The sequence below is a fragment of the Eptesicus fuscus genome, chromosome 13 (genome assembly GCF_027574615.1).
Source record: "Eptesicus fuscus isolate TK198812 chromosome 13, DD_ASM_mEF_20220401, whole genome shotgun sequence".
Taxonomy (NCBI): Eukaryota; Metazoa; Chordata; class Mammalia; order Chiroptera; family Vespertilionidae; genus Eptesicus; species Eptesicus fuscus.
The window spans coordinates 54975509-55046854 of record NC_072485.1 but is presented as its reverse complement, the minus strand read 5'-3'; the positions used below and the strand labels follow the sequence as shown (position 1 = coordinate 55046854).

The 71346-nt window shown below is 45.4% G+C and overlaps 4 protein-coding genes and 2 pseudogenes across 4 annotated transcripts in view; all 6 read left to right on the top strand.

Annotated features, from left to right (window-relative positions):
- The window catches only part of LOC103292791 (mas-related G-protein coupled receptor member X1-like), an 11373-nt gene extending 10281 nt beyond the window's left edge, over positions 1–1092 (top strand). The window contains exon 3 of the mRNA XM_054725185.1: positions 1–1092. This exon is cut by the window's left edge and continues 140 nt beyond it. Within this exon, the coding sequence (XP_054581160.1) occupies positions 1–869 (869 nt within the window). The 3' untranslated portion in view covers positions 870–1092.
- Positions 1093–3897: 2805 nt separating this feature from the next.
- LOC103292792 (mas-related G-protein coupled receptor member X1-like) lies at positions 3898–8448 on the top strand. Its single transcript, XM_054725196.1, has 2 exons — positions 3898–4001; positions 7212–8448. The coding sequence occupies exons 1-2, from the start codon at positions 3991–3993 to the stop codon at positions 8218–8220; spliced, it is 1020 nt and encodes a 339-aa protein (XP_054581171.1). The 5' UTR covers positions 3898–3990; the 3' UTR covers positions 8221–8448.
- Positions 8449–33847: 25399 nt separating this feature from the next.
- On the top strand, positions 33848–35070 carry LOC129151195 (mas-related G-protein coupled receptor member X1-like). Its single transcript, XM_054725218.1, has one exon. The coding sequence runs from the start codon at positions 33857–33859 to the stop codon at positions 34838–34840; it is 984 nt and encodes a 327-aa protein (XP_054581193.1). The 5' UTR covers positions 33848–33856; the 3' UTR covers positions 34841–35070.
- A 2861-nt stretch (positions 35071–37931) lies between these two features.
- On the top strand, positions 37932–42739 carry LOC103292794 (mas-related G-protein coupled receptor member X1-like). Its single transcript, XM_008149048.3, has 2 exons — positions 37932–38032; positions 41515–42739. Exons 1-2 carry the CDS (start codon positions 38022–38024, stop codon positions 42512–42514), a joined length of 1011 nt encoding a protein of 336 aa, XP_008147270.2. The 5' UTR covers positions 37932–38021; the 3' UTR covers positions 42515–42739.
- A 14792-nt stretch (positions 42740–57531) lies between these two features.
- Positions 57532–60753, top strand: LOC103292795 (mas-related G-protein coupled receptor member X2-like; annotated as a pseudogene).
- Positions 60754–66718: 5965 nt separating this feature from the next.
- Positions 66719–67743, top strand: LOC103292796 (mas-related G-protein coupled receptor member X2-like; annotated as a pseudogene).
- The last annotated feature ends 3603 nt before the right edge of the window (positions 67744–71346 follow it).

The window sequence follows — 71346 nt, the reverse complement described above, 5'->3', positions numbered from 1 at the left end:
TGGCCCTGGTGGGGCTGGCAGGGAACGCGGTGGTGCTGTGGCTCTTGGAGTTCCGCATGCGCAGGAACGCCTTCTCTGTCTACATCCTCAACCTGGCGGGGGCCGACTTCCTCTTCCTCTGCTGCCGATTTATACGTAGTCTAGTTTTACTTTTCGACGTCAACTTTGTTAGAGTAATTAGCAGATTTCTCTTGCCTGTGTCAGTCTTTGCCTATATCTCAGGCCTGAGCTTTCTCAGCGCCATCAGCACGGAGCGCTGCATGTCTGTCTTGTGGCCCATCTGGTACCGCTGCCACCGCCCCAGACACATGTCCTCTGTCCTCTGTGTCCTGCTCTGGGCCCTGTCCCTGCTGCTGAGCATCCTGGAAGGGAACTATTGTGGCTTCCAGAGTTGGAATGTGTATCATGTTTGGTGCCCAGTGTTGGATTTCATCACTGTGGCGTGGCTGATTTTGTTATTTGTGCTTCTCTCTGGGTCCAGCCTGGCCCTGATGACCAGACTGTTGTGTGGCTCCCACCGGGTGCCGCCCACCAGGCTCTACATGACCATCGTGATCACGGTACTGGTCTTCCTCCTCTGTGGCCTGCCCTTTGGCATCCACTGGTTCCTCATAGTCTGGTTTCCAAATGAATCTCATGCCCTCTTTCATCTTTCCATGATTGTAGCACTTCTGTCCACTATCAATAGCTGTGCCAACCCCATCATTTATTTCTTCGTTGGCTCCTTCAGGCAGCGATGGTGGAAGCAGAGACACACTCTAAGGCTGGTTCTCCAAAGGGCTCTGCAGGACACTCCTGAGGTGGATGAACCTGGAGAAAGCCTTCCTGGGGAAACCCTGGAAATGTCGGGAACCAGTCTGGGGCAGTGATGAACAGCCTCTGTCCTGATCAGTCTAAAGTAACTTTGAGACTCACTGCTGCCCTGGCCAAGCTTGGAAAGTATCTAGTCTTCTCTCAGCCTCAGCCTCAGAATGCTTCAGTGATTCCCCAATCTCTTCAAATAGGTTGTTTTTTATCTGGCCATTCAAGTTTTTCTCAGAGAAAGCATTAGTCCGAACATTATACCTCTCCATCGTTCTTGACATTACCAATAAATTTCTCATGTGAACTGAATTTCTTTATTGAATGCTTTTTCTTTACAATCTTCATTGCAACAGAAAGAATCTCTGTCCAAATCAGACAAATCCAGGTCTGAAGTCCTGGTTCTGCAGCTCTCCTCTCCAAGCCTCAGTTAACTCATTGTAAAATGCTATGAAATCATCTACTCATAGGATCATAGTGGAGAATAAATTAGAAAACAAATGAAAAGGACTCCGCCAGGTGCCAAATATGACAAATATTTCATAAACATCAGCGGTTAATACATGTGAAGCCTCTAATATATTATTGACTTCTGAGGTAATATTTAATAAGTTAAAAAAAGAGAATCCCTGTCCAAAACCATAGATAGTCATTCAAAAACTAGAGGCTCGATGCACGAAATTCGTACACAGTGTGTGTGTATGTGTGTCCCTCAGCCCAGCCTGCACCCTCTCCAATCTGGGACCCCTCGAGGAATATCCTACTACCCATTAAGGCCCGATCTCAATGGGATTGGGCCTAAACGGGCAGTGGAACATCCCTCTCACAATCCAGGACTGCTGGCTCCCAACCGCTCACCTGCCTGCCTGCCTGCCTGATTGCCCCTAACCATTTCTGCCTGATCACCCCCTAACCACTCCCTTACCAGCCTGATAGATGCCTAATTGCTCCCCTGCTGGCCCGTTTGCCCCCAAATTCCCTCCTTGAAGGCCAGGACACTCCTAATTGCCCTCCCCTGCCAACCCCATTGCCCCTAACTGCCCTTCTCTGCCGGCCGGGTCACCCCTAACTGCCCTCCCCTACTGGCCTGGTTGCCCCTAACAGTTCTCCCCTGAAGGCCTGGTCGCCCTCAACTGCCCTCCCCTGCTGACCTGGTCACCCCTAACTGCCCTCCCTTGCCAGCCTGGTCATGCCTAACTGCCCTCCCCTGCCAGCCTGGTCAACCACAACAGCCCTTCCCTATAGGCCTAGTCACCCTCAACAGCCCTCCCCTAAAGGCCTGGTCACCGCTAACTTCCCTCCCCTACTGGCCTGGTTGCCCCTAATGGTCCTCCCCTGAAGGCCTGGTCGCCCTCAACTGCCCTCCCCTGCTGGCCCGGTCACCCCTAACTCCCCTCTTTTGCTAGCCTGGTCGCCCCTAACTGCCCTCCCCTGACAGCCTGGTCAACCACAACAGCCTTCCCCTGCAGGCCTAGTCACCCTCAACTGCCCTCCCCTGTTAGCCCAGTCACCCCTTACTGCCCACCCTTGCCAGCCTGGTCGCCCCTAACTGCCCTCCCCTGCCAGCCTAGTCACCCACAAAGGCCCTCTCCTACAGGCCAGGTCACCCCCAACTGACCTTCCCTGAAGGCATGGTCACCCACAACAGCCTTCCCATGAAGGTCTGGTTCCTCCCACTGCCCTCCCCTGCTGGCCTGTTCACTCCAAACTGCCCTCCCCTGAAGTTCTGGTTGACCCTAACTGCTCTCACCTGCTGGTCTGGTTGCCCCTGACTGCCCTCTCCTGCAGGCCAGGATCCCCCCCAACTGGCCTGCCCTGCAGGCCTGATCACCCATAACTTCCCTCCCTCCTAGCCATCTTGTGCCAGGCATCTTGTGTCCACATTGGGGTGGCCTTCTTTGACCACATAGGGGCAGCAATCTTGTGTGTTGCAGCGATGGTCAATTTGCATATTACCTAGTTATTATATAGGATGGTTCTATCTGATTGGGTAGGAAAGGAAGATTCCCTATGGTTCTCTCAGACTATAGGCCCTTTAGATTCATGCTTAGTGCTGTGGTTTGGGGCATTCTAGAGGATAAAAGTTTGAATAATTAAGTTGGCCTACCTATAATCTCAATGTGTTCTCTGGGTTTAGGGGAAATGATACCCTTAGATAAGCACAGTCCAGGAAATTGGGCCTGCGAAAGGTCCTCTGGTAGCATTTGTCCACGGAATCTTCTCAGCCTGGATCACCACCTGGCACAGTATGGGCACACAGTACTAGTAGAGTTGGGTAAACACAGAAATGAGTGAATAAGTTTCTCTCATTGTTTCAAATGCTTCGTAGTTAAGTTTTTAAGGAAATGTCATGTACCTCAATTTGGCTGCAGCATGCGCACATGAAAGAAAGTCATAGGAGCTAAAGCTGAAAAGACTGGTTGTCTCCAAATCATGTGAAAATAATTTAGCTAACAAATATCTTGGGGAAAGAGAGAGAGGTGACAAGTTGTGCCTGTGGTATGCTAAATTCTTTATCTGTTTAAAGGGAACACAATATACACAGTTGTTGATATCGATAAGTCACAACTAGAAAGGAGGTTTCATTACAAAAAGCTATAAAATAAGTTGTAAAAGAGTTAAAATGGGAACTGTAAACATCAGTTGCTATTGGTGATTGAGATTAGGAGAGACTTTACATTTTAATATATATACTCTTGTGTCCTCTGAAATAAACTAATGTGCATACATTCCTCCTGGGAGTAAATGGAAAATGATCAGATGAGCTCGGCCAGGAAAGCCCTGAATGCCAAGCAAACTCTTGTTTAGCTATGGAATCTCACATTGCTGGTTGGGTGGGCTTCCTGCACACGCACACAGTGGGCAGTGACAGGCTCCAGTTCAAACATTCCTCAAGGAGGGGGACCAGATGGGGTAAGATGGAGAGAGGAAGAGATAATGCATTGAACTTAGGACAAATGAGAAACATCTCATGAGGCCCTTGTCTCACATCTCCAAAATCTCACTTGCCAAGGCCCCTTGTGCAGGAAGTCACAGGGGCTGCCCAGCATCTTGATAAGCCTCTCTTGGTCATTAGGTTCCACTCCTGCTCTTGCAGACGTCTCCTATACAGGGGTAGGAGAGCATTCTCTGGTGTTCAGCACTCCCTGGAAAGCTCCTATTTTTCTACTCACCACCTTCAACCAGAAGATGGTGCTCAGGTAAGAGTTGGCTCAGAACTATCTTCTTTAAAAGGCACTTTTGTTTTCTCCTGCTTAGTCCACATGGTCATGAGTGCATCTTGGGGTGGAGTGTGCAAGGAGCCATGGGCACCCATGAAGGAGAGTCCAGAGACATGAAGCTCCCTCAGGGAAGCTTTGGATGCTGGTAACTTAGGCTGTGAGGGACCCACGTCCTTTCTGCTTCACAGACTTTGTTTTCTAACATGAATTGTTGTTAATAACCTCAGGTTTCACATATTACCTTGCTCTTCTATGCGTTTGTTTATTTGTTTGTTCTATGCGTGTATCTTTCCTGTCCCAGACAAAAACACAAGGCACAAACACATAAGGCAATTGAAGAGAATTAAAAAAAAGACTGTGTATAAAGGGTGAGCAGGACTAAGGGAAATCAATAGAGGATACAGAGGTCCCTAAAGATAAGTCATAATAGGGAGCTATTGCCATTGCACATCCTGAAGTATAAAGGGAATGATAGGTTGCCAGAACACAGGGAGGGCTGTGGCTGTACCGGTGGTCCTCACTATGACCAAAAATAAAGGCCCACAGACAGGGGCTATTTCCTTAGGTAGAGTAACACCACCCTGGCAAACTCACAGCCTGACAGCAGAGAGGCAGGGAGTTGAAACTCAATCACCCTCCTCCTGCCCTCCAATCAGCTGTCAGTGTCAGCCTTTCCTGAGAGCAACCAGGAGCCAGAGGGAAAGGGAGCCCAGTGGTGAGGCAAAGAGATGTGTCCTCCCAGGATGCAGTGGTGGGTAGTGAAGCTGGAAATTAAATTTGACGTCAAATGAAGAGAATCTATTTTTCTTATAAACTCTTCCTAGTTGCTTTTCCGGGGACTTTTTCTCTCTCACTGTGATTAGATCAACTTGTTATTACATCTCATTTATTTGATCAGTTATCACCCACTTCTGGGTGTCACGTCTTAGAAATAATATCTCATCATAAATGCCTTGAGGATAGAATGTATGTTGTTTTAAAAGGGGGTTGTATACAAATATTATTAAGAATTTCAATTGATGATTTTGGTAGCACTGAAAGGAAATGCAAGAGAGGTTACTAGAAATTGACTGGTGATTACAAGGCATCAGACACCAGTGCTCTTTCAAATCACTGCTCCCCATCCCTAGAGAAGTTACTTCATTCTCATGCAAGACTTCCAGACTCATCAGCATTCCATCCAGAGGAGAAGAGGGGAAGGAAAAGCACCACCTAAAATTGATTACATCCCTTGTGCTCACCTCCCATTGGCTACCACCTGGTCACATGATGCTATCAAATGGGAATAAAAACTCGGATTAGAATCCATATTCTGGTCTAAAAATGTCAGAACTATTATGTAAGAGAGAAGGAAATGGGTATTTAGACCAACTAGTATTTTTTATACCCCTGCAGTTCTCTCATGATCTGAGCTCACATGAAGATTTTGCTCAGGTGCTCACCCCACAATGAGGCAGAGAACAGTGGTAAAGCCTCAAGCTGGGCTCCAGGAGACCAGGGTTGGCATTGGACTTGCTATTTACCTTGTGATCTCAGGGAAATCCTTTGGCTCTTTCAGCCGCAGCTTCATCCTGTGTTAAACGATGATATTATAACAGATGGTCTCTGAGGAACATGTGCTCGATGCCAGGGATACAATAGTGAACTATCACAACAAAGAAAAAAGACAAAGCCCAAACAGATCTAGTCATCATTATTAAGTTTTGAGTTTAAATAGGGAGACAAGCCCTGGCAGGTTTGACTCAGGGGTTAAAGTGGCAGCCCACAGACGGAAGGGTAGTGGGTTTGATTCTACTGGGTGAGCCTGCCCAGACTGAACCTGGCAAGAATTGACTGATTGGGTCTGTCCAGAGGCAAGAAGGAACTCCTGCAATCTCTGGTCTGTTCTCAGCTAGATTCAACCCACTTCTTCTTCCACACTTTATAAGCTTCACCTCTTTGCTATTTGTGAAATTTGCCTATTCCAGTTTAATAAAACACACAAATGAGCTCCCATGCTACATTTGTCCCTAAGAGTTACTTCCTTCCTATGTCACCACCCCCTACGTGTACCGGAAAAACCACCCTGGTAGTGGGCTGCAGAGCAGGCGAAGGGCGAATAATCTGACACAGACCTGTGGTCCAGATCCAGGATCTTCCACTTGTGCACGTGAGAACTGGAGCATGTCATTCAGCCTCCTTATGCTTGTCTTTTCTTCTATGCCAGATGGGAGTAAGCATAGCACTGCCTCATAGGGCTGTTAGGAGGATTTAAAGAGGTAATACCATGTAAGCACTCATCAGCTGCTACTCTTCACCTATGTGTGAGTTGGTTTGTGTTCCTCACCTAAATTCTGCAAGAGTGTCCCTCTTTTCATCCAAAGCCCTTTGTAAAAAAAGAACTAAGCACTTCTTAACTCCACCACCACCACGAGAATTCTCTTACAAAAGTGCTTTGATCTGCAAGGAAATCTCTAGTCCAAATCACATGTAGGGACAATGAGTGGGTTTCCCATTTAACGTATCATAGGAAAACCACTTAATAATGCCCCTTCTGTATTTCTGTCTCAACTACCTCTATTCACACCCTGGCCACCTCTGTCTCTCCTTCCCAAAATGACTTCTTTCTCCTCTAAAATGCAGAGAAATTTAATTCAGTCCTGAATCCTCTCCCACTTAATAGAAGGTGTCTGCAGGCATAAAAATATTCTTTCAAACACTCAAGAGTGTTTCACAGAATGAATGCTTAGAAATGGAATTTTGTTTTTGTTACATATGTGTTTTTTGGTGGTGGAATTACAAGTGCTGACTTCTGTTTTACATTTAAAATTCTTCATTTAAAAAATTATAATATTATATTCAATCCAAATTTTCTTCCTCCCTTGGACTCATCATTTTTTCATTCATGCATTCATTCATTTGTGAATTTAAATTTTATTGACAGCCCCATTGTGTTACCACACAGACTTGGGCCCTGGGGATAAAACAATGGGAAGAATAATCACTGTCTATCCTCATAACGATGACACACTGGGACATTTCTAATGCAGAGTTTTGGGTGTCCTCAGTCTGTCCTAACAAGGGGTCTCATTCCCCTCATGAGCCTAAATCATAACCTCCTTTCTGCCTGGTGAGTAGACCACTCTCAGTCACTGAGATTGCAGGGTCAGTGGTCATAGAGTAGGTGCTCAAGTCTTGTTTTGTTTCTAGGCCCACAACTGCAGCGTTTCTGAGCATGGATATGACTGTCACAGCCTGGGAGACCGAGCTCACCCCAACCAATGGAAGTGATCAGGCCTTTTATCAACATTATACAGAGATCATAATCCTGAAAGTAGTGTCAGCCATCGTGGCCCTGGTGGGGCTGGCAGGGAACGCGGTGGTGCTCTGGCTCCTGGGCTTCCGCATGCGCAGGAACGCCTTCTCTGTCTACATCCTCAACCTGGCGGGGGCCGACTTCCTCTTCCTCTGCAGTCAGATTATATATATTTTATATGGAATTTTCGACTTAGATTTTGTCTCCTATGAAGTCGATATATTTCTCACTGCTGTGGCAGTGTTTGCCTACATCTCAAGCCTGAGCTTTCTCAGTGCCATCAGCACAGAGCGCTGCCTGTCTGTCCTGTGGCCCATCTGGTACCGCTGCCGCCGCCCCAGTCACATGTCCGCTGTCACGTGTGCCCTGCTGTGGTCCCTGTCCCTACTCCTGAGCATCCTGGATAAAAATATCTGTTTCCTTCTGTTGCATTTTATAAGCTTTTCCATGTGTCAGGTATTTAATTTCATCACTGTGGCGTGGCTGATTTTGTTATTTGTGCTTCTCCCTGGATCCAGCCTGGCCCTGATGACCACACTGCTGTGTGGCCCCCACCAGGTACCGCGAACCAGGCTCTATGTGACCATCGTGCTCACGGTGCTGGTCTTCCTCCTCTGTGGCCTGCCCTTCGGCATCACCTGGTTCCTCTTAATCTGGTTTCCAATTGACTTTAATACCAACCATCTTTTCATGAAGCTATTACTTCTGTCCTCTATCAACAGCTGTGCCAACCCCATCATTTACTTCTTCGTTGGCTCCTTCAGGCAACAATGGCGGAAGCAGAGACACACTCTGAGGCTGGTTCTCCAGAGGGCTCTGCAGGACACTCCTGAGGTGGATGAACCTGGAGAAAGCCTTCCTGGGGAAGCCCTGGACATGTCGGGAAGCAGTCAGGGGCAGTGATGAGAGCCTCTGTCCTGGTCAGTCTGAAGTAACTTTGAGACTCACTGCTGCCCTGTCAGGCTTGGAAAGTATCTATTCTTCTCTGAGCCTCAGCCCCAAAATGCTTCAGTGATGCCCAATCTCTTCAAATAGGTTGTTTTTAAAAAGCTGTTCTAGTTTTTCTCAGAGAAAGTATTAGTTCAAATGTTTTACCTCTCCATTACCAATAAATTTCTCATGTGCTCTGAATTTCTTTATTGAAGGCTTTTTCTTAATAATCTTCATTGCAACAGAAAGAATCTCTGTCCAAATCAGAAAAATCCAGGTCGAAGTCCTGGTTCTGCAGCTCTCCTCTCCAAGCCTCAGTTAATTCATCTGCAAAATGTACTTGAAATCATCTGCTCATAAGATCATAGTGGGGAATAAATAAGAAAATTGATGAAAAGGACTCAGCCAGCATTATGCTAAGTGAAATAAGCCAGGCAGAGAAAGATAAATAACACATGATCTCACTCATTTGTGGAATATAATGAACAACATAAACTGATGAACAAAAATAGATCCAGAGAAACATCAATCAGAACGTCAAACCTCAGGGAAGGTAGGGGACAGTGGGGGTAAGGGGGAGAGATCAACCAAAGGACTTATATGCATGCATATAAGCTTAATCAATAGATACAGAAAACAGGGGGATGGGGGCATGAATGGGAGGTGGGAGGTAATGGGGGAATAAGGACACATATCTAATACCTTAATCAATAAAGAAATTTTAAAAAAAGAAATTGGAAAAAAAGAAAAGGACTCAGCCAGGTGCCAAATATGACTAAATATTTCATAAACATCAGCTGTTAATATTTGTGAAGGCTCTAACATATTATTGGCTTAGAGGAAATATATAATAAGTAAAAAAAAAAAAAAAAGAATCCTTGTCCTAATACATAAACTAATGTTCAGAATTTTTCTACCTGATAGGGCAGAAAAAGAAGATTCCTTATTTTTGCTCTCAGACTATATGCCCTTTAGATTCATGTTTAGTGCTGTGATTTGGGGCATTCTATACCTAAAAATCTTGAATAAATGAGTTGGCCTACTTCTAATCTCCTTGAGTTCTCTGGGTTTAGGGAAAATATCCTTGGAGAGAGTCTCTACCTGCATAAGCACAGACCAGGAAACTGGGCTAGTGAAAGCCCTCCAGTGGCATTTGTCTACAGCATGGTGACAAGTTGGCTTTGGTTCGTAGTAAAGAAAACCATGGTCTTTACCTTTGAGAAATGATGAATGGTTATAGCTCTCACCTCGACCAGTATAGAGTCTAGCACTATGTCCCACCAATTCCAATGTGGCCATTGTAAACTCAGGGTCAATTTTAAAATAGAAATTATCTTGGAAAACAAATTTTAGTAGCATGCAGATAGTAGATTTGGTATACTCTGTAAGCCTCAAGATTTTGTACAGATTTTTCTGGCTGTGGATTATAGTCAGTTTCAAGGCCAGTTCCCATGAGTTGAAAACATCTGATCCTGCCCTAGTCAAGTCATTGTATTGGTAGACTTAGGTTCATTACAGAATTCTGGACTATTCTCTGACACTGGTTACTCATTCCTCAGAGAACTCAGGCAGACGTGGAGGGTCCACTATGACAATGTCTCAACAGACAGGGCTGTCTGTTCTTCACAGACAGTGAGGCTGCCACATATATTTACACTCAGGGAGAGGAATTCGTAAATGAATGCTGAGTCCTCTAGAGACACTACAGGTAGCTGTGAAAATGATACTAACTACAGTTTTAAATTTTTCTAACCAAATACATCCATCAGAACTACGTCTCCCTACGCTTGATCCAAGGCTCTTTCCAGTTCATCATTTTACTGATTCTGTCTCCTACATGCACCCCCTTCATTTCCAAATGCTGTACTAGGCTTGGCTGTAGGTAAGGGGTTCCTCAGTTGGATGACAGAGTGGTGGAAGAAGATACGAAGATTGTTCATGTAGTCTGTGCACCTGTCTGAGCGCTTTGATGTGATGCCACCAACTTATACTGAGGGTGCTTATGAGATTCAGCCCTGTGAGTCTTATGATCCTTTCAGATGTACAGCTTTGAGGAACGCTGTAGGAAAATTTCACATTTTTTTGAACCAAAGACTGTTAGGGTTCACCTGGGCAACTGGTTATTTTTATGTCAGGGACATTCCTCTTCGTGTTGGCTGCAAGAAAACGTAGAACCTCTGGATTCTCAAGCCCAGCCATTGCAGCCACAATGAACACACGTGGCCCCAACCTTCCTCTATGGAACACTTACAACATTGTCCCAGAATGTCTGGTTTCTGTGTCTCCCTCTTCCAACACCCTGTGAGGTCTTGAGGAACAGATAGCATGTCTTTGAAACCCAGTGATGGTCTTGGCCTGCAATGTAGGAGATGCTAAGCAACAATTTTTCTCAAGCAGCTCCTGCCTGATAATCATGATGTTTTCTTGAAAAGATTGGCTAAAAAAGGAAAAAGAAAAGACTGGTTCTATCACAGGTCTCACTGAAGTTCCTGCAGGCATCTCCCACTCAAGGTAACAGAAAGTGTTCTCTGGAATCAGTCAATAAGAGAAAGGCGCTTAACTTTCATTGCAGTCACATTGCTGCTTCCAGGGAGACGAATGGAGGGGAGGAAAGAGTCTGCTCATGAGCTGCCTCCTCTCCAAAGCTAGTGACTTCATCTTGGGTGGGTCATGCAGAACATCCAGGAATTTCCTTCAGGAAGAGAGGAAGGATATGAAAGTCCCTCGTGGCACTTTTTGAGAGCTGTCATCCACAACTATTTATTTATGCATTACTACTACAAGCATCATTAAAACATTTGTGACCAAGCACTGTATTTCTATGTTGAGCAAAAACCCTTTCTAAAATATTTTCTCAGTAGACTGTGTAACCAACCCTTTCCATTCCATCAAGAAAAGGTATTGATTTACATCCAATAAATGCTGAGCCCTCAAGGTTACTCACTGATTCCCTAATGCACATGGACCTCAGAGCCCTGAGTTATCTGCTTCACTAGAAGCAATTGGGTCTGTTTCCAATACTGCTTATGCCATTGGGCTTATCCATGTACTTACCTCATTCGTCAAAATACAATATAAATCAATAAAAAATGATTATGAAGGGGAAATTATAGTTCTAATTAAAAGTAATATGAGTGTTCAATTAAGAGAAGTCTCAGAAACATTGTTATTGAAATGAGCATACATCTGACAACTATTCTAGATAGAAAATATTTAGCAGTATTGAGAAATATCCTCATGCAGAATGAAATACATATGATTTTATGATCTCCACTTACTACATATAAACAGCAAATCATAGGCAAGGTTTGATGAATGTGCTTTCTGCAAGCAAGTCAGAGTACAATTCTATATGCTGGCCCACACTCCAAGGAAATTCCTTCCCTCTCTTTCATTTTTGGTGAATGAATTCAAGGTAATAGTATAATATGTATATTACAAATATATCCTTCTTTACAAATATATCCTTTAACAGATCTTTACAGTGAATGTATCCACTTGAATATATCAAGCATGCATTTCATAGCAAATTCACTCAGTCATTCTCCTGTTATTTCTATAAGTAATAACTGAGCATCTGCTATGCTCCAGTCCCTGTGCCAGGCCCTAAAGATTCAAAGACAGCATCCCCTCAGGCTGTAGAAGGAAGCAGTCTAGTGCAGTGCAGACTGTCATACAATATGGTACATGCCATCATAGGGTTATGTTTGGGGAGCAGAGGAGAAGTCATCTAAAACTTCTAAGTTGTCTTGCCTCCATCATGAAGAGACCAACAGCCAGCCCAGCAGATGCATAGCAGTATAGATTCAGGTGGCTCCTCCTGATGGACAACATCCTCAACAAAAGCTTTACCATTTATGAAATAGCTAGAGTCACTAGGCCAAATCTACTAACAGCCCCCAGTCTACACTCTGACATCCACCAATACACAATTCATGAAGACATTTTTCAAGGAGAGTGCCTGCAGGTGCTTAGGTCACAGGCCTTGCTCCACTACCTATTCCCGAAACCGTTGGTCCAGCAGAGGAAGCCCTGTCTCCACCCAGCCCACCTAGCAACCAGAGACCCTGGAATATGCAGAAATGCAGAACCTGTGTGTATTAGATTTGGAGCACTGGACCTGGAGTTTAGGAACCTAGATTTTCAGGATGACTCCCTGAGAAACTTGAGTCACAAGCCCAGTCTAGGCAATCCAAGAAATAGTGAGATTATGAGGTTGCCTCAGCCTGAATCACATGCCATTTGTGCTCAGGTATCAGTTTTCAAACAAGAAGGTAGAGTTTGACTTTACCAGAGATGTGGACTGGAGGTAACTTCTGTTGCAAGTCAAGCTGGAAGTAAATGACATAGAGACTAAAACAAAACAAAACAAAACCATGCCAGTTTGGAACAGTAGATGGAGTGTTGGCCCTCAGGCTGAAGGGTCCCAGGTTTCATTCTGGTCAAGGGCATGTACCTTGACTGCAGGTTATCTACCCGGTTAGGTTTCCTGCGGACATAGTTGTTTCTCTCCCTCTCTCTCTTTTTCTCCCCCTCCTTTCCTCTCTATCTAAAAATTATGGAAAAATATCCTCAGGTGAGATTAAAAATAAATAAATAAAAATAAAAACCATTAAACTTTTAATTTAAAAAAGCCCTAGCCTGTTTGGCTCAGTGGCAAACCACTTTTCCAGTGCTGCTGGCCCTCACGGGGCAATGCCTCCTCCCAGGCTCTGACCAGGCCAAATCAATGACTGATTCTCCCCTGCCAGACTCAGCTTCGGAGGCCCAGGTTTTCCAGCCCACAGCCTTGCCCCTTTGACTCACTTCGCTACATAGCAGGGGAGAATCAGTCATTCCACAGGGTGTGGAAGGCAGGCCTCCACTGCTCTCCAGGTGGACTGGACCTCTTTCCCAGGCCACACTGTCCAGTCTCCATCTGGCTCTTCTTCAAACATTCCTCTAAACAGGACACCCCTCAGGACCACCGGTCAGGGTGCCTGTCTGACAGCTCCACAGGCCCTGAGCTGCCCTGCATGGCTCCCACCCACAGAGTCTCATGAAAGGACTCCTGACGAATGTGCTTTGAGGAATGGAAGACATGAGATGTGAAATGCGGAGGTGAGCAAAAACATTGGATATTATGGGAATACATTTGAACAAACACTGTTGAAAACAATACCTGTTTATTGTCTTTGGGGAAAACAGAGTCAAAATCCAGTCCTAGGGCCCAGTAGGATGGGAGGATGGAAACAGAGGTTGAGTTTCCTAAGGTCTTGGTGTTTGGTGTTCATGAGGAGGACAGACTTCTGGGGTGAGCTGTATGGTTTGCCCACTGCACCAAACAAAGGCAGAGGAGGGGAAGCGGCCAACATACAATCCGCTGGGTAACCTTGTGTCCAGGTGCACGGCTCTGACTACTGGGAAGGAAGGGGCACATTTTTCTTCACACAAAGGCAAGGTCAGGGCTGCTCAGCTCAGAAAGAAGACCTTCTCCTAATCTGCATTAAGGTGCTAGAAGCGGACACTTTGACAAGGTAAAACTACTCATTTCTTTAGTTTTTACACAAATGTGTTACGTAGTTACGGCAACTGACTGGAAAATAGACAGAGAGTGTAAAACTTCCATACAAAGTGAGGAGAAAATAAACATGCTGTGTAAAGCCCCTGATGGACTGGGCAGCACAGAACTTTCTACGCAGCTCCCACTCCTTTATGAAATCTTCCAAAAATAGGAAGATCAGAGACCTGTTTCTAGTGAGATAAAGGTTTTCATGCCTGCTGACTAAACTGGCAGGGCGTGGCAGCATCTCCTACCACTGTGGGTCTGTGTAAAGAGGCTCATGTGAGCAGCTTCCCTTTTCAGGCAGAGTTTTGCTTGGAACGGCCAATCCCATAAGAATAGCACTTTCCTCACGGCCTGAAACACAGGGTATTGGGCTAACGGATATATGACCATCTGAGGTGAAAATATCTCAGTGGAGATTCTTTTTCTCTATGTGTGTGTACTTTTGGACTTTTTGCCAGGCTTTACTGAGATATATTTGTCATATAACATTATATTATATTATATTATATTATATTATATTATATTATATTAATTAGTTTCAAGTGTACAACAAAATGATTCAATATTTTGTATGTTGTAAAATAATCATCGCAATATGCCTAGTTAACATCCATCACCACACACGGATACTTTTCTTTCTCTTGTGATGAGAAACTTTAAGATTTACTTACTTGGCCACTTCCCAATATACAAAACAGTATTATAAACTAATAGAGGTTGGGTGCACGAAATTTGTGCACAGGGAGGGGGGGCAGGGGTGTCCCTCAGCCCAGCCTGCACCTCTTCATTCTGGGACTCCTCAGAGGATGTCCAACTGCTGGTTTAGGCCCAATCCCTGTAGAATTGGGCCTAAACTGGCAGTCGGACATCCTTCTCACAATCAAGGACTGCTGGCTCCCAATTCCTAGCCTGCCTGCCTGCCGAATTGCCCCTAACCGCTTCTGCCTGCCAGCCTGATCACCCCCTAACAACTTCCCTGCTGGCCTGATCGATGCCTAACTGTTCCCCTGCCAGCTCGATTGCTCCTAACTTCCCTTCCCTGCTGGCCTGGTGACCCCTAACTGTCCTCCCCTGCTGGCCTGCTTACCGCTAACTGCCCTCCCCTGCCAGCCTGGTTGCCACTAACTGTCCTCCCCTGCAGGGCTGGTCCCCCACAACTGCCCTCCCCTGCAGGCCTGGTCCCCCTCAACTGCCCTAATCTGCAGGCCTCGTCCCCCCCCCCCCCAACTGCCCTCCCCTGCAGGACAGGTCCCCCCAAACTGCCCTCCGCTGCCAACCGGGTCACCCCTAACTGCCCTCCCCTACAGGCTTGGTACCCCTACCTGCCTTCCCCTGCCAGCCCGATTGTTCCCAACTGCCCTCCCCTGCTAGCCCGGTCACCCCTAACTGCCCTCCCTTGCCAGCCTGATCACCCACAATGGCCCTCCCCTGCCAGCCTGGTCCCCCCAACTATGTTCCCCTACAGGCTTGGTCCCCCACAACAGCCCTCCCCTGCAGGCCTGGTCCCCCTCAACTGCCCTCCCCAGCAGGCCTGGTTCCCCCAAACTGCCCTCCCATGCAGGCCTTGTTGCCCCATAACTGCCCTCCACTGCAGGCCTAGTCCCCCAACTGCCATCCCCTGTCAGCCTGGTCACCCCTAAATGTTCTCTCCTGTTGGCCTGGTCGCCCCCAACTACGCTCCCCTACAGGCCTGGTTCCCCACAAATGCCCTCCCCTGCAGGCCTGATCCCCCACAACTGTCCTCCCTGCAGCCCTGGTACCCCACACCTGCCCTCTCTTTCTGGCCATCTTGTGATGGCCATCCTGTGTCCATATGGGGGTAGCCATCTTTGACCACATGGGGGCAGCCATCATGTGTGTTGGAGTGATGGTCATTTTGCATATACCTCTTTATATAAGATACTCTTGTGTCCTCTAAAATAAACTAAAGTGCATACATTACTTCTGGGAGTAAATGGAAACAGATCAGATGAACAAGGCCATGCAAAGCCCTGAATGCCAAGCAAACTCTTCTTTAGCTATGGAAGCTCACGTTGCCTGTTGGGTGGGCTTCCTACACAGCTACAGAGGGCAGTGACAGGCTCCAGTTCAAACACTAATCACTGGAGGAAGACCAGATGGAATAAGATGGAGAGAGGAAGAGATAAGTCATTGGACATCTCATGAGGCCCTTGTCTCACATCTACAGAATCTCATTTGCCAGTGCCCTTTGGGCAGGAAGTCACAGGAGCTGCCCAGCATTTTGATAAGTCTCTCTTGGTCATCAGGTTCCACTCCTGCTCCTGCAGACATCTCCTATCCAGGAGTAGGAGGGCATTCTCTGGTGTTCAGCACTCCCTGGAAAGCTCCTCCTTTTCTACTCACCACCTTCAACTAGAAGATGGTGCTCAGGTAAGAGTTGGCTCAGAACTATCTTCTCTCAAAAACAGTTTTGTTTTCTCCCTCTTAGTCCACATGGTCACAAGTTTATCTTGGGGTAGAGCATGCAAGGAGCCATGGGCACCCATGAAGGAGAGTCCAGAGACAGGAAGCTCCCTCAGGGAAGCTTTTGGTGCTAGTAGCTTGTTCTGTGAGAGACCCAGATCCTTTCTGCTTCAGAGACATTGTTTTCAAATATTAATTGTTGTTAATAACCTCAGGTTTCACACATTACCTTGCTGTTCTATGAGTTTGTTTGTTATATGCGTGTATCTTTCCTGTCCCAGCCAAAAACACAAGGCACAAACAAATAGAACAATTGAAAAGAATTGAATAAAAACACTGTTCAGGAAGGGTGAGCAGGATGAGACACCTAAAGATTAGTCAAATAGGGAGCTATTGTCATTGGGCATCCTGAAGTGTTAAGGGAAAGATAATTTGCCAGAACTCAGGGAGGGCTGTGGCTGTAGCAGTGGTCATCACTATGACCGAAAAAAAAGCCTCAGACAGGGGCTCTCTCCTTAGGTAGAGTAACACCACCATGGCAAACTCACAGCCTGACAGCAGAGAAGCAGGGAATTAAAACCTCAATCACCCTCCTCCTGCCCTCCATTCAACTCTCAGTGTCACCTTTCCTGAAAGAAACCAGGAGCCAGAGGGAATGGGAGCCCAGCGGTGAGGCAACGATATGTGTCCTCCCAGGATGCAGTGGTGGATAGAGACGCTGAAAATGAAATTTGACATAAAATGAAGAGAATCCAGTTTTCTTATAGCCTCTTCTTAGTTCTTTTTCCTAGAACTTTTTCTCTCTCACTGTGATTAGATTAACTTGTTATTACATCTTTTTTTAGTTTAATTTTATTTTATTGTTTAAAGTATTACACATAGTAGTACATATATCGCCTTTTTCCTCCCATTGACCTTCCCCCAGCCTACCCTACTCTTTCTCGCATGCCCTCATCCCACCTCCCCCGCAGTGTCTTGTGTCCATTGGTTTTGCTTATATGCATGCATACAAGTCCTTTGGTTGATCACTTTCCCCCACTCTCCAACACTCCCCAGCCTTCCCGCTGTAATTTGACCATCTGTTTGATGCTTTACTGCCTCTCTATCCTTTTGTTTATCAGGTTATAATGTTCTTTATTTTCCATAAATGAGTGAGATCATGTATTTTTCTTTCATTGCCTGCCTTACTTCACTTAGCATAATGCTCTCCAGTTCCATCCATTCTGCTGCAAATGTTTAGACTTCCTTCTTTTTTATAACAGCGTGGTATTCCATTGTATAGATGTACCATAGTTTTCTGATCCAGTCATCTGCTGATGGGCATTTAGGCTGTTTCCAAATCTTAGCTATGGTGAATTGTGCTGCTATGAACATAGGGGTTCATATGATTGGTGTTTCTAGTTTCTTGGGATATATTCCTAGGAGTGGGATTACTGGGTCAAATGGGAGTTCCAGTTTTAGTTTTTTGAGGAAACTCCATACTGTTCTCCACAGTAGCTGCACCAATCTGCATTCCCACCAGCAGTGCATGAGGATTCGTTTTTCTCCGCATGCTCGCCAGAACTTGCCATTTGTTGATTTGTTGATGATAGCCATTCTGACAGGTGTGAGATAGTACCGCATTGTCATTTTGATTTGCATCTCTCGGATAATTAGTGATTTTGAGCATGTTTTCATGTGTCTCTTGGCCTTCTGTCTTCTTTCGAAAAGATTCTATTTAGGTTTGTTGCCCATTTTTTTATTGGATCATTTATCTTCCTTTTATTAAGTTGTATAAGTTGCCTATAGATGTTGGAGATTAAACCTTTATCAGTGATAACATTTGCAAATATGTTCTCCCGAACAGTGGGCTTTCTTATTGTTTTGTTGATGGTTTCTGTTGCTGTGCAAAAGCTTTTTATTTTGATGTAGTCCCATTTGTTTATTTTCTCTTTAGTTTCCATTGCCCTAAAAGCAGTATCGGTAAAGAAATTGCTTCAGCATATGTCTGAGATTTCACTGCCTGTGGATTTTTCTATTATTTTTATGGTTTCCTGTCTTATGTTTAAGTCCTTTATCCATTTTGAGTTTATTTTTGTGTATGGTGTAAGTTGGTGATCTAGTTTCAGGTTTTTGCATGTATCTGTCCAATTTTCCCAGCACCATTTATTGATGAGACTGTCTTGACTCCATTGTAGGTTCATGCCTCCTTTGTCAAACATTAATTGAGCATAGTGGTTTGGGTCGATATCTGGGTTCTCTTTTCTATTCCATTGGTCTATATGTCTGTTCTTGTGCCAGTACCAGGCTGTTTTGAGAAGAGTGGCTTTGTAATACAGCTTGAAATCTGGTATTGAGATCCCTCCTACTTTGTTCTTCTTTCTCAGGATTGCTGAGGCTATTCGGGGTCTTTTTTTTATTCCAGATGAATTTTTGGAGAGTTCTTTCTAGGTCTCTGAAATATGCCATTGGTATTTTAATGGGGAGTTCATTGAATCTATAGATTGCTGTGGGTAGTATGGACATTTTAATGATGTTGATACTACCAATCAATGAACATGGTATGTTCTTCCATCTGTTTATGTCTTCCTCTATCTCTTTTTTCAGTGTCGTGTAGTTTTCCACATATAGGTCTTTTACCTCCTTAGTTAAATTTATTCTTAGGTATCTTAATTTTTTTTGGTGCGATGGTAAATGGGATTGCTTTTTTAGTCTCTCTTACTGTAAGTTCACTATTGGTGTATAGAAATGCCATAGATTTCTTGGTGTTAATTTTGTATTCTGCTACATTACCGAATTCATTTATTAAGTCAAATAGTTTTTTGATGGAGTCTTTTGGGTTTTTTATGTACGATATCATGTCATCTGCGAATAGGGATAGTTTTACTTCTTCTTTTCCTATTTGGATGCCTTTTATTTCTTCTTCTTGCCTAATTGCAATGGCTAATACTTCCAGTACTATGTCAAACAGGAGTGGTGAGAGTGGGCATTTCTGTCTTGTTCCTATTCTTAGGGGAAATGCTTTTAGTTTTTGCCCATTGAGTATAATGTTGTCTGTGGGTTTGTCATATATGGCTTTTATTATGTTGAGGTATGATCCTTCTATTTCCACCTTGCTGAGAGTTTTTATCAAAAATAGGTGTTGAATTGTGTCAAATGCTTTTTCTGCATCAATTGATATGACTATGTGATCTTTCTGATGTACTGCTGGATCTGATTTGTGTATGATCTTTGATTTGTGTATGATCTTTCTGATGTACTGCTGGATCTGATTTGCTAGAATTTTGTTGAGGATTTTGGCATCTATGTTCATGAGAGATATTGGCCTGTAATTCTTTTTCATTGTGTTGTCTTTATCTGGCTTTGGTATTAGGGTGACGCTGGCTTCATAAAACGAGCTTGGAAGTGTTCCTTCTTCTTGAATTTTTTGTAATAGTCTGAGGAGGATAGGTTTTAGTTCTTCTTGAATGTTTGGTAAAATTCTCCTGTGAAGCCATCTGGCCCCAAGCTTTTGTTTGCTGGAAACTTTGTGATGACTGCTTCAATTTCTTCCATAGTTATTGGCCTATTGAGATTTTTAGATTATTCCTGATTGAGTTTTGAAAGGTTGTATTTTTCTAGGAATATGTCCATTTCCTCCAGGTTGTCCAGTTTGTTGGAAGAGAGTTGTTCAAAGTATTTTTTAACAATCCTTTGTATTTCTCTGTGGTCTGTTGTTATTTCTCCTCTTTTATTTCTGATTTTGCTTATTTGGGTCCTCTCTCTTTGCTTCTTGGTGAGCCTGGCTAGAGGTTCATCAATCTTGTTTGTACTTTCAAAGAACCAACTCTTGGTTTTGTTGATCTTTTGTATTGTTTTTTGTTTGTTCGTTTTTGGTCTCTATGTTGTTTATCTCCACTCTGATCTTTATTATTTTCTTCCTTCTGCTTACACTGGGTTTTTCTTGTTGCTCTCTTTCTACCTCTTTGAGTTGTAGGGTTAGGTAACTTATTACCATTGTTTCTTGTTTTTTGCAGTAGGTTTGTAGAGCTATGAACTTCCCTCTCAAGACTGCTTTCGCTGTGTCCCATAGATTTTGGACTGTTGTGTTTTCATTGTCGTTTGTTGCCATGATGTTTTTTTATTTCTTCTTTGATCTCTCTGGTACCCAGTCATTGTTTAATAGCATTCTACTTAGTCTCCATGTGTTTGATTTTTTTGTGTGTGATTGTTTTTATTGTAGTTGATTTCCAGTTTTATGCCATTGTGATCTGAGAAGATGCTTGATATAATTTCTATCTTCTTGAATTTGAAGAGACTTTGCCTGTGACCCAATATATGGTCTATCTTTGAAAATGACCCATGTGCACTTGAGAAGAATGTATATTCTGTGGCTTTGGAATGAAATGTTTTGAAAATGTCAATTAATTCCATCTGGTCTAGTGAGTCATTTAGGATTGATGTTTCTTTGCTGATTTTTTCTTTAGAGGATTTGTCCAATGGTGATAGTGGGGTATTAAGGTCCCCTACAATGATTATATTGCTGTCAATCTCTCCCTTGATATCCTCCAGGGTTTTTTTATGTATTTGGGTGCTCCTGTATTGGGTGCATATATGTTTACCAGAGTTATTTCTTCTTGTTGGATTGCTCCCTTTAGTATTATGAAGTGGCCTTCTTTATCTCTTATTATGTCCTTAACTTTGAGATCTAATTTGACAGATATAAGTATTGCTACCCAAGCTTTTTTTTCTTTTCCATTCACCTGAAAAACCCTTTTTCTATCCCTTCACCATCAGTCTGTATGTGTCTTTTTTTCTGAGGTGGGTTTTCTGTACACAGCAGATACATGGGTTATATTTTCTTATCCACTCAGTTACCCTATGTCTTTTGATTGGGGCATTTAATCCATTTACATTTAAAGTTATTATTGATAGGTACTTGATTTTTATTCTTTGTCCCTGTGTTCCTTCTTTACTTCTTATTTCTTCCTTTTACACCAGATCCTTTAGCATTTCTTGCATTGCTGGATTGGTTTTAATAAATTCCCTTAGTCCTTTTTTGTCTGTGAAGCTCCTGACTTCACCCTCAATTTTGATTGATAGCCTTGCTGGGTACAGTATTCTTGGATTCAGACCCTTTCTTTGTATGACTTTGTATATTTCATTCCATTCCCTTCTTGCCTGATGTGTTTCTGTTGAGAAATCAGTCGCTAGTCTGATGGGGGTCCTTTGTAGGTAACTTTCTGTCTCTCTCCAGCCACTTTTAAGATTCTTACTTTGTCGTTGGTGTTTACCAATTTAATTATAATGTGCCTTGGCGTCAGTCTTTTGGGGTTCATTTTGTTTGGGAGTCTGTGAGCTTCTTGGATTTGTGTGAGTTTTTTCTTCCCTGTATAATGACAGGGAAGTTTTCTGTCATTATTTCTTCAAACAGGTTTTCTATTCCTTGCTCAGTTTCCTCTCCTTCTGGCAGCCCTATTATGTGGATGCTGTTTCATTTTGTGTTGTCCCAAAGTTCTCTTAGGCTCTCCTCCTGCTTTTCAATTTTTTTTTCTAGAAGCTGCACTGCCTGGGTATTTTTTCCTACCTTGTCTTCTAGCTCAATGATGCAGTCCTCTGTTTCTTCTAATCTACTATTGATGCTCTCTATTGAGCTCTTTATAGCAGCAATGTCATTTTTCATTTCTTCTTGGTACTTCTTCATTTCATCTTGGTTCTTACACATATTGTTGAATTTGTCTTCCATTTTTTCATCCACCTTATGACCATTTCTCTGAATTCTTTCTCTGACAGGTTGCTTGCCCCATTTCATTTACTTCCTTTTCTAGTGATGCCTGCTTTTCTTTCATTTGAGGGCTGTTTCTTTGCCTCCCCATGATCTCTCTTCTCCGGGTATCTGGTCATGTAGTTCTTTCTCTCCTGCTGACTTAAAGGCACAAAATACAACACAACAAGGCACAATGCACAAGGAACTGAACACAAATGTATTCATGATACTAATAACCCCTAATAAAGGTGACCACCAGAGAAAAAAGAATTAGGGGATAAGAAAGAAAGAAGAGAAGGAAAAACAAAAATAGAGAGGGAAAAAAAAGGAGTCCAAAAATGAAGTTGGGAAAGCAAAGTAAGAGAGAAAAGAAAGAGAATAAAATAGAATAGGGGGGGAAATTATATGAGGAGAAAACTCCAATAGAACAACCACTAATCCCAGCAAATGCAGCAACAAATACCTAGAGATGAATGCAAACTACAAACAACAAGTAATGTCAAGTGAGGTGAGGGAAAACAGAAGCAAAAATCAAACAAAAACAAAACAACAACAACAAAAAAAGCAAGGCAATCTCACACAAGGATTAAAAAACCAATATTCTCAACAATCAAGCAAACAACAACAAAAGGACAGAGAGAGAAAAATTTTGGATAGTGAAGAAAGAGAAGAGAGAGGTGTGTGTGGACTTAGTGCGGGGGATTGGAAATTAGATATATAAGTAGGGTGAAATTTTAACAGGATGTAAAAAGAAGGAATGGGGAAAATCTAAAGCAGGAATAGGGTAAGAGAAACAGGACAACAAAAGGGGAAAATTGAGGAAGAGAGTGATGGCATAAAGGTAAAGTTGAGATAGAGTAAAATTATGCTAAAGGAAAGATGAAAATAGAATGTAGAACACTACTCACAAAATAAAATGAAGAGAAAATAAAATTACACTTTAAAGAAAAGGTAAATAGTAGTAGTAATAATACTGATTAAAAATAAAAATGTAATAATTAAAAAGGTAAAATCAAGTGAGAAAAGAAAGAAAAAATTTTAGTTTCTTAAGTAAAAGATGAAAAAAAAATTAAAATGTGCAGTAGTAAAGGTCATTCACTTCCTATACTGTTCTGTTTGGCAAGCCTGTTTCCTAGTCAGGACAGTATTGAAGTTCCCTGTGTTCCACTGCTCCTCAATGTTCTAGGCCAGTGGTCGGCAAACTGTGCCTCGTGAGCCACATGTGGCTCTTTGTACCCTTGAGTGTGGCTCTTCCACAAAATACCACATGTGGGCGCGCACATACAGTGCGATTAAAACTTCGTGGCCCATGAACAGAAGTCAGTTTTCAGCTCTCAAAAGAAATTTCAATCATTGTACTGTTGATATTTGGCTCTGTTGACTAATGAGTTTGCCGACCACTGTTCTAGGCCACAGTCCTGATTTTCAAGCAGGCAGTATTTCTCTGTTTCTTATACTCCTTTATTTGTGTTTACACAAGAGTCAATTTGTGATTCAACCCCTGGGTGGCAGTGTTTCTGGATTGACCTCTAGGACTATCAATCTCTATCTAGTGTTTAGATTTGGGGGAATACCAGTTTGGGGGAATGGGCTGCCCCAGACCTGGTTCTCTGATTGTTACTCCCCGCTCTGATCCCCAGGTTCCACAAAAACAACTTTCCCCTGCAGTCTCTTAGAGTGTCCCCAATTGGGTGATCCTATGTATTGGGCTTAGTAATCAAAAGCACAGATTTAAAGAGAAAAAAGATCCAAAATAAGTGCGCAAACTCCGGTGCTGTGGCACAAGTCTGTGCAGTCTTTTCTTCCCCTTGGGTCTAAGCAGCCAGCACACTGTTAAATACTTTTTTTAGGCTGCCCTTTTGCACCCAGTTCAGAAATGGGTTGCTTTTTAGAGTTCCCTTCTGTTAGCAGCCCTGCGGGTTCCCTTCCACATTCGCGGATCACACCAGCCCCAACAGCCGTGGACTTTTCTAGGTGGAGACTTCCCCGATCCTCCGGCTCCCGTGTGCACCTTTCTCTCTCCTGCCAGGACCACAGACCTCACCTTATCCCAGGCGAAATCTGACCTTTCTGTGAGCAGGCACAGAGCTCCTCTGAATCCGCGTGCTCATGCCACTTAGGGACTGGTGTTTCCAGGTTCGCAGTTATTCACTGGGTGCCCTTATTGTAGGGTCCCAGCATTTTCAGGTTTCAGACAACATCCACTCTCCCCTTCAAGATGGCGTGGTCTCCGTGTCAGAGCCTGTCACTCCGGAAGGGATCCCAGCAGCAGGGGAGGCTGTCTGGTCAGGGGAACCCCGTCTGGCAATCCCCCACAGTCCCCTGGAGTATAGCTGTCCCTCAACTCACAAACACACCCCGTGAGACCACACACTCTCCCTTTGTTCTCTTGCTCACGCACTATCTGGAAGTCTGCGTTCCCATCAGCAGCCATCATCCTTCTCCTGTTATTACATCTTATTTATTTGATCTGTTGGTACGCCCTACTGGGTGTCACGTCTTAGAAATAATATCTCTAATTGTAAATGCCTTGAGGATGGAATGTACATTATTTTTCAAGGTGGTTATATACAAACATTTTTAATTTCAATTTATGATTTTGGTAGCCCTAGAAAGTAATGTATGAGAGGTTATTAGAACTTGACTGGTGATTTCAAGGCATCAGACACCTGTGCTCTTTCAAATCACAGCTCCAAGCCCTAGAGAGGTGACTTCATTCTCATGCAAGGTTCCCAGACTCATCTGCATTCCATCCAGAGGAGAAGAGGAAAAGGAAAAGCACAACCTAAAATTGATTACATCACTTGAGTTCACCTCACATTGGCTACCACCTGGTCACATGCTGCCATCAAGCATGAATGGAATCTAGGATTGGAGTTCATTTTCTGGTCTAAAACTCCCAGAACTATTATGTGAGAGAATAGGAAATGGTATTTAGACCAACTAGCATTTTCTGCACTCCAGCAGTTCTCTCATATTCTGAGCTCACATGAAGACTTTACTTAGGTGCTCATCCCACAATGAGGCAGAGAACAGTGTTAAGCCTCAGGCTGGGCTCCAGGAGACCAGGGCTGGCATTGGACCTGCTGTTCACCCTGTGATCTCAGGGAAATCCTTTGGTTCTTTCAGCCTCAGCTTCTTCCTGTGATAAACGATGTTTTTATAAAAGATGGTCTCTGAGGGACATGTGCTAGATACCAAGGATACAATAGTGAACAACAACAACAAAGGAAAAAGACAAAGCCAGACAGATATAGTCATTATTATTGATTTTTGAGTTTAAAAGCCCTAGCAGGTTTGACTCAGTGGTTAGGGGGGGTGCCCATAGACTGAAGGGTAGCGGGTTCAATTCTACTGGATGAGCCTGTGCTGGCTGAACCTGGCAAGAATTGATAGATTGGGGGGAGAAACCAAAATGGTGGCATAGTTAAACACCTAAATTGCTGCCTCGCACAACAATTTCAAAACTACAACTAAAAGACAAAACGGACATCATCCAGAACCACAGGAAGGCTGGCTGAGTGGAAATTCTACAACTACAAGGAAAGAGAAAACACACTGAGACTCAGAGGAATTGCGGAAGGCAGAGGTACCGAGGCGCGTGCGCGGAGAGGTCGGCCAACTGAGCACGGGGCTGGCTTTCTCAAGCGGGAGGGAAACTAAAGCTCCTGACTGCACTGAACTCCAGTTCTGGGTGAGACTCTGCAGACCCAGACTCATTTTGGGAGAAACTGGTCTGTCTCGCAGTGGGCAGAACTCGAGAGCAGCTTTCTCTGAGGTGCTTGCAGCAATTACCATGGAACACTGAGACACAGGGGCCTATTAGGGCAAGGGTGATGGGAAACTAATGCTGTCTGCTTCGCCCTGAGACTCTGCCTCATCCAAGCTGAGCACAGAGGCTTTTGCAAGTCTTGTCTAATAAGGGTGTCTCCAGCACAGAAGTTCTACAATCGTAGACACAGCTGATCCTCACAGCCAATTGGCCTGGAGGTCAATTCCTCCCAGTGATACCAACAACAATCAAGGCTTAACTACAACAAGACTGTGCACACAGCACACAAAAGGGTGCACCAAGAGTGTCCACCTCAGGTAACTGGGGAGGCTGAGCCACTGGGCCCTATAGGACACCTAACACACAAAGCCACTCTATCAATTCAGGGAAGCAGCCAAAATGTGGAGACAAAACACAGATCACAAATGAAAGAAATAGAGGACAGCAAACAACTGGATATAGAGTTCAAAACCACGGTTATAAGGTTTTTCAAGAATTTTCTAGAAAAGGCCGATAAATTTAGCGAGACCCTCGAGGATATGAAAAAGAACCAACTAGAAATTAAGCATACACTGACTGAAATAAAAGATATTATATAGCGATCTAACAGCAGATAGAGGATCACAAGAATCAAGTCAAAGATTTTAAATACAAAGAAAAACCACAAAACTGGAAAAGAAAAAACCACAAAACTGGAAAAGCAAAAAGAAAAAAGAATCCAAAAATATGAAGATAGTGTAAGGATCATCTGGGACAACTCCAAGTGTACCAATATCTGAAATATGGGGGTGTCAGAAGAGAGAGAGCAAGATACTGAAAACCTATTTGAAGAAATAATGACTGAAAACTTCCCCCACCTGGTGAAAGAAATAGACTTACAAGTCCAGGAAGCGCACAGAACCCCAAACAAAAGGAATCCAAAGAGGACCGCACCAAGACACATCATAATTAATTTTTTTTTTTTTTGAAAGGTATTCTTTAAGAAGAAGAAAGGTAAAGATAAAAATTATGAACAACAAATACATATCTATCAACAAGTGAATCTAAAAATCAAGTGAATAAAAAAATCTGATGAACAGAATAAACTGGTGAATATAATAGAAGCAGGGGCATAGGAAGGAAGTGGACTGACAATTCTCGGAAGAAAAGGAGTGTGGGGGGTGCGGGAAGAGACTGGACAAAAATCGTACACCTATGGATGAGGACAGTGGGGTGGCGGGGGGTAAGGGCAGAGTTTGGGGTGGGAACCGGGTGGAGGGGAGTTATGGGGTGGGAAAGATGAACAATTGTAATAATCAAAACAATAAAGGTTTATTAAATTAAAAAATAAATAAATAAAATAAAAATATTTTTTTAAAAAGAATTGACATATTGGGGTTTTTCCAGAGGCAAGAAGCAGCACCTGTAATCTCTGGTCTGTTCTCAGGTGGATGACACCCACTTCTTCCACACTGGATAAGCGTCACTTCTTTGTTATTTACCAAATTTGCCTATTTCAGCTTAATAAAACACAAATATGAGTTGCCATTTGAGATTTGTCCCTAAGAGTTACTTGCTTCTTACCGCAGCAACCCCATGTGCACAGGACACACCACCCTGGTAGTGGGGCTACAGGAAGGGGAAGGGTGAAGACTCTGACACAGACCTGTGGGTTCAGATCCAGGCTGTTACGCTTGTGCACTTGAGAACTGCAGCATGTCATTCAGCCTCCTTGTGCTTGTCTTTTCCTTTATGCCAGATGGGAGTAAGCATAGTACTGGCCTCATAGGGCTATGTGGAGAATTAAAAGAGGTAATACCATGTAAGCACTCATCAGCTGCTACTCTTCACCTATGTGTGAGTTGACTTGTGTTTCTCACCTAAATTCTGCAAGAGCTTCCCTCTTTTCATCCAAAGCCCTTTGTAAAACAGAACTAATCACCTTCTACCTGCACCACCACCAGGAGAATTCTCTTACACAAATGCTTCAATCTGCAAGGCTTTCCTATTACATGTATCATAGGAAAACCAGTTAATAATGCCCCTTCTGTATTTCTGTCTCAACTACCTGTATTCACGCCATTGGCCACCTCTCTCTCTCCTTCCCAAAATGGCTTCTTTCATTCAGTCTTGATCCTCTCCCACCTGGATAGGAGATGTCTACAGGCATAAAAATATTCCTTCAAACACAAAAGAGCTTTTCACAGAATGAATACTTAGAAATGGAATTTTGTTTTTGTTACATATGTGTGTTTTGGGGTGGTGGAGTTAAAAGTGCTGCCTTCTCTTTTACTAGTACATTTAAAATTCTTCATTTAAAAAATATTATATTATAGTAAATCCAAATTTTCTTCCTCCCTTTGGCTCCTCATTCACTCCTTCATTCACTTGTGGATTAAAATTTTATTAACAGCCCCATTGTGTTCCCACACAGACTTGGGCCCTGGGGACAAAACAATGGGAAGAGTAATCACTGTCTTTCCTCATAAAGATGACACACTGGGGAGAAACCAAGATGGCGGCATAGGTGAAACACCTAACCTGCAGCCGGGCACAACAATTTCAAAGGCACAACTAGAGGTCAGAACGGACATCGTCCAGAACCACAGGAGAGCTGGCGAACTGAAATGCCCACAGCTGGGGGGAAGGAGAAGGCCACGGGGACAATCGGGGGAGCCGTAAAAGCCTGAGGTATGGAGAAACTGGCGGAGACACGAGCACGCGCGCCTGCGGGGAGGATGGAGCCGGAGAGGAAGGGGCGGCTGACGGCCTGGCCGGCGTTCACTGGCAGGAAGGAGATAAAGGCTCCGGAGTGCGCTAAGCGCCGGCTCCGACTGCACTGAGCGCCAGTTCCGGGCGAAACCCTGGGAAGCCAGGCGCAGGCTGGGGGAATGAATCTGGGCTGTGGGGCGCAGGCACAGAGGAGCGGGGGAAGGCAGAGCTCCAGAGGCGCGCATGGGAAGGGGCGCAAAGAACGGACTGTTGCCTGCGCCACTGAACTGCCCTAGCGGGAAGGAGACATAAGCTCAGGACCGTGCTGAACCCCAGTTCCGACTGCACTGAACCCCAGTTCCGGGCGAAACCCTGGGAAGCCAGGCGCACGCTGGGGGAATGAATTTGGGCTGTGGTGGCGGAGGCACAGAGAAGCGGTGGCTCCAGACGCGCGCACTGGAAGGTGCGCAGAGGACAGACTTTTGCCTGCGCCACTGGGTGGCCCTGCTGGGAAGGAGACAGGGACGCCAGACTGCGCTGAGACCCAGTTCCAACTGCACTGAAACCCAGTTCCAGGCGAGAATCTGGGAGTCCAGATTCATTAGGGGAGGGACTGGACTGTTTGGCAGTGGGCGAAACTCCAGGGCGCGTTTCTCTCAGAGGTGTTTGCAAGGAATACAGAGGGACACAGACACAGGAGCCTCATAGGGCAGGGCTGACAGGAAGCCAAGGTTGTAGGCTCCACCCTGTAGCTCCGCCCCAGCCAAGCTGAGCAGAAGCTTTTTCCTGCTGAGTGCCTCAGGTAGTGGCTGACCCACACTGCATTGGAGACCCAGAAACGAGGGCATCTAGTGGTTGGTGGGAGATGACACCAGATTTCAATCACTTGCATAAGGGAGGCATTCTAGAGGCAGACTCAGTGAGCGCCAAGGCATTGCTGCATCAAGACCCGGCCCACAAACATGTCTCCTGCACAGCAACTCTTCCTATATGGACAAAGAGGGTCCTCACGGCCAATTGGCCTGGAGGACAATTCCTCCCAGTGACACCAACAACATTCAAGACTTAACTGTACAAAGGAGGACCAAGATGGAGACATAGGGCGGCAGCCTGATCGTTGCCTACCACAACAATATTGAGACTACGACGGGAGAGCAGAGCAGACACCAGCCAGAAAGACCGGGGGGCTGGCAGAGCAGATGCTCTACAACTAGAATAAAAGAGAGGGGTACGCAGGATGATGCTGATGCCGGTGACCCAAAGTCCACACTTTAAGAACTATGGCTCAGGCGACACAATGGTGGCCAGGAACGTGCTCGGCGCAGTTCCCCCGGCGGTCTCCGGCTGAGGGGACGGCTCCACTCGCTGCCGAGCACGGACAGACGAGCCCCTGGGAGACATGGGGTGGGAGACTCCGTGCTTGCTGACCTCCGAGTCCTTCAAGAATCTCAATGCCCCGAAGTGGCCAGGTGCGCACGCTCAGCGACTGGCCACCGTTGCAGACCCAAGGGCCGACGCAGCGACACCGGACCAGCCCACCGCCGGGCACCGGGCACACCAGAGCCTTGCCGAGCCCGCCGCCCAACGAGTTCTGCGGCAGCCGCCCTGGAGCTCTGAGAAAATGACCGAAGGAATTGCTGAGAGGGAATTGACCAACAGGAATTGGGATCAAGAAGACGAAACCCCGCTGAGACCCGAGTCCAGGCGAGCCTGCGAGCCTCTGGGCTCAGATGTGGTCACACGCCTCTGGGTCTAGGTGAGGCCTCACGCCCCTGGGTTTGGGTGAGGCCACGCGCCCCTGGGTCCAGGTGAAGCTGGATTCCGGGTTCGGGTGAGGCCATGTGCCCCTGGGTCCGGGCGAATCTGAACCCTGGGTCCGGGTGAGGCCGTGGGCCCCTGGATCCGGGTAAGGCTGGGTCCCGAGTACGGGTGAGGCCGTGAGCCCCTGGATCCGGGTGAGACCACGCGACCAGGGGTCTGAGAGAGGTAACGCGCCCCTGGGTCCGGGTGGCTTCGTGCACCTAGGTCCAGGTGAGGCCACGTGCCCCTGGGTCTGAGAGAGGCCACGCACCCCTAGGTCCGGGCGAGACCATGTGTCCCTGGATCCGGGTGGGGCCTCGTGCACCTAGGCCCAGGTGGGGCCGCGTGCCCCTGGGTCTGGGGGAGGCCAGGCGTCCCTGGGTCCGGGTGAGACCGTGTGTCCCTGGATCCGGGTGAGGCCTCGTGCGCCTAGGCCCGGGTGAGGCCACGTGCCCCTGGGTCTGGGGGAGGCCAGGCGTCCCTGGGTCCGGGTGAGACCGTGTGTCCCTGGATCCGGGTGAGGCCTCGTGCGCCTAGGCCCGGGTGAGGCCACGTGCCCCTGGGTCTGGGGGAGGCCAGGCGTCCCTGGGTCCGGGTGAGACCGTGTGTCCCTGGATCCGGGTGAGACCTCGTGCACCTAGGCATGGGTGAGGTCACGTGCCCCGGGGTCTGAGAGGCCAAGTGTCCCTGGGTCTGGGTGAGACCATGTGTCCCTGGATCCGGGTGAGGCCGCGTGCACCTAGACCCGGGTGAGCCCAAGTGGCCCTGGGTCTGGGAGAGGCCAAGCGTCCCTGGGTCCGGGTGCGACCATGTGTCCCTGGATCCGGGTGAGGCCTCGTGCACCTAGGCCCGGGTGAAGCCACGTGCCCCTGGGTCTGGGAGAGGCCAAGCGTCCCTGGGTCCGGGTGAGACCATGTGTCCCTGGATCCGGGTGAGGCCTCGTGCACCTAGGCCCGGGTGAGCCCAAGTGGCCCTGGGTCTGGAAGAGGCCAAGCGTCCCTGGGTCCGGGTGAGACCATGTGTCCCTGGATCCGGGTGAGGCCTCGTGCACCTAGGCCCGGGTGAGGCCACGTGCCCCTGGGTCTGGGAGAGGCCAAGCGTCCCTGGGTCCGGGTGAGACCATGCGTCCCTGGATCCGGATGAGGCCTCGTGCACCTAGGCCCGGGTGAGCCCAAGTGGCCCTGGGTCTGGGAGAGGCCAAGCATCCCTGGGTCCGGGTGCGACCATGTGTCCCAGGATCCGGGTGAGGCCTCGTGCACCTAGGCCCGGGTGAGCCCAAGTGGCCCTGGGTCTGGGAGAGGCCAAGCGTCCCTGGATCCGGGTGAGACCATGTGTCCCTGGATCCGGGTGAGGCCTCGTGCACCTAGGCCCGGGTGAGCCCAAGTGGCCCTGGGTCTGGGAGAGGCCAAGCGTCCCTGGGTCCGGGTGAGACCATGTGTCCCAGGATCCGGGTGAGGCCTCATGCACCTAGGCCCGGGTGAGCCCAAGTGGCCCTGGGTCTGGGAGAGGCCAAGCGTCCCGCGGTCCGGGTGAGACCATGTGTCCCTGGATCCGGGTGAGGCCGCGTGCACCTAGGCCCGGGTGAGCCCAAGTGGCCCTGGGTCTGGGAGAGGCCAAGCGTCCCTGGGTCCGGGTGCGACCATGTGTCCCTGGATCCGGGTGAGGCCTCGTGCACCTAGGCCCGGGTGAGCCCAAGTGGCCCTGGGTCTGGGAGAGGCCAAGCGTCCCTGGGTCCGGGTGAGACCATGTGTCCCTGGATCCGGGTGAGGCCGCGTGCACCTAGGCCCGGGTGAGCCCAAGTGGCCCTGGGTCTGGGAGAGGCCAAGCGTCCCTGGGTCCGGGTGCGACCATGTGTCCCTGGATCCGGATGAGGCCTCGTGCACCTAGGCCCGGGTGAGCCCAAGTGGCCCTGGGTCTGGGAGAGGCCAAGCGTCCCTCGGTCCGGGTGAGACCATGTGTCCCTGGATCCGGGTGAGGCCTCGTGCACCTAGGCCCGGGTGAGCCCAAGTGGCCCTGGGTCTGGGAGAGGCCAAGCATCCCTGGGTCCGGGTGAGACCATGTGTTCCTGGATCCGGGTGAGGCCGCGTGCACCTAGGCCCGGGTGAGCCCAAGTGGCCCTGGGTCTGGGAGAGGCCAAGCGTCCCTGGGTCCGGGTGCGACCATGTGTCCCTGGATCCGGATGAGGCCTCGTGCACCTAGGCCCGGGTGAGCCCAAGTGGCCCTGGGTCTGGGAGAGGCCAAGCGTCCCTGGGTCCGGGTGAGACCATGTGTCCCTGGATCCGGATGAGGCCTCGTACACCTAGGCCCGGGTGAGCCCAAGTGGCCCTGGGTCTGGGAGAGGCCAAGCGTCCCTGGGTCCGGGTGCGACCATGTGTCCCTGGATCCGGATGAGGCCTCGTGCACCTAGGCCCGGGTGAGGCCACGTGCCCCTGGGTCTGGGAGAGGCCAAGCGTCCCTGGGTACGGGTGAAGCCAGATCCTGGGTCCGGGTGAGGCCGTGCGCCCCTGGATCCATCCGGGTGAGGCTGGGACCCAGGCCCGGGTGAGACCACGAGCCCCTTGGGTAGGGGTGAGGCCACGTGCCCCTTAGTCTGGGTGACGCCGTGCCCCTGGGTTCGGCCGAGACCAAACCAGAGGGAGTCGGACCTCCATTACCACCATTTGTCCACCATCCAGAGCTGAGGGGTCAGTGCTGACATGTACACATAAGGAACTACTGGACATTGAAATTGGGTCTCAAAAGAACTGTTGGTCCAGGGGGAAGCTCGCTACAGATTGATTCATTTGCCTGTCAGCATAACTATTATTGCTCGTCCCACATTCAGTTCTTATTAGTATATATCTAGTGACATATGATCTCGCTCATCTAGGGGAAATGATGAACAACATAGACTGAGGAACAAGAACAGAACCAGAAGCAAGGAGGCATCGATCGGACTATCGGGCCTCAGAGGGAGGATAGGGGAGGGTAGGGGGAGGGTGGGGGGAGGGGGAGAGTTCAACCAAAGGACCTGTATGCATGCATATAAGCCTATCCAACGGTTAAGTTCAACAGGGGATTGGGGCATGCGTGGGGAGAGGGGTGGGATGGGAATGGGGGGATGAGGACAAATATGCGACACCTTAATCAATAAAGAAATTAAAAAAAAAAAAAAAAAAGATGACACACTGGGACATTTCCAACGCAACAGCTTTGGTTGTCCTCACTCTGACCTAACAAGGGGTCTCATTCCCTTCATGAGCCTAAGTCATAACCTCCTTTCTCCCCGATGAGTAGACCACTCCCAGTCACTGAGATTGCCCTGGGCTTCTGACAGCCTGCTGTCAAACAAAGCCACTCTCCCAGAGCACAAGTACTGGAGAACTCAGAAGCCTGTTGTCATCCACAGGACCTGAGCAGACTCTTCTCCTCCTGCCTCCGGGACACTTCATGGACTGGATGGTGAGTGGAGAGGTTGGACATAGAGGGCCCGTGTTGCAGTAGAAAGAGCCCAGGATTCAGGACTCCAACACTGTGTGTTTCAGAAAAGAATCTTAGTCTCTAGAAGCCTCCATTTGCACAGATAGGGTGGCCATGAGGGTCAGTGGTCATAGAGCAGGTGCTCAAGTCTTGTTTTGTTTCCAGGCCCACAACTGCAGCGTTTCTGAACATGGATATGACTGTCACAGCCTCGGAGACCAACCTCACAACAACCAATAGAATTGATCAAGCCATTCATCAACATTATACAGAGTTCATAATCCTGCAATTACTGACAGTCATCGTGGCCCTGGTGGGGCTGGCAGGGAACGCGGTGGTGCTGTGGCTCTTGGGGTTCCGCATGCGCAGGAACGCCTTCTCTGTCTACATCCTCAACCTGGCGGGGGCCGACTTCCTCTTCCTCTGCTGCCGATTTATACGTAGTCTAGTTTTACTTTTCGACGTCAACTTTGTTAGAGTAATTAGCAGATTTCTCTTGCCTGTGTCAGTCTTTGCCTATATCTCAGGCCTGAGCTTTCTCAGCGCCATCAGCACGGAGCGCTGCATGTCTGTCCTGTGGCCTATCTGGTACCGCTGCCACCGCCCCAGACACATGTCCTCTGTCCTCTTTGTCCTGCTCTGGGCCCTGTCCCTGCTGCTGAGCATCCTGGAAGGGAACTATTGTGGCTTCCAGAGTTGGAATGTGTATCATGTTTGGTGCCCAGTGTTGGATTTCATCACTGTGGCGTGGCTGATTTTGTTATTTGTGCTTCTCTCTGGGTCCAGCCTGGCCCTGATGACCAGACTGTTGTGTGGCTCCCAACGGGTGCCGCCCACCAGGCTCTACATGACCATCGTGATCACGGTACTGGTCTTCCTCCTCTGTGGCCTGCCCTTTGGCATCCACTGGTTCCTCATAGTCTGGTTTCCAAATGAATCTCATGCCCTCTTTCATCTTTCCATGATTGTAGCACTTCTGTCCACTATCAATAGCTGTGCCAACCCCATCATTTACTTCTTCGTTGGCTCCTTCAGGCAGCGATGGTGGAAGCAGAGACACACCCTGAGGCTGGTTCTCCAGAGGGCTCTGCAGGACACTCCTGAGGTGGATGAACCTGGAGAAAGCCTTCCTGGGGAAACCCTGGAAATGTCGGGAACCAGTCTGGGGCAGTGATGAAGAGCCTCTGTCCTGATCAGTCTGAAGTAACTTTGAGACTCACTGCTGCCCTGCCAAGCTTGGAAAGTATCTAATCTTCTCTCAGCCTCAGCCTCAGAATGCTTCAGTGATTCCCCGATCTCTTCAAATAAGTTGTTTTTTATCTGGCCATTCAAGTTTTTCTCAGAGAAAGCATTAGTCCGAACATTATACCTCTCCATGGTTCTTGACATTAACAATAAATTTCTCATGTGATCTGAATTTCTTTATTGAATGCTTTTTCTTTACAATCTTCATTGCAACAGAAAGAATCCCTGTCCAAATCAGACAAATCCAGGTCTGAAGTCCTGGTTCTGCAGCTCTCCTCTCCAAGCCTCAGTTAATTCATTGTAAAATGCTGTGAAATCATCTACTCATAGGATCATAGTGGGGAATAAATTAGAAAACAAATGAAAAGGACTCCACCAGGTGCCAAATATGACAAATATTTCATAAACATCCACAGTTATTATATGTGAAGCCTCTAATATATTATTGACTTCTGAGGTAATATTTAATAAGTTAAAAAAAAAAGAAGAATCCCTGTCCAAAATCATAGATCAGTGATGGGCAACCTTTTGAGCTTGGTGTGTCAAACTTCGCCATAAAACTGAGCATAACTCAGGTAGTGTGTCACTTTGAGGAAAAAAACATTATTTCACAAATGTTTCATCCTCAGGAGCAGCAAATGTTTCATCCTCGGCATGTGGCCACCTCAGCGGCCGCGTGTCATCAGAAATGGCTACGCGTGTCAGTGCTGACACACATGTCATAGGTTCGCCATCACTGTCATAGATAGTCATTCAAAAACTAGAGGCTCGATGCATGAAATTCGTGCATGGTGTGTGTGTCTGTGTGTGTGTGTGTGTGTGTGTGTGTGTGTGTGTGTGTGTGTGTCCCTCAGCCCAGCCTGCACCCTTTCTAATCTGGGACCCCTCTAGGAATGTCCTACTACCCATTAAGGCCCGATCCCATTAAAGGAGCAGTGGGACATCCCTCTCACAATCCAGGACTACTGGCTCCCAACTGCTCACCTGCCTGACTGCCTGATTGCCCCTAACCACTTCTGCCTGCCAGCCTGATCACCCCCTAACCACTCCCCTACCAGCCTGATAGATGCCTAACTGCTCCCCTGCTGGCCCGATTGCCCCTAACTGGCCTCCCCTGCTGGCCTTATTGCCCCTAATTGTCCTTCCATTTTGACCTGGTCGACCCCAACTGCCCTCCCCTGCTAGCCCGGTTACCCCTAACTACCCTCCATTGTCAGCCTGGTCACCCCTAACTGCCCTCCCCTGCCAGACTGGTCAACCACAACCAGCCCTCCCCTGCAGGCTTAGTCACCCTCAACTGCCCTCCCCTGAAGGCCTGATCACCACAACTTCCCTTCCCTGGAGGCCTGGTACCCCCAACTGTCCTCCCCTGCAGGCCTGGTCACCTCCAACTGCCCTCCCCTGCTGGCCCGGTCATCCCTAACTCCCCTCCCTTGCCAGCCTGGTTGCTGCTAACTGCCCTCCCTTGTCAGCCCAGTCACCCACAAAGGCCCTCTCCTGCAGGCCTGGTCACCCCCAACTACGCTCCCCTGCCAGCCCAGTCACCCACAAAGGCCCCCTCCTAAAGACCTGGTCACCACCAACTGCCCTCCCCTGAAGGCATGGTCACCCACAATAGCCCTCCCCTGCTGTCCTGGTTGCTCCCAACTGCCCTCTCCTAAAGGCCTGGTTCCCCCCAGCTACTCTCCCCTGCAGGCCTGGTTCCCCCCAACTGCATTCCCCTGCAGGCCAGAATCCCCCCCACCAACTGGCTTGCCCTGCAGGCCTGATCACAACTGCCCTCCCCGCTAGCCATCTTGTGCCAGGCATCTTGTGTCCATATTGGGGCTGCCATCTTTGACCACATGGGGACAGCCATCTTGTGTGTTGGAATGATGGTCAATTTGCATATTACCTCGTTATTATATAAGATTGTTCTACCTGATTGGGTAGGAAAGGAAGATTCCCTATGTTTCTCTCAGACTATAGGCCCTTTAGATTCATGCTTAGTGCTGTGGTTTGGGGCATTCTACAGGGTAAAAGTCTGAATAAATGCGTTGGCCTACCTCTAATCTCATTGGATTGTCTAGGTTTAGGAAAAATGATATACTTAGATAAGCACAGTCCAGGAAATTGGGCCTGCAAAAAGTCCTCTGGTAGCATTTGTCCACAGCATCTTCTCTGCCTGGATCTGGCACATGGTACTAGTAGAGTTGGGTAAACACAGAAATGAGTGAATAAGTTTCTCTCATTGTTTCAAATGCTTCATAGTTAAGTTTTTAAGGAAATGTCATGTACCTCAATTTGGCTGCAGCATGAGCACATGAAAGGAAGTCATAGGAGCTAAAGCTAAAAACACTGTTTGTCCCCACATCATGTGACAATAATCTAGCTAACAAATACCTTGGGGAAAGAGAGAGGTGAAAAGTTGTGCCTGTGGCGTGCTACATTCTTTATCTCTTTGGTGTGCTACACAATATACACAGTTGTTGATATCGATAAGTCACAACTAGAAAGGAGGTTTCATTACACAAAGCTATAAAATAACTTATAAAAGAGCTAAAATGAGAAGTGTAAACATCGGTTGCTATTGGTGATTGAGATTAGGAGAGACTTTCCATTTTTATTTTATATACTCTTGTGTCCTCTAAAATAAACTAATGTGCATAAATTCTTCCTGGGAGTAAATGGAAACAGATCAGATGAACTCGGCCATGAAAGCCCTAAATGCCAACAAACTCTTCTTTAGCTATGGAGGCTCATGTTGCTTGTTGGGTGGGCTTCCTACACAGGCCCACAGTGGGCAGTAACAGGCTCCAGTTCAAACATTCCTCACAGGAGGGGGACCAGATTGGGTAGAATGGGGAGAGGAAGAGATAAGTCATTGAACTTAGGGCAAATGGGAAACATCTCGCAAGGCCCTTGTCTCACATCTCCAGAATCTCACTTGCCAGGGCCCCTTGTGCAGGAAGTCACAGGGGCTGCCCAGCATCTTGATAAGCTTCTCTTGGTCATTAGGTTCCACTCCTGCTCCTCCAGACATCTCCAATCCAGGGGTAGGAGAGCATTCTCTGGTGTTCAGCACTCCCTGGAAAGCTCCTCTTTTTCTATTCAACACCTTCAACCAGAAGATGGTGCTCAGGTAAGAGTCCACTCAGAACTATCTTCTTTCAATGTCAGTTTTGTTTTCTCTCCCTTAATCCACATGGTCACGAGTGCATCTTGGGGTGCAGCATGCAAGTAGCCATGAGCATCCATGAAGGAGAGTCCAGAGACATGAAGCTCCCTCAGGGAAGCTTTGGATGCTGGTAGCTTAGGCTGTGAGAGACCTAGGTCCTTTCTGCTTCACAGACTTTGTTTTCAAACGTGAATTGTTGTTAATAACCTCAGGTTTCACATATTACCTTGCTGTTCTATGAGTTTGTTTATTCATTTGTTTGTTCTATGCATGTATCTTTCCTGTCCCAGACAAAAACACAAGGCACAAACACATAAGGCAAAGAGAGTTTAATAGAAAGACTGTGTATAAAGGGTGAATAGGACTAAGGGAAATCAATAGAGGATACAGAGGTCCCTAAAGATAAATCATAATAAGGAGCTAATGCCATTGCACATCCTGAAGTATAAAGGGAAAGTTAAGTTGACAGAACACAGGGAAGGCTGTGGCTGTACCGGTGGTCATCACTATGACCCAAAAAAAAGGCCTCAGACAGGGGCTCTCTCCTTAGGTAGAGTAACACTACCATGGCAAACTCACAGCCTGACAGCAGAGAGGCAGGGAATTGAACCTCAATCACCCTCCTCAGCTGTCAGTGTTACCCTTTCCTGAGAGCAACCAGGAGCAGAGGGAAAGGGAGCCCAGTGGTGAGGCAAAGAGATGTGTCCTCCCAGGATGCAGCGGTGGATAGTGAAGCTGGAAGTGAAATTTGACGTCAAATGAAGAGAATCCATTTTTCTTATAGGCTCTCCCTAGTTGCTTTTCCTGGGACTTTTTCTCTCTCACTGTGATTAGATCAACTTGTTATTACATCTCCTTTATTTGATCTGTTGGCACCCACTACTGGGTGTCACGTCTTAGAAATAATATCTCTCATCAAAAATTCCTTGAAGATGGAATGAACGTTGTTTTAAAAGGGGGTTCTATACAAATATTTTTAAGAATTTCAATTGATGATTTTGGTAACCCTAGAAGGAAATGCAAGAGAGGTTACTAGAAATTGGTGATTTCAAGGCATCAGACACTGCTCCCCAGCCCTAGAGAGGTGACTTCATTCTCATGCAGGGCTCCCAGACTCATCAGCATTCCATCCAGAGAAGAGGGGAAGGAAAAGCACAACCTAATTGGTTACATAACTTGTGTTCACCTCCCATTGGCTACCACCTGGTCACATGATGCCATCAAACGGGAATGAAAACTGGGATTAAAATCCATATTCTGGTCTAATAATGTCAGACCTATTATGTGAGAGAGAAGGAAATGGGTATTTAGACTAGCATTTTCTACACCCCTGAAGTTCTCTCAGGATCTGAGTTCACATGAAGACTTTACTCAGGTGCTCATCCCACAATGAGGCAGAGAACAGTGGTAAAGCCTCAGGCTGGGCTCCAGGAGACCAGGGCTGGCATTGGACCTGCTGTTCACCCTGTGATCTCAGGGAAATCTGTTGGCTCTTTTGGCCTTAGCTTCTTCCTGTGTTAAAGGATGATATTATAACAGATGGTCTCTAAGGGACATGTGCTCAATGCCAGGGATACAATAGTGAACTATCACAACAAAGAAAAAAGACAAAGCCCTGACAGATCTAGTCATCATTATTGAGTTTTGAGTTTAAAAAGGGAGACAAGCCCTGGCAGGTTTGACTCAGGAGTTAGAGTGGCAGCCCACAGATTGAAGGGTAGCAGGTTCGATTCTACTGGGGGAGCCTGCACAGGCTGAACCTGGCAAGAATTGACTGATTGAGTCTGTCCAGAGGCAAGAAGGAACTCCTGCAATCTCTGGTCTGTTCTCAGCTAGATTCGACCCACTTCTTCTTCCACACTTTATAAGCTTCACCTCTTTGCTATTTGTGAAATTTACCTATTCCAGTTTAATAAAACACACAAATGAGCTCCCATGCTACATTTGTCCCTAAGAGTTACTTCCTTCCTGTGCCACCACCCCCTACGTGTACCGGAAAAACCACCCTGGTAATGGGCTGCAGAGCAGGCTAAGGGCAAATAATCTGACACAGACCTGTGGTCCAGATCCAGGATCTTCCACTTGTGCACGTGAGAACTGGAGCATGTCATTCAGCCTCCTTGTACTTGTCTTTTCCTCTATGCCAATTGGGAGTAAGCATAGCACTGCCTCATAGGGCTATTTTGAGGATTAAAAGAGGTAATACCATGTAACCACTCAACAGCTGCTACTCTTCATCTATGTGTGAGTTGGTTTGTGTTTCTCACCTAAATTCTGCAAGAGCTTCTCTCTTCATCCAAAGCCCTTTGTAAAATAGAACTAAGCACTTCTTACCTGCACCACCACCAGGAGAATTCTCTTACACAAATGCTTCAATCTGCAAGGAAATCTCTACTCCAAATCAAATGCAGGGACAATGAGTGGGTTTCCCATTTAACGTATCATAGGAAAACCACTTAATAATGCCCCTTCTGTATTTCTGTCTCAACTACCTCTATTCACACCCTTGGCCATCTCTGTCTTTCTCCTTCCCAAAATGACTTCTTTCTCCTCTAAAATGCAGAGAAATTTAATTCAGTCCTGAATCCTCTCCCACTTAATAGAAGGTGTCTACAGGCATAAAAATATTCTTTCAAAGACACAAGAGCATTTCACAGAATGAATGCTTAGAACTGGAATTTTGATTTTGTTGCATATGTGTTTTTTCGTGATGGAGATAAAAGTGCTGACTTCTGTTTTACATTTAAAATTCTTCATTTAAAAAATTATGATATTATATTCAATCCAAATTTTCTTCTTCCCTTGGGCTCCTCATTCATTCATTCATGCATTCATTCATTTGTGGATTAAAATTTTATTAACAGCCCCATTGTGTTCCCACACAGACTTGGGCCCTGGGGACTCAACAGTGGGAAGAGTAATCACTGTCTATCCTCATAAAGATGACACACTGGGACATTTCTAATGCAACAGCTTTGGGTGTCCTCACTCTGTCCTAACAAGGGGTCTCATTCCCTTCATGAGCCTAAGTCATAACCTCCTTTCTCCCTGGTGAGTAGACCACTCTCAGCCACAGAGATTGCCCTGGGGCTTCTGACAGCCTGCTGTCAAACAAAGCCACTCTCCCAGAGCACAAGTACTGGGGAACTCAGAACCCTGTTGTCATCCACACCACCTCTGCAGACTCTTCTCCTCCTGCCTCCAGGGCACATGTCATGGGCTGGATGGTGAGTGGAGAGGTTGGACATAGAGGGTCTGTGTAGTAGTAGAAAGAGCCCAGGCTCTAAGTTTCAGAGAGAACTGGGTTTAAATTCAGGCTCCAGGACTCCAAGACTGTGTGTTTCAGGAAGAATCTTAATCTCTGGAAGCCCCCATTCGCCACAGACAGGGTGGCCATGAGGGTCAGTGGTCATAGAGCTGGTGCTCAAGTCTTGTTTTGTTTCCAGGCCCACAACTGCAGCGTTTCTGAGCATGGATATGACTGTCACAGCCTGGGAGACCGAGCTCACCCCAACCAATGGAAGTGATCAACATTATACAGAGTACATAATCCTGGGAGGATTTAAAGCCCTTGTGACCCTAGTGGGGCTGGCAGGGAACGCGGTGGTGCTCTGGCTCCTGGGCTTCCGCATGCGCAGGAACGCCTTCTCTGTCTACATCCTCAACCTGGCGGGGGCCGACTTCCTCTTCCTCTGCAGTCAGATTATATATTTTTTAGATACAATTTTCGACTTAGATTTTGTCCCCATTGAAGTCTACATGTTTTTCACTGCTGTGGCAGTGTTTGCCTACATCTCAAGCCTGAGCTTTCTCGGTGCCATCAGCACAGAGCGCTGCCTGTCTGTCCTGTGGCCCATCTGGTACCGCTGCCGCCGCCCCAGTCACATGTCCGCTGTCACGTGTGCCTTGCTGTGGTCCCTGTCCCTACTGCTGACCATCCTAGATAAAAGTATCTGTGTCCTTCTGTTGCATTTTATAAGCTCTTCCATGTGTCAGGTATTTAATTTCATCACTGTGGCGTGGCTGATTTTGTTATTTGTGCTTCTCTCTGGGTCCAGCCTGGTTCTGATGACCAGACTGCTGTGTGGCCCCCACCAGGTACCGCGAACCAGGCTCTACGTGACCATCGTGCTCACGGTGCTGGTCTTCCTCCTCTGTGGCCTGCCCTTCGGCATCACCTGGTTCCTCTTAATCTGGTTTCCAATTGACTTTCATACCAACCATCTTTTCATGACGATATTACTTCTGTCCTGTGTCAACAGCTGTGCCAACCCCATCATTTACTTCTTCGTTGGCTCCTTCAGGCAACAATGGCGGAAGCAGAGACACACTCTGAGGCTGGTTCTCCAGAGGGCTCTGCAGGACACTCCTGAGGTGGATGAACCTGGAGAAAGCCTTCCTGGGGAAGCCCTGGACATGTCGGGAAGCAGTCAGGGGCAGGGATGAGAGCCTCTGTCCTGGTCAGTCTGAAGTAACTTTGAGACTCACTGCTGCCCTGTCAGGCTTGGAAAGTATCTATTCTTCTCTGAGCCTCAGCCCCAAAATGCTTCAGTGATGCCCAATCTCTTCAAATAGGTTGTTTTTAAAAAGCTGTTCTAGTTTTTCTCAGAGAAAGTATTAGTTCAAATGTTTTACCTCTCCATTACCAATAAATTTCTCATGTGCTCTGAATTTCTTTATTGAAGGCTTTTTCTTAATAATCTTCATTGCAACAGAAAGAATCTCTGTCCAAATCAGAAAAATCCAGGTCGAAGTCCTGGTTCTGCAGCTCTCCTCTCCAAGCCTCAGTTAATTCATCTGCAAAATGTACTTGAAATCATCTGCTCATAGGATCATAGTGGGGAATAAATAAGAAAATTGATGAAAAGGACTCAGCCAGCATTATGCTAAGTGAAATAAGCCAGGCAGAGAAAGATAAATAACACATGATCTCACTCATTTGTGGAATATAATGAACAACATAAACTGATGAACAAAAATAGATCCAGAGAAACATCAATCAGAACGTCAAACCTCAGGGAAGGTAGGGGACAGTGGGGGTAAGGGGGAGAGATCAACCAAAGGACTTATATGCATGCATATAAGCTTAATCAATAGATACAGAAAACAGGAAGGTGGGGGTATGAATGGGAGGTGGGAGGTAATGGGGGAATAAGGACACATATCTAATACCTTAATCAATAAAGAAATTTTAAAAAAAGAAATTGGAAAAAAAGAAAAGGACTCAGCCAGGTGCCAAATATGACTAAATATTTCATAAACATCAGCTGTTAATATTTGTGAAGGCTCTAACATATTATTGGCTTAGAGGAAATATATAATAAGTAAAAAAAAAAAAAAAGAATCCTTGTCCTAATACATAAACTAATGTTCAGAATTTTTCTACCTGATAGGGCAGAAAAAGAAGATTCCTTATTTTTGCTCTCAGACTATATGCCCTTTAGATTCATGTTTAGTGCTGTGATTTGGGGCATTCTATACCTAAAAATCTTGAATAAATGAGTTGGCCTACTTCTAATCTCCTTGAGTTCTCTGGGTTTAGGGAAAATATCCTTGGAGAGAGTCTCTACCTGCATAAGCACAGACCAGGAAACTGGGCTAGTGAAAGCCCTCCAGTGGCATTTGTCTACAGCATGGTGACAAGTTGGCTTTGGTTCGTAGTAAAGAAAACCATGGCCTTTACCTTTGAGAAATGATGAATGGTTATAGCTCTCACCTCGACCAGTATAGAGTCTAGCACTATGTCCCACCAATTCCAATGTGGCCATTGTAAACTCAGGGTCAATTTTAAAATAGAAATTATCTTGGAAAACAATTTTCAGTAGCATGCAGATAGTAGATTTGGTATACTCTGTAAGCCTCAAGATTTTGTACAGATTTTTCTGGCTGTGGATTATAGTCAGTTTCAAGGCCAGTTCCCGTGAGTTGAAAACATCTGATCCTGCCCTAGTCAAGTCATTGTATTGGTAGACTTAGGTTCATTACAGAATTCTGGACTATTCTCTGACACTGGTTACTCATTCCTCAGAGAACTCAGGCAGACGTGGAGGGTCCACTATGACAATGTCTCAACAGACAGGGCTGTCTGTTCTTCACAGACAGTGAGGCCGCCACATATATTTACACTCAGGGAGAGGAATTCGTAAATGAATGCTGAGTCCTCTGGAGACACTACAGGTAGCTGTGAAAATGATACTAAATACAGTTTTCAATTTTTCTAACCAAATACATCCATCAGAACTACGTCTCCCTACGCTTGATCCAAGGCTCTTTCCAGTTCATCATTTTACTGATTCTGTGTCCTACATGCACCCCCTTCATTTCCAGATGCTGTACTAGGCTTGGCTGTAGGTAAGGGGTTCCTCAGTTGGATGACAGGGTGGTGGAAGAAGATAGGAAGATTGTTCATGTAGTCTGTGCACCTGTCGGAGCGCTTTGATGTGATGCCACCAACTTATACTGAGGGTGCTTATGAGATTCAGCCCTGTGAGTCTTATGATCCTTTCAGATGTACAGCTTTGAGGAACGCTGTAGGAAAATTTCACATTTTTTTGAACCAAAGACTGTTAGGTTTCACCTGGGCAACTGGTTATTTTTATGTCAGGGACATTCCTCTTCGTGTTGGCTGCAAGAAAACGTAGAACCTCTGAATTCTCAAGCCCAGCCATTGCAGCCACAATGAACACACGTGGCCCCAACCTTCCTCTATGGAACACTTACAACATTGTCCCAGAATGTCTGGTTTCTATGTCTCCCTCTTCCAACACCCTGTGAGGTCTTGAGGAACAGATAGCATGTCTTTGAAACCCAGTAATGGTCTTGGCCTGCAATGTAGGAGACGCTAAGCAACAATTTTTCTCAAGCAGCTCCTGCCTGATAATCATGATGTTTTCTTGAAAAGATTGGCTAAAAAAGGAAAAAGAAAAGACTGGTTCTATCACAGGTCTCACTGAAGTTCCTGCAGGCATCTCCCACTCAAGGTAACAGAAAGTGTTCTCTGGAATCAGTCAATAAGAGAAAGGCGCTTAACTTTCATTGCAGTCACATTGCTGCTTCCAGGGAGAAGAATGGAGGGGAGGAAAGAGTCTGCTCATGAGCTGCCTCCTCTCCAAAGCTAGTGACTTCATCTTGGGTGGGTCATGCAGAACATCCAGGAATTTCCTTCAGGAAGAGAGGAAGGATATGAAAGTCCCTCGTGGCACTTTTTGAGAGCTGTCATCCACAACTATTTATTTATGCATTACTACTACAAGCATCATTAAAACATATGTGACCAAGCACTGTATTTCTATGTTGAGCAAAAACCCTTTCTAAAATATTTTCTCAGTAGACTGTGTAACCAACCCTTTCCATTCCATCAAGAAAAGGTATTGATTTACATCCAATAAATGCTGAGCCCTCAAGGTTACTCACTGATTCCCTAATGCACGTGGACCTCAGAGCCCTGAGTTATCTGCTTCACTAGAAGCAATTGGGTCTGTTTCCAATACTGCTTATGCCATTGGGCTTATCCATGTACTTACCTCATTCGTCAAAATACAATATAAATCAATAAAAAATGATTATGAAGGGGAAATTATAGTTCTAATTAAAAGTAATATGAGTGTTCAATTAAGAGAAGTCTCAGAAACATTGTTATTGAAATGAGCATACATCTGACAACTATTCTAGATAGAAAATATTTAGCAGTATTGAGAAATATCCTCATGCAGAATGAAATACATATGATTTTATGATCTCCACTTACTACATATAAACAGCAAATCATAGGCAAGGTTTGATGAATGTGCTTTCTGCAAGCAAGTCAGAGTACAATTCTATGTGCTGGCCCACACTCCAAGGAAATTCCTTCCCTCTCTTTCATTTTTGGTGAATGAATTCAAGGTAATAGTATAATATGTATATTACAAATATATCCTTCTTTACAAATATATCCTTTAACAGATCTTTACAGTGAATGTATCCACTTGAATATATCAAGCATGCATTTCATAGCAAATTCACTCAGTCATTCTCCTGTTATTTCTATAAGTAATAACTGAGCATCTGCTATGCTCCAGTCCCTGTGCCAGGCCCTAGAGATTCAAAGACAGCATCCCCTCAGGCTGTAGAAGGAAGCAGTCTAGTGCAGTGCAGACTGTCATACAATATGGTACATGCCATCATAGGGTTATGTTTGGGGAGCAGAGGAGAAGTCATCTAAAACTTCTAAGTTGTCTTGCCTCCATCATGAAGAGACCAACAGCCAGCCCAGCAGATGCATAGCAGTATAGATTCAGGTGGCTCCTCCTGATGGACAACATCCTCAACAAAAGCTTTACCATTTATGAAATAGCTAGAGTCACTAGGCCAAATCTACTAACAGCCCCCAGTCTACACTCTGACATCCACCAATACACAATTCATGAAGACATTTTTCAAGAAGAGTGCCTTTAGGAGCTTAGGTCACAGGCCTTGCTCCACTACCTATTCCCGAACCCGTTGGTCCAGCAGAGGAAGCCCGGTCTCCACCCAGCCCACCTAGCAACCAGAGACCCTGGAATATGCAGAAATGCAGAACCTGTGTGTATGAGATTTGGAGCACTGGACCTGGAGTTTAGGAACCTAGATTTTTCAGGATGACTCCCTGAGAAACTTGAGTCACAAGCCCAGTCTAGGCAATCCAAGAAATAGTGAGATTATGAGGTTGCCTCAGCCTGAATCACATGCCATTTGTGCTCAGGTATCAGTTTTCAAATAAGAAGGTAGACTTTGACTTTACCAGAGATGTGGACTGGAGGTAACTTCTGTTGCAAGTCAAGCTGGAAGTAAATGACAGAGAGACTAAAACAAAACAAAACAAAACCATGCCAGTTTGGAACAATAGATGGAGTGTTGGCCCACAGGCTAAAGGATCCCAGATTTCATTCTGGTTAAAGGCATAATATACCTTGACTCCAGGTTATTACCGGGTTAAGGTGCCAGTGGACATCGATGTTTCTCTCTCTCTCTTTTTCTCCCCCTCCTTTCCTCTCTATCTAAAAATCAAAGGAAAAATATCCTCAGGTGAGGATTAAAAATAAATAAATAAAAATAAAAACCATTAAACTTTGATAAAAACAAAAAGCCCTAGCCTGTTTGGCTCAGTGGCACTCCACTTTTCCAGTGCTGCTGGCCCTCACTGGGCAAAGCCTCCTCCCAGGCTCTGACCAGGCCAAATGTTCTACTCCCCAGGGCTGCCAGACTCAGCCACAGAGGCCCAGGTTTTCCAGCCCACAGCCTTGCTCCTTGACTCAGGTCGCTACATGGCAGGGGAGAATCAGTCATTCCACAGGGTATGGAAGGCAGGCCTCCACTGCTCTCCAGCTGGACTGGACCTCCTTCCCAGGCCACACTGTCCAGTCTCCATCTGGCTCTCCTTCAAACATTCCTCTAAACAGGACACCCCTCAGGACCACCGGTCAGAGTGCCTGTCTGACAGCTCCACAGGCCCTGAGCTGCCCTGCATGGCTCCCACCCACAGACTCTCATGAAAGGAACTCCTGACAAATGTGCTTTGAGGAATGGAAGACATGAGATGTGAAATGCGAGGGTGAGCAAAAATATTGGATATTATGGGAATACATTTGAACAAACACTATTGAAAACAATATCTGTTTAATGTCTTTGGGGGGAAACAGAGTCAAAATCCAGTCCTAGAGCCCAGTAGGATGGGAGGATGGAAACAGAGGTTGAGTTTCCTAAGGTCTTGGTGTTTGGTGTTCATGAGGAGGGCAGACTTCTGGGGTGAGCTGTACAGTTTGTCCACTGCACCAAACAAAGGCAGAAAAGGGGAAGGGGCTGACCTACAATCCTCTAGTTAACCAGTGCAAGGCTCTGACTACTGGGAAGGAAGGGGCACATTTTTCTTCACACAAAGGCAAGGTCAGGGCTGCTCAGCTCAGAAAGAAGACCTTCTCCTAATCTGCATTAATGTGCTAGAAGTGGACACTTTTACAAGGTAAAACTACTCATTTCTTTAGATTTCACACTATTGTGTTACGTAGCTAAGGCAATTGACTGGTAAATAGAGAGTGTAAAACTTCCAGATAAGTTGAGAAAATAAATATGCTGTGTAAAGCCCCTGATGGACTGGGCAGCACAGAACTTCCTATGTTGCTCCCACTCCTTTATGAAATCTTCCAAAAATAGGAAGATCAGGACCTGTTTCTGGTGAGATGAAGGTTTTCATGCCTGCTGACTAAACTGGCAGAGCGTGGCAGCATCTCCTACCAGTGTGGGTCTGTGTAAAGAGCAGCTTCCCTTTTCAGGCAGAGTTTTACTTGGAACGGCCAATCCAATAAGAATACCACTTTGCTCACAGGCCTGAAACACAAGGTATTGGGCTAACAGATATATGATCATCTGAGGGTGAAAATATCTCAGTGGAGATTCTTTTTCTCTATGTGTGTGTACTTTTGGACTATGATTTTGCCAGGCTTTACTGAGATATATTTGTCATATAACATTATATTAGTTTCAAGTATACAACAAAATGATTCAATATTTGTGTATATTGTAAAATAACCATAGCAATATGCCTAGTTAACATCCATCACCACACATAGATACTTTTTTTTCTCTTGTGATGAGAATCTTTAAGATTTAATCTCTTGGCCACTTCCCAATATACAAAACAGTATTTTAAACTATAGTCACCATGTTTTACATTACCTGCCCAGGCCTTTTGTATTTTGTAACTATGAGTCACTATGGGGGGGTCTTTCTTTCCCTTTCTATTAAATTTATTAAATTAGTTGGGTAAACACAGAAATGAGTGAATAACATTGGTTAAGAAATTGTCTAAGTTTCAGCCCTGGCCAGTTTGGCTCAGTGAATAGAGCATCGGCCTGTGGAATGAAGGGTCCTAGGTTTGATTCTGGTTAAGAGCACATTCCTGGGTTGAAGGCTTGATCCCCAGCAGGGAGTGTGCAGGGAGCAGCCAATCAATGATTCTCTCTCATCATTGATGTTTCTTTCTCTCTCTCCTCTCTTCCTCTCTGAAATCAATAAAAATATTTTTTTAAAAAGAAATTATCTAAGTTTCAGGTGTCCAGTTCTATAATACATCATCTGTATATTGTACTGTGCATTCACTACCCCAGTCAAGTCTCCTTCCATCACCATTTATGCCCCCTTTACCATCTTCTATCTACACCCAACCCCCTCTCAGTGGAGCTGCAATTACCCTTTACCATCATCTATAAGTTTTAGCATTATTTTTTCATGTTTAAGAAGCAAGATTATCTAGGAACTGAGTTGGTCAAATTCTTATTTGTTGTTAGGGTTCTTTCTAGGTAATGGGCAGAAGATATAGAAATATATTTTTTATACATAATGAATATGTAAAAATTTATGTTATAAATTTTAGTTTTGTGTCCAAATACTCATTGTAAGTATGTTTTCAGTTTCTTGTTTGATTTGTTGATGGCCTTATTCATGAAAAAAAATTACTTTTGAATAGTTTTCTAATCAACATATTCATCTATGACTTTGAAGTTTTGTTTGTGGTTTGGAAAACATTCTCCAACCAAGGTTACAAAGGAAATCGCCCCATTCCTTTCTAATTCTACATTATTTCTTTATACATATGTAAATGTACAAACCTCTTAAATGTAACAGGGTGTAAGAGACGGAATTTTATGTGGATTTACCTTTGATTCCCTGAAACTTGCTATCTATCTCTCTATCTGTTTGTATATTAACACAACATAGCTGTTTACACTGATGGTATAGAATAGCCTCTAATATCTGTTAAGGCTGATAGTCTTCATTGATTTCTGTTTTCTCTAGAAGTGGTGACATTTAATTTAGAGAATTGTGTCACATATATATATATGAAAGAATTGAGATAGATAGATAGATAGATAGATAGATAGATAGATAGATAGATAGATGAATTTTATTCCTAGCCATCTTTCTGAGCTGTCTTTCACTGTCATGATTGTCAGTTTATTCTCTGGGGTTTGCCAGGGGGGTTATCCTGCCAGAATCTCCTAAACCAACACTTTCAATCTTCCAGGCTCACCATCCGCTGGAACCATGCCTGTCATAATCAGCAAGGACTCTATACTGCATGTCCCAAGTTTAATTTCTAGTCTTCATCTTACACAGTATCTCAAGTTAGATTAAGACCATTGCTCACTCCCATGTTACCAAACAATTTCTCAGTTCGGCCTCAGGATTCTGTGCTCTCCTCCTTTACTGCCTACTTCTTAGCTTCTTCTTTCACCTGTGTTGGCTGGGCCCTCCTCTTCTCCCAGGGGTCTAGAGAGTGCAGGCCTTAATGCTGAGTTTCCAAACTCTTCTCCATCAACACTCTCTCCCAGGGTGAGCTCACCCAGCTCGTCTGGAATGTATGGACATAGACCCTGTATTATTCTTCCCTGCCTGGAACAGTGCCTGGCACAGCATAGGCACACAGTACAGTTGGGTATACTCAGAAATGAGTGATTGAGTTTCATTATTTCAAATGCTTCATAGTTAAGTTTTTAAGGAAATGCCATGTAACTCAATTTGTCTGCAGCATGGGCACATGAAAGGAAGTCATAGGAGCTAAAGCTGAAAACACTGGATGTCCCCACATGATGTGAAAATAATCTAGCTAACAAATGTCAGGAAGACAGAGGGACATCCAGTGACTGAGGTCATGCCTGTGGTGTGCTAAACTCCTTATCTGTTAAAAGGGAACACAGTATACACAGTTGTTGGTATCGATAAATCAAAACTAGAAAGGAGGCTATATTATGCAAAGCTATAAAATAAGTTGTAAAAGAGTTAAAATGGGAACTGTAAACATCAGTTGCTATTGGTGATTGAGATTAGGAGAGTCTTTACATTTTTATTTTATATACTCTGTGTCCTCTGAAATAAACTAATGTGCCTACATTACTCCTGGGAGTAAATGGAAACAGATCAGATAAGCCAGGCCATGCAAGCCCTGAATGCCAAGCAAACTCTTCTTTAGCTATGGAAGCTCACATTGCTTGTTGGGTGGGCTTCCTGAACTCACCCACAGTGGGCAGTGACAGGGTCCAGTTCAAACATTCCTCACATGAGGGCGCCCAGATGGGGTAAGATAGAGAGAGGAAGAGATAAGTTATTGGACTCAGGGCAAATGAGAAGCATCTCATGAGGCCCTTGTCTCATATCCCCAGAATCTCATTTGCCAGTGATCCTTGGGCAGGAAGTCACAGGGGCCGCCCAGCATCTTGATAAGCCTCTCTTGGTCATCAGGTATCACTCCTGCTACTGCAGACACCTCCTATCCAGGGGTAGGAGAGCATCCTCTGGTGTTCAGCACTCCCTGGAAAGCTCCTCTTCTTCTACTTACCACCTTCAACTAGAAGATGGTGCTCAGGTAAGAGTTGGCTCAGACTATGTTCTTCCAATGGCAGTTTTGTTTTCTCCCTCTTAGTCCACATAGTCATGAGTGTATCTTGGGGTGGAGCATGCAAGAAGCCATGGGCACCCATGAAGGAGAGTCCAGAGCCATGAAGCTCCCTCAGGGAAGCTTTGGGTGCTACTAGCTGAGGCTGTGAGGGGCCCAAGTCCTTTTTGCTTCACAGACATTGTTTTCAAACCTGAATTGTTGTTAGTAACCTCAGGTTCCACACATTACCTCCCTGTTCCACAAGTTTGTTTGTTACATGTAAGTATGTTTCTTTCCCAGCCAAAAACACAAGGTAGAAACAAATAGGGCAATTGAAGAGAATTTAATAAAAATAAAAAAAAATAAAAACTTTGTAGAAAGGGTGAGCAGGGTGAGACACCTAAAGATTAGTCATAATAGGGAACTATTGCCATTGGGCAACCTGAAGTGTAAAATGGAAGGATAAGTTGCCAGAACACGGGGAGGGCTGTAGTTGTACCGGTGGTCGTCACTATGACCGTAAAAAAGCCCCACAGGCAGAGTCTATCTCCTTAGGTAGAGTAACACCACCACGGCAAACTCACAGCCTGACAGCAGAGAGGCAGGGAGTTAAAACCTCAATCACCCTCCTCCTGCCCTACAATCAGCTGTCAGGGTCACCCTTTCCTGAAAGAAACCAGGAGCCAGAGGGAAAGGGAGCCCAGTGGTGAGGCAAAGAGATGTGTCCCCCCAGGATTTAGCCTAGGGTAGAAAGCTAGAAATGAAATTTGTCGTCAAATGAAGAGAATCCAGTTTTCTTATAGCCTCTTCTTAGTTGCTTTTCTTGGGACTTTTCCTCTCTCACTGTGATTACATCAACTTGTTATTACAACTCACTTATTTGGTCTGTTGGCACCCCCTACTGGGTGTCACGTCTTAGAAATAATATCTCTCATCATTCATGCTTTGAGGATGCAATGTACATTACTTTTCAAGGTGGTTGTATAGAAATATTTTTAAGAATTTCAATTGATGATTTTGGTAACCCTAGAAGGAAATGCAAGAGAGGTTACTAGAACTTGACTGGTGATTTCAAAGCATCAGAAACCAGTGCTCTTTCAAATCACTGCTCCCCAGTCTTAGAGAGATGACTTCATTCTCATGCAGGGCTCCCAGACACATCAGCATTCCATCCAGATGAGAAGAGGGGAAGGAAAAGCACCACCTAAAATTGTTACATCACTTGTGCTCACCTCCCATTGGCTACCTCCTGGTCACAAGGTGCCATCAAGCTGAATGGAAACTGGGATTAGAATCCATTTTCTGGTCTAAAACTCGCAGAACTATTATGTGAGAGAGAAGGAAATGGGTATTTAGACCAACTAGCATTTTCTGCACCCCTGAAGCTCTCTCAGGTTCTGAGCTCACATGAAGACTTTACTCAGGTGCTCACCCCACAATGAGGCAGAGAACAGAGGGAAAGCCTCAGGCTGGGCTCCAGGAGACCAGGGCTGGCATTGGACCTGCTGTTCACCCTGTGATCTCAGGGAAATCCTTTGGCTCTTTCAGCCTCAGCTTCTTCCTGTGTTAAAGAATGATATTATAACAGATGGTCTCTGAGGGACATGTGCTCAATGCCAAGAATAAAATAGTGAACAACAACAACCAGGAAAAAAAAAGACAAAGCCCTGACAGATCTAGTCATCATTATTAAGTTTTGACTTTAAAAAGGGAGACAAGCCCTAGCAGGTTTGACTCAGGGGTTAGAGTGGTGCCCACAGACTGAGGGGTAGCAGGTTCAATTCTACTGGGTGAGCCTGCCCAGGCTGAACCTGGCAAGAATTGATTGATTGGGTCTGTCCAGAGGCAAGAAGAAGTTCCTGGAATCTCTGGTCTGTTCTCAGGTGGATTCCACCCACTTCTTCTTACACACTGGATAAGCTTCACTCCCTTGTTATTTACCCAATTTGCCTATTCTAGCTTAATAAAACACACAAATAAGTTCCCATGTTAGATTTGTCCCTAAGAGTTATTTGTTTCCTGCCCCACCCCACCCCCCATGTGTACCGGACACACCACCCTGGTAGTGGGGCTGCAGGGCAGGTGAAGAGCGAATCATCTGACACAGACCTGTGGGTCCAGAGCCAGGCTCTTCCACTAGTGCACGTGAAAACTGAGCATGTCATTCAGCCTCCTTGTGCTTGTCTTTTCTTCTATGCCAGATGGGAGTAAGCATAGCATTGCCTCATAGGGCTGTTAAGAGGATTAAAAGAGGTAATACCTTGCAAGCACTCATCAGCTGCTACTCTTCACCTATGTGAGAGTTGGTTTGTGTTTCTCACCTAAATTCTATTAGAGCGCCTCTCTTTTCATCCAAAGCCCTTTGTAAAATAGAACTAAGCACTTTTTAACTCCACCACCACCACCATCAGAATTTTCATACACAAAAGCCTTGATCTGCAAAGATATCCCTGTTCCAAATCTCAGTTAGGGACAATGAGTGGGTTTTCTATTACAGGTATCATAGGAAAACCAGTTAATAATGCCCCTTCTGTATTTCTGTCTCAACTACGTCCATTCACACCCTTGGCCACCTCTCTCTGTCCTTCCCAAAATGGCTTCTTTCTCCTCTAAAATGCAGAGAAATTTATTTCAATCCTCAATCCTCTCCCACCTAGATAGGAGGTATCTGCAGGCATAAAAATTTATTTTGAGCACATAAGAGCTTTTCACAGAATGAGTAATTAGAAATAGGATTTTCTTTTCATTACATGTGTTTTTTGGTGGTGGAGCTAAAAGTGCTGACTTCTGTTTTACATTTAAAATTCTTCGTTTAAAAAATTATGATATTGTATTAAATCCAAAGATTCTTCCTCCCTTGGGCTCCTCATTCGTTCATTCATGCATTCATTCATTTGTGAATTTAAATTTTATTGACAGCCCCATTGTGTTCCCACACAGATTTGGGCCCTGGGGACTCAACAGTGGGAAGAGTAATCACTGTCTATCCCCATAAAGATGACACACTAGGACATTTCTAATGCAAGAGCTTTGGGTGTCCTCACTCTGTCCTAACAAGGGGTCTCATTTCCTTCATAAGTTTAAGTCATAACCTCATTTTTCCTTGGTGAGTAGACCACTCTCAGTCACTGAGATTGCCCTGGGGCTTCTGACAGCCTGCTGTCAAACAAAGCCACTCTCCCAGAGCACAAGTACTGGGGAACTCAGAAACCTCTTGTCCTGCACAGGACCTGTGCAGACTCTTCTCCTCCTGCCTCCAGAGCACATGTCATGGGCTGGATGGTGAGTGGAGAGGTTGGACATAGAGGGTCTGTGTTGTAGTAGAAAGAGCCCAGGCTCTAAGTTTCAGAGAGAACTGGGTTTAAATTCAGGCTCCAGGATTCCAAGACTGTGTGTTTCAGGAAGAATCTTAATCTCTGGAAGCCTCCATTCGCCACAGACAGGGTGGCCATGAGGGTCAGTAGTCATAGAGCAGGTGCTGGGAGACCGAGCTCACCCCAACCAATGGAAGTGATCAGGCCTTCCATCAATATTATACAGAGATCATAATCCTGAAAGTACTGACAGTCATCGTGGCCCTGGTGGGGCCGGCAGGGAACGCGGTGGTGCTCTGGCTCCTGGGCTTCCGCATGCGCAGGAACGCCTTCTCTGTCTACATCCTCAACCTGGCGGGGGCCGACTTCCTCTTCCTCTGCAGCCAGTTTGTATATTTTCTAGGTGAAATTTTCCACTTCGATTTTGTCCCCATTGAAATCTACATGTTTTTCACTGCTGTGGCAGTGTTTGCCTACATCTCAGGTCTGAGCTTTCTCAGTGCCATCAGCATGGAGGCCTGCATGTCTGTCCTGTGTCCCATCTGGTACCGCTGCCGCCGCCCCAGACATCTGTCAACCATCACATGTGCCCTGCTGTGTTCCCTGTCCCTACTGCTGAGCATCCTGTATAAAAATATCTGTTATCTTCTGTTGGATTTTTTAAGCTTTTCTGTGTGTCAGTTATTTGATTTCATCACTGTGATGTGGGTGATTTTATTTGTGCTTCTCTCTTGGTCCAGCCTGGCCTTGATGACCAGACTATTGTGTGGCTCCCACCGGGTGCCACTAACCAGGCTCTACGCGACCATCGTGCTCACAGTGCTGACCTTCCTCCTCTGTGGCATGCCCTACGGCATCATGTCCTTCCTAGGTGATTCTAAGACCGTCTCCCATCTTTACCTGACTGCAATACCCCTGTCCTGTATCAACAGCTGTGCCAACCCCATCATTTACTTCTTCGTTGGCTCCTTCAGGCAGCGATGGTGCAAGCGAAGACACACCCTAAGGCTCATTCTTCAAAAGGCTCTGCAGGACACTCCTGAGGTGGATGACCCTGGAGAAAGCCTTCCTGGGGAAACCCTGGAAATGTTGGGAAGCAGTCTGGGACAGTGATGAGAGCCTCTGTCCTGATCAATCTGACGTAACTTTGAGACTCACTGCTGCCCTGCCAGGCTTGGAAAGTATCTAGTCTTCTCTCGGCCTCAGCCTCAGAATGTTTCAGTGATTCCCCAGTCTCTTCAAATAGGTTGTTTTTAACCTGGCTATTCTAGTTTTTCTCAGAGAAAGCATTAGTCTGAAAGTTATACCTCTCCATCATTCTTGACATTACCAATAAATTTCTCATATGATCTGAATTTCTTTATTGAATGTTTTTTGTTTACAATCTTCATTGCAACAGAAAGAATCCCTGTCCAAATCAGACAAATCCAGGTCTGAAGTCCTGGTTCTGCAGCTCTCCTCTCCAAGCCTCAATTAACTCATTGTAAAATAGGGTGAAATCATCTGATCATAGTGGGCAATAAATTAGAAAACATATGAAAAGCACTCAGCCAGGTGCCAAATATGACTAAATATTTCATAAACATCAGCGGTTAATACATGTGAAGCCTCTAATATATTATTGACTTCTGAGGTAATATTTAATTAGTTAAAAAAAATCCCTGTCCAAAACCATAAATAGTTATTCAGAAATTGTTCTACCTGATTGGATAGAAAAAGAAGATCCCCACCCTAACCAGTTTGGCTCAGAGGATAGAGCATCGGCCTGTGGACTCAAGGGTCCCAGGTTCAATTCCCATCAGGGGCATGTACCTTGGTTGAGGGCACATCTCCAGTAGAGGGTGGCAGGAAGCAGCTGATTGATGTTTCTCTCTCATCGATGTTTCTAACTCTCTCTCCCTCTCCCTTCCTCTCTGTAAAAAATCAATAACATATTTTTTAAAAAGAAAAAGAAGATTCCCTTTGTTTCTCCCAGACTGTAGGCCCTTTAGATTCAAGCTTAGTGCTGTGGGTGGGGCATTCTACATGTTAAAAGCTTGAATAAATAAATTGGCCTACCTCTAATCTCATTGGGTTCTCTGGGTTTAGGGAAAATGATATCCTTAGATAAGCACAGTCCAGGAAATTGGGCCTGTGAAAGGTCCTCTGGTAGCATTGGTCCACAGCATCTTCTCTGCCTGGATCTGGCACAGTATGGGCACACAGTAGAGTTGGGTAAACTCAGAAATGAGTGAATAAGTTTCTCTCATTGTTTCCAACGCTTCATAGTTAATTTTTTAAGAAAATCCCATGTAACTCAATTTGGCTGTGGCATGAGCACATGAAAGGAAGTCATAGGAGCTAAAGCTGAAAAGACTGGTTGTCCCCAAATCATGTGAAAATAATCTAGCTAACAAATGTCAGAAAGAGAGAGGGGTGAGGGGGAGTGACTGACTGGTCGTGCCTGTGGTGTACTAAATTCCTTATCTGTTAAAAGGGAACACAGTATACACAGTTCTTGGTATCAATAAATCAGAACTAGAAAGGAGGTTTCATTACACTGAGTTATAAAATTAGTTGTAAGAGAGTTAAAATGGGAACTGTAAACATAGGTTGCTATTGGTGATTGAGATTAGACAGACCTTACATTGTTATTTTATATACTATTGTGTCCTCTGAAATAAACTAATGTGCATACATTCCTCCTGGGAGAAAATGGAAACATATCAGATGAGCCAGGCCATGCAGGTCCTGAATGCCAAGCAAACTCTTCTTTAGCCATGGAAGCTCACATTGCCTGTTGGGTGGGCTTCCTGCACACGCCCACAGTGGGAAGTGACAGGATCCAGTTCAAACATTCCTCACTGGAGCAGGACAAGATGGGGTAGGATGGGGAGATGAAGAGATAAGTCATTAGACTCAGGGCAAATGAGAAACGTTCCGTGAGGCCCTTGTCTCACATCTCCAGAATCTCACTTGCCAGGGCCCCTTGTGCAGGAAGTCACAGGGGCTGCCCAGCATCTTCATAAGCCTCTCTTGGACACCAGGTTCCACTCCTGCTCCTGCAGACACCACCTATTTAGGGGTAGGAGAGCATCCTCTGGTGTTCAGCATGCCCTGGAAAGCCCGTCTTTTTCTACTCACCACCTTCAACTAGAAGATGTTGCTCAGGTAAGAGTTGACTCAGAACTACCATCTTGCAAAGGCAATTTTGTTTTCTCCCTTTTAGTCCACATGGTCATGACTGCATCTTGGGTAGAAGCATGCAAGGAGCCATGGAACCCCTGAAGGAGAGTCCAGAGACATGAAGCTCCCTCAGGGAAGCTTTGGGTGCTGGTAGCTTAAGCTGTGAGGGACCCAGGTCCTTTCTGCTTCACAAATATTGTTTTCAAACATGAATTGTTGTTAGTAACTCAGCTTGCACACATTAGCTTACTGTTCAATGGATTTGCTTGTTTGTTTGTTGTAGGTTTGTATCTTACTTGTCCCAGTAAAAAACCCTAGGCACAAACAAATAGGGTAATTGAAGAGAGTTTAATAAAAGGAATATGTACAAAGGGGCGAACAGAACTAAGGGGAATTGATAAAGATGTAGAGGCCCCTAAAGATAAGTCATAATAGGGAGCTATTGCTGAAGGGTAAAGGAAAAGTTTAGGTACCAGAACACAGGGAGGGCTATGGTTGTCACTTTGACCATAAGAAAGGCAACCAGACATTGGCTATGTCCTTAGGTAGAGTAACACCACCATGGCCAACTCACAGCCTGACATCAGAGAACCAGGGAGTTGAAACCTGCCCTCCTCCTGCCTTCCAACCACCTGCAAGTGTCTATCCTTCCTGAGATCACCCAGGAGCCACAGGAAGGGGTCCAGTGTGAGGGGAAGAGGTTTCTCTCCCAAGGTGCAGAGGAGGGTAGAGAGGCTAGAAATGAGATTTGACGTCAAATGAAGAAAACCCATCTCTTCTTATCATCTCCCAATAGTTGGTTTTCCTGATCTCTCTCTCTCTCTCTCTCTCTCTCTCTCTCTCTCTCTCTCTCTCTCTCTCTCTCTCTCTCCCCTCTCCTCTTCTCTTCTCTTCTCTCTTAGTGTGTTTGGCTCAATTTCTCATTGTACCTCCTCAGTTTGTTTGTTTGACTCTTTGCAACTCTCTATTGGGTGTCACTTTTTGGAAAAATCTCTTGCTATCATTATAAATGCCTTGATAATAAAATGTAGTTTGTTTGGTGTGTGTTTTTTAAAGTGGGAGTACACTGTTAATGATAAGTATTTCATATTTATTATTCTGGCTGCTCTAGGAAGTAGTCCATTATAAGAGTGAATTAAACTATGTCTCACTAGACACACCACTGTTCAGGAGAAAAGTACTTCCTGTCTTCATAAAGATGACACACTTGGCCATTTCCAGCACAAGAAGACAGGTCATACTAATACCCCTCATTGCAAAAGACTGTGTTCCATTTATAACCCCAAATCATGATCTTCTTTCTGGAGGATGGACATTCTCAGTCACTGAGATAGCCCAGAGGTCAGGGCCAGGGCTTCCACTTTGAGCCCTTGAAAGGAAATCTCAGTTGCAGGACAGAAGCAATGATGAGCTCAGAGTCCTGCTGTCATCCCACATTACCTGTCCAGACTATGCTCCTCCTGCCTCTAGAAGACATGACATGGTCTCCAACTATGAGTAGAGGTATTTGGACTACAGAATATTCCCATGTCAGAAGAAGGTCCATGTTGCATAGAGAGAGCCCCGACTCTAGAGTCAGATAGAACTGGGTTTGAATCCAGGTTCCAGGACTCCAAGACGGTGACACCTTTGGTATCATAATCTCTGTAACACAGACAGTAATTCCCATATATCAGGGTGGCCATGAGACTCACTGATCAGGCACAAGGTAAACAAGTCTTGTTTTGGTTCTAGTGGCACCAGTGGAGGGTTCCCGAGCATGAATCCATCTGGAGCAGCGAACTCACATGAATAAGTGGAAGAGAAAAAATTTTCAACACAGAGTTCCTAATCCTGGAATTACTGACAGTCATTATGACCCTGGTGGGGATGGCAGGGAACTCGGTGGTGCTCTGTCTCCTGGGCTTCCGCATGAACAGGAATGCCTTCTCCATCTACATCATCAACCTGGCCGGAGTCGACTTCCTCTTCCTCTGCTGCCAGATTATACATCCCCTATGTTCAATTTTCTACTTCAATTTTGTCCCCAGTGCAATCTGCAGATTTGTCATCACTGTGGCAATATTTGCCTACATCTCAGGCCTGAGCTTTCTCAGCGCCATCAGCACAGAGCGCTGCATGTCTGTCCTGTGGCCCATCTGGTACCGCTGCCGCCGCCCCAGACACATGTCAGCTATCATGTGTGTCCTGCTGTGGTCCCTGTCCCTACTGCTGAGCATCCTGGATAAAAATTTCTCTATCATTCCATTGAATTTTTTAAGCTTTTCCGTGTGTCAGGTATTTCATTTTATCACTGTGACGTGGCTGATTTTGTTATTTATGCATCTCTCTGGGTCCAGCCTGGCCCTGATGACCAGACTGCTGTGTGGCTCCAACTGGGTGCCACTAACCAGGCTCTACTTGACCGTGCTGCTCACGGTGCTGGTCTTCCTCCACTGCCTGTGCTTTAGCATCCACTGGTTCCTCTTATTCTGGCTTGGAAAATATTTTGATGCCTTCCTTCATCTTTACCAGTTTGTAGTACCCATGTCCTGTGTCAACAGCTGTGCCAGCCCCATCATTTACTTCTTCGTTGGCTCCTTCAGGCAGCGATGGTGGAAGCGGCAACACGCCCTGAGACTCATTCTCCAGAGGGCTCTGCAGGACACTCCTGAGGTGGATGAACCTGGAGAAAGCCTTCCTGGGGAAACCCTGGACATGTCGGGAACCAGTCGGGGACAGTGATGAGAGCCTCTGTCCTGATCAGTCTGAAGTAACTTTGAGTCTCACTGCTGCCCTACCAGGCTTGGAAAGTATCTAGTCTTCTCTCAGCCTCAGCCCCATAATGCTTCAGTGATTCTCCAATCTCTTCAAATAGGTTGTTTTTAATCTGACTGCTCTAGTTTTTCTCAGAGAAAGCATTAGTCCGAACATTATACCTCTCCATTGTCCTTGACATTACCAATAAATTTCTCATGTGATCTGAATTTCTTTTTTGAATGCTTTTTCTTTACAATCTTCATTGCAACAGAAAGAATCCCTGTCCAAATCAGACAAATCCAGGTCGAAGTCCTGGTTCTGCAGCTCTCCTCTCCAAGCCTCAGTTAATTCATCTGCCAAATGTGCTTGAAATCATCTGCTCATAGGATCATAGTGGGGAATAAATAAGAAAATGGATGAAAAGCACTCAGCCAGGTGCCAAATATGACTAAATATTTCATAAACATCAGCTGTTAATATTCGTGAAACCTCTAATATATTATTGGCTTAGAGGTGATATATAATAAGTAAAATTTAAAATAAGAATCCTTGTCCAAATCCATAATTTCTAGTCTTCATCTTGCACAGTGTCTCAAGTTAGATTCAGACCATTGCTCACTCCCGTGTTACCAATCATTTTCTCAGTTCGGCCTCAGGATTCTGTGCTCTCCTCCTTTACTGCCTACTTCTTAGCTGCTTCTTACACCTGTGTTGGCTGGGCCCTCCTCTTCTCCCAGGGGTCTAGAGAGCGCAGGCCCTCATGCTGAGTTTCCAAACTCTTCTCCATCAACACTCTCTCCCAGGGTGAGCTCACCCAGCTCGTCTGGAATGTATGGACATAGACCCTGTATTATTCTTCCCTGCCTGGAACAGTGACTGGCACAGCATAGGCACACAGTACAGTTGGGTAAACTCAGAAATGAGTGATTAAGTTTCTCTCATTGTTTCAAATGCTTCATAGTTAAGATTTAAGGAAATGCCATGCAACTCAATTTGTCTGCAGCATGGGCACATGAAAGGAAGTCATAGGAGCTAAAGCTGAAAAGACTGGTTGTCCCCACATCATGTGAAAATAATCTAACTAACAAATGTCAGAAAGAGAGGGGGGGGGTTGACTGACTGGAAGTGCCTGTGGTGTACTAAATTCCTTATCTGTTAAAAGGGAACACAGTATACACAGTTGTTGGTATCGAAAAATCAAAACTAGAAAGGAGGCTATATTATGCAAAGCTATAAAATAAGTTGTAAAAGAGTTAAAATGGGAAATGTAAACATCGTTTGCTATTGGTGATTGAGATTAGGAGAGACTTTACATTTTTATTTCATATACTATTGTGTCCTCTGAAATAAACTAATGTGCATACAATATGCCTGGGAGTAAATGGAAACAGATCAGATGAGCTAGGCCAGCCTGGCCCTGAATGCCAAGCAAACACTTCCTTAGCTATGGAAGCTCACATTGTCTGTTGGGTGGACTTCCTGAACTCACCCACCGTGGGCAGTGACAGGCTCCAGATCAAACATTCCTCACAAGAGGGGGACCAGATGGGGTAGGATGGAGAAAGTAAAAGATAAGTCATTGGATCAGGGCAAATGAAAAGCGTGTCGAGAGGCCCTTGCCTCACATCCCCAGAATTTCATTTGCCAGTGCCCCTTGGACAGGAAGTCACAGGGGCTGCCCAGCATCTTGATAAGCCTCTTTGTTCATCAGGTTCCACTCCTGCTCCTCCAGACACCTCCTATCCAGTGGTAGGAGAGCATTCTCTGGTGTTCAGCACTCCCTGGAAATCTCCTCTTTTTCTACTCCCCACCTTCAACCAGAAGATGGCGCTCAGGTAAGAGTCAGCTCAGAACTATCTTCTCTAAAAGGCAGTTTGGTTTTCTTCCTCTAAGTCCACATAGTCATGAGTGCATCTTGGGGTGCAGCATGCAAGGAGCCATGGGCACCCATGAAGGAGTGTCCAGAGACATGAAGCTCCCTCAGGGAAGCTTTGGTGCTGGTAGCTTAGGCTGTGAGGAACACAGGTCCTTTTTGCTTCACAGACATTGTTTTCAAACGTGAATTGTTGTTAATAACCTCAGGTTTCACACATTACCTTGCTGTTCTACGAGTTTCTTTGTTTTATGTAGGTATCTTTCCTGTCCCAGCCCAAAACACAAGGCACAAACAAACAGGGCAATTGAAGAGAGTTTAATAAAAAGACTGTGCAGGAAGGGTGAGCAGGATGAGACACCTAAAGATTAGTCAAATAGGGAGCTATTGTCATTGGGCATCCTGAAGTGTTGAGGGAAAGATAAGTTGCCAGAACACAGGGAGGGCTGTGGCTGTAGCGGTGGTCGTCACTATGACCAAAAAAAGGCTTCAGACAGGGGCTATCTCCTTAGGTAGAGTAACACCACCATGGCAAACTCACAGCCTGATAGCAGAGAGTTAAACCTCAATCACCCTCCTCCTGTCCTACAATCAGCTGTCAGTGTCACCCTTTCCTGAGAGCAACCAGTAGACAGAGGGAAAGATAGCCCAGTGGTGAGGCAAAGTGATGTGTCCTCACAGGATGCAGCGGAAGGTAGAGAAGCTGGAAATGAAATTTGATGTCAAATGAAGAGAATCCATTTTTCTTATAGCCTTTTCTTAGTTGCTTTTCTTGGGACTTTTTCCCTCTCACTGTGACTAGATCAACTTGTTATTACATCTCATTTATTTGATCTGTTGGCACGCCCTTACTGGGAGTCATATCTTAAAAATAACATCTCTCATCATAAATGCCTTCAGGATGGATTGTACATTATTTTTCAAGGTGGTTGTATACAAATATTTTTAAGAATTTAAATTTATGATTTTGGTAGCCCTAAAAAGTAATGTATGAGAAGTTACTAGAAGTGGACTGGTGACTTCAAGGCATCAAGCACTGGTCCTCTTTCAAATCACTGCTCCCCAGCCCTAGAGAGGAGACTTCATTCTCATGCAGGGCTCCCAGACTCATCAGCATTCCATCCAGAGGAGAAGAGGGGAAGAAGATTGGTTACATCACTTGTGCTCATCTCCCATTGGCTACCACCTGGTCATATGCTGCCATCAAATGTGAATGCAAACTAGGATTAGAATCCATTATCTGGTCTAAAACTCTCAGAACTATTATGTGAGAGAGAAGGAAATGGGTATTTAGACCAAATAGCATTTTCTACACCCCTGAAGTTCTCTCAGGATCTGAGTTCACATGAAGACTTTACTCAGGTGCTCACCCCACAATGAGGCAGAGAACAGTGGTAAAGCCTCAGGCTGGGCTCCAGGAGACCAGGGCTGGCATTGGACCTGCTGTTCACCCTGTGATCTCAGGGAAATCCTTTGGCTCTTTCAGCCTCAGCTTCTTCCTGTGTTAAAGAATGATATTATAAAAGATTAGAGGCCCTGTGCACAACAGTCGTGCACTCAGGGGGTGGAGGGGTCCCTCAGCGAGCTGTGGGGAGCGGGCCTACACTGTCAGTCGGACATCCTTAGCGCTGCTGCTGCATAGGCGGGAGAGGCTCCTGCTACTCCACTCACCAGCTGTGAGCCCGGCTTCTGGCTGAGTGGTGCTCCCCCTGTGGGAGCACACTGACCACCAGGGGGCAGCTCCTGCATTGAGTGTCTGCCCCCTGGTGGTCAGTGCACGCCATAGCGACCGGTCATTTTGCTGTTCAGTTGATTTGCATATTAGACTTTTATTATATAGGATGGTCCTAAGGGACAGGTGCTCAATGCCAAGGATACAGTAGTGAAAAACAACAACCAAGAAAAACAACAAAGCCCAGACAGATCTAGTCAGCATTATTGAGTTTTGAGTTTAAAAAGGCAGACAAGCCCTAGCAGGTTTGACTCAGTGGTTAGAGCAACAGCCCACAGACTGAAAGGTAGCGGCTTTGATTCTACTGGGGGAGCCTGTGCTGGCTGAACCTGGCAAGAATTGACTGATTGGGTCTGTCCAGAGGCAAAAAGGAACTCCTAGAATCTCTGGTCTGTTCTCACCTGGATTCCACCTACTTCTTCCACAGCAGATAAGCTTCACTTCTTTGTTATTTGTGATATTTGCCTATTCCGGTTTAATAAAACACACAAAGGAGTTGCCATTTTAGATTTGTCCCTAAGAGTTACTTGCTTCCTGCCCCACCATGTGGGATCCCTTATCACGTCCCACATGTTTCAGGGTTCCCGTTCAGGTCTGGTTTCTGGAGAAGGCCGCAATCAAAATGAAAAGAAGCTAGAAAAGAATCAATTTGGGTAAATGGGGGGGCCAGGCAGGAGCCCACCTCTAGAGGGAGGACTACTCACTGCTCTGGCCTTTGCCATCCCTTTTATTGGGGTTCTGAGATACACCCATATCCTTTAGGCAGGAAATTCCAATAATAGACAATCAGCAAAAATTTACATATGATAAACAGGTGAGAGTTGCTTTAACTACCAATGTCTCAACTAAACAATGAGTGACTAGCTCTGACCATTCAGAGCGATTAAGGTTGACCAAAGCATTCCAGATTCCCTTTTCACATTTAACTTCCAATGTCTCAATGTTTGGTTTCCGGCACCACTACCCCCCACATGTACCAGAAAAACCACCCTGGTAGTGGGGCTGCAGGACAGGAGAAAGGCGAAGACTCTGGCAGAGACCTGTGGGTTCAGATCCAGGCTCTTCCACTTGTCTACGTGAGAACTGAGCATGTCATTCAATCTCCTTGTGCGTGTCTTTTCTTCTATACCAGATAGGAGTGCGCATAGTACTGGCCTCATACGGCTATGTGGAGGATTAAAAGAGGTAATACCATGTAAGCACTCATCAGTTGCTACTCTTCACCTATGTGTGAGTTGGCTTGTGTTTCTCACATAAAATCTGCAAGAGGTTCTCTCTTTTCATCAAAACAAAGCCCTTTGTAAAAAAAGAACTAAGCACTTCTCAACTCCACCACCACGAGAATTCTCTTACACAATGCTTTGATCTGCAGAGAAATCTCTACTCGAATTCACATGTAGGGACAATGAGTGGCTTTCCTGTTACACGTATCATAGGAAAACCACTTAATAATGCCCCTTCTGTATTTCTGTCTCAACTACCTCTATTCACAACCTTGGCCACCTCTCCCATTCCTTCCCAAAATGGCTTCTTTCTCCTCTAAAATGCAGAGAAGTTTCATTCAGTCTTAAATCTTCTCCCACCTGGATAGGAGGTGTCTGCAGACATAAAAATATTCTTTTGAACACACAAGAGCTTTTCACAGAAAGAATAATTAGAAATGGGATTTTCTTTTCATTACATATGTGTTTTTTGGTGGTGGAGTTAAAAGTGCTGACTTCTGTTTCACATTTAAAATTTTTCATTTAAAAAATTATGATATTATATTCAATCCAAATTTTCTTCCTCCCTTTGGCTCCTCATTCATTCCTTCATTCATTTGGGGATTAAAATTTTATTGACAGCCCCATTGTGTTCCCACTCAGATTTAGGTTTCTGGGGACACAACAATGGGAAGAGTAATCACTGTCTATTCCCATAAAGATGACACACTGGGACATTTCTAATGCAAGAGCTTTGGGTGTCCTCACTCTGTCCTAACAAGGGGTCACATTCCCTTCATGAGCCTAAGTCATAACCTCCTTTCTCCCTGGTGAGTAGACCACTCTCAGTCACTGAGCTTGCCCTGGGCTTCTGACAGCCTGCTGTCAAACAAAGCCACTCTCCCAGAGCACAAGTACTGGGGAACTCAGAACCCTGTTGTCCTCCACAGGACCAGTGCAGACTCTTCCCCTCCTGCCTCCAGGGCACATGTCAGGAGCTGAGTGGTGAGTGGAGAGGTTGGACATGGAGGGTCTGTGTTGCAGGAGAAAGAGCCCAGGCTCTAAGTTTCAGAGAGAACTAAATTTAGGCTCCAGGACTCCAAGACTGTGTGTTTCAGGAAGAATCTTAATCTCTGGAAGCCTCCATTCGCCACAGACAGGGTGGGCATGAGGGTCAGTGGTCATAGAGCAGGTGCTCAAGTCTTGTTTTGCTTCCAGGCCAACACTTGAAGCGTTTTGGGGCACGGATATGACTGTCACAGCCTGGGAGACGAACCTCGAACCAACCAATGGAAGTGATCAGGCCGTCCATCAATTTGATACAGAGTTCATAATCCTGCATTTACTGACAGTCATCGTGGGCCTGGCAGGGAACGCAGTGGTGCTCTGGCTCCTGGGCTTCCGCATGCGCAGGAACGCATCCTCAACCAGGCAGGGGCCGACTTCCTCTTTCTCTACTGCCGATTTATAGGTTCCCTAGGTTCACTTTTTGACTTGGGTTTTGACAGTAGAGTAATGAGCGGATTTGTCTTTGCTGTGTCAGTCTTTGCCTACATCTCAGGCCTAGGCTTTCTCAGCGCCATCAGCACGGAAGGCCGCTGCCGCCGCCCCAGACACCTGTCCGCCGCCCTGTGTGCCCTGCTCTGGGCCCTCTCCCTGCTCCTGAGCATCCTGGAAGGGAACTACTGTGGCTTCCTGATTAGCAACATGCATGATTTTTGGTACCCAGTGTTGGATTTCATCACTGTGACGTGGCTGATTTTGTTATTTGTGCTTCTCTCTGGGTCCAGCCTGGCCCTGATGACTAGACTGTTGTGTGGCTCCAACCGGGTGCCGCTAACCAGGCTCTACGTGACCATCATGCTCACAATGCCGGTCTTCCTCCTCTGTGGCCTGCCCTATGGCATCATCTGGTTCCTCTTATTCTGGTTTCCAAGTGATTCTAAGACCGTCTTCCATCTTTACCTGATTGCAATACCCCTGTCCTGTATCAACAGCTGTGACAACCCCATCATTTACTTCTGTGTTGGCTCCTTCAGGCAGCGATGGTGGAAGCGGCAACACACCCTGAGGCTGGTTCTCCAGAGGGCTCTGCAGGACACTCCTGAGGTGGATGAACCTGGAGAAAGCCTTCCTGGGGAAACCCTGGACATGTCGGGAAGCAGTCTGGGGCAGTGATGAGAGCCTCTGTCCTGATCAGTCCGAAGTACCTTTGAGACTCACTGCTGCCCTTCCAGACTTGGAAAGTATCTAGTCTTCTCTCAGCCTCAGCCTCAGAATGCTTCAGTGATGCTCCAGTCTCTTCAAATAGGTTGTTTTTAATCTGGCTGCTCTAGTTTTTCTCATTAATCTGAAAGTTATGCCTCACCACCACCATTCCTGACATTACCAATAAATTTATCATGTAATCGTCCTCTGAATTTCTTTATTGAATGCTTTTCTTTGCAAGTGGATCAGGAAAGGCTTCTTGAAATGCTTGGCCTTTGAACTGATAACTATAATTTACCTAGTAAGTACCTTATGTCACATAAGCCAGCCACACCAACCTTTTAAGACAGGCAAGGAAAGACAAACAGGAACTGGACAAATAGAAATGGGAAAAGAGGCAATTTATTGTGTTATTGTTAATAAAAGTACAAAGGTCGTTTAGAAAATGGTGGCCAGTGTGCAAACAAGTTTCATTCCCTTTGACACCCCAAATATATGGTCATAGTTGCTAAATCCCTCTTAAGAAGGATCAGCCTGGCCCATGTAGCTCAGTGGTTGAGTGTTGACTTACGAACCAGGAGGACACAGTTCAATTCCTGGTCAGGGCACATGCTCAGGTTGGAGTCTGGGTCCTCAGTGGAGGGCATGAAGGAGGCAGCCAATCAATGATTCTCTCTCATCACTGATGTTTCTATTTCTCTCTCCCTCTCCTTTCCTCTCTCTGAAATTAAAAAAAAAAAAAATTTAAATGGATCATTGGCTAAAGTGCAGTGAGTAATGAGCCATGTCTCTTGTGGCCTTATAGTATCAGAGGTTGGCATAAGTTTTGCAAAATGAGTTAGAGTCAACTCTACAATACTGTCAAGTCCAGACATGGCCAGCAAGGTCACCCAAGCAGGACAAACCAAAGAGGAAAGTCCTGCTCTCCTGACAATGACTCTAGGAATATGTCCAACCCTAGGGGGTCTGAAACCACATCTAAAAACAACAGGCCGGTGGAACAAGGACAAGGGTTGGGGGAAGTGGGAAGGGAGAAACAAAAGAATGCACCCTCTTCTGGACTACAGTCTTTCAGCCTGCAAAAGGCCACAATGGAGCAGGAGAGATGGTTCATCTTTAAATTAAACTCAATGTTTTATGCCTCATATAAAACTTCAACTCTAATTGTTCACAGCTTTGATATGGATGATGGCATAAGCGTTGGTAACCGGTTATCAGAAATCTCGTATTTAAATTCTGCATGGTATCTCCTACCTCCTTTGAAATGTAGTACCTATAGTATCTTGATATTTAGATCTGAGCTGTTTTAACATCCTGTTATACATGTGAGAGAATAATGCATATCAACTTCAGATGCTCTGAAGAGATCAGTGAGTGAAAGTTAGGCCTTTAGTTACCTGCAAAATTTTATTTATTCATTTTTAAAGAAATATTGGAAGCAAATATGATAAATTTTTAATATATACTTAAATTTAATGGTGGTGGTGTGAATGCTTATTATATTATCTCATGGCCTACATGCCTAGTTTACAATCTTCTTTCCAGCATAAACCTTGTTCTCATTCTTGGTAACTGCAATATCCATGTAGGTAGTAAATCCAACAAATTTTTCAATCTGATTAATTATAGACCAACAACAATTTGCAAAATTAGTGCAGAGAGTTCCTGTCTGCCCATCACCCAGCCTCTGCCAATGGTGACATCTTACACAAATACAGAACATTTTCAAAACCAAGAAATTGACCTGGGTAGAAAACAATTATTTACACTACACATCTTACTCATATCTCACCCAGTTTCACATGCACACATTTTTATTGTGTATAATTCTAGGACATTTTATAACACGTATAGATTCATGTAATCACAGCCACATTCAAAATTTGGAACTGTTTCTTTGTCACAAAAGAATCCTCTTGGGCAGCTCTTTTTAAACACACCCAACCTGTGCCCCTTCCAAACTCTTGGCAACCACTGATCTTTTCTTCATTTCTATAATTTTGTCATTTCAAAAATGTTGTATAAATGGAATCATACAGTATTCGGCCTCTGAGTTTGACTTGTTTTCATTCAACACAATGACATCAAGATCCACCCAAGTTGTTGCATGAATCAATAGTTTGTTGTTCGTTTTTTAAGTTACTGTGTCGTATTCTGTAGTATCGATGCATTACCTTTTGTTTCACTCTTCACAAGTGGAAGGACATTTGGTTTGTTTCCAATTTAATTATTATAAATAAAATTGCTATGAACATCTGTATAGAGGTTTTCATGTGAACCTAAGTTTACCATTCTCTAAAATAAATACCAGGAGTAATTGCTGTGTTGTATGGTAAGTGTATCTCCAAAATTTTAAGAAAATGCATAGTTTTCCAGCATGGCCGTACCATTTTACTTTCCAACCAGCAATGTATGAGAGATCCAGTTTTCCTAAAGCCTTGTCAATACTTGAAAGAATAGGTATTTCTTAATTTTAGCCATTTTAAGGTGTGTGTAATAGTATCTCATCATGGTTTTAATTCTGTATTTCCCTAATGGCTAGGGATGCAAAACGTATTTCATGTATTTATTTGCCTTCCATATATTTCCTTTGGTGAAGTGTCTGTTCAAGTCTTTTGCCCTGGTTGAATCCAACTCTCCATTAACTCCATGCCTGTTTCCAGGGAGTTGAGTGTAGCTAGAGAACAATACACAACCAATGGTTTCACTTTCAATTTACGTCCACAAACCACAAGTATCCACTTAGCTCTGCTGAGTGATCAGGTACCTTTTCCATAACTACCCTCTCAATCTCCAAGGGAAACACTTCACTCCATCCCTCTCCTGAAACGCCCTCCTCACTCTTTTATCACTCTCAGATGCTGCCCTCCTGAGAATGTCCCCACCAAATCTACCAGCCAAACTGCCTCTGAGCTCACTTCCCTGCCTTTCCTCTCAGGCCAGGGAAGATCTCTGCATGCTCCTACCCTAAACCATCCTTTCCACCTGCATGCAGGTTCCCACCCCTCTCCTCCACAGACACACTTACCCAATTATTACTTCTCCCACCTGAATCTTGAATACTCCCTTCTCTATTGGATCATCCCAACACTATACACACATGTTATCCTATCTCCTGGCTTAAAATACATTCCGCTCCACCCACAGCTTGATTTTTCTCCTTTCCTTCACAACAAATCTCCTTAAAGGAGTTTTCTATACTTGGTTATCTTTATTTCCTCACCTCCTAGGCTCTGGCTCCACCCTCCCCCTCTTCTCTCTTCTCTCTGCTCTCTCTCTCTCTCTCTCTCTCTCCCTGCTCCTCCCCATCCCTCCCCTACTCTATTTCTATCTCTATCTCTCTATCTCTCTCCTACTCCTCCCCCCATAACTCCCCCTCTCTATCTTTCTATCTCTATCTCTGTATCTTTCTTCCTCCTCCCCATTTCTTTCTCCCTTCCTTCCTCTTTCTCTCTCATCTTTTTATTTTTTTTCATTTACTTCCTATCTTTTTTTTTTTCCTTTATTTTCTTTTTAAATCTTTATTGTTGAAGGTATTGCATAGGTAGGTCCTCCTTTTCCCCACTTCCTCTCTTGGTTATATCATTAAATTCATTTTCCTTGCTTTAAAATTTTATTTTTGAAAATGCAATACATTCACAGGCTTAAAAATATT

Coding starts and splice junctions, on each gene's coding strand:
- LOC129151195 (XM_054725218.1), top strand. CDS start 33,857: ATGGATATGACTGTCACAGCCTCGGAGACCAACCTCACAACAACCAAT.